General features: G+C 44.7%; 2 protein-coding genes and 1 long non-coding RNA gene across 7 annotated transcripts in view; 2 read left to right on the top strand and 1 right to left on the bottom strand.

The window, feature by feature from the left end:
• The window catches only part of LOC309807582, a 7,464-nt gene extending 4,205 nt beyond the window's left edge, over positions 1 to 3,259 (top strand). Inside the window, exon 2 of the long non-coding RNA XR_014294600.1 lies at positions 2,910 to 3,259. This is a non-coding gene — a long non-coding RNA (uncharacterized lncRNA). The remainder of the gene's footprint in view (positions 1 to 2,909) is intronic.
• A 19,122-nt stretch (positions 3,260 to 22,381) lies between these two features.
• Positions 22,382 to 56,516, top strand: LOC309807768 (pyruvate dehydrogenase E1 component subunit alpha, somatic form, mitochondrial). Of its 5 annotated transcripts, none has more exons than XM_082627685.1 (12): positions 22,382 to 22,563; positions 43,084 to 43,143; positions 43,716 to 43,889; positions 44,682 to 44,808; positions 45,510 to 45,601; positions 46,437 to 46,529; positions 47,367 to 47,522; positions 47,993 to 48,064; positions 50,297 to 50,364; positions 51,531 to 51,639; positions 52,121 to 52,327; positions 56,381 to 56,516. In XM_082627685.1, the coding sequence occupies exons 1-11, from the start codon at positions 22,507 to 22,509 to the stop codon at positions 52,283 to 52,285; spliced, it is 1,173 nt and encodes a 390-aa protein (XP_082483811.1). In that variant the 5' UTR covers positions 22,382 to 22,506; the 3' UTR covers positions 52,286 to 52,327; positions 56,381 to 56,516. The 5 variants fall into 5 exon arrangements, with proteins under 5 accessions (XP_082483811.1, XP_082483812.1, XP_082483813.1 ...); XM_082627686.1 differs by lacking the exon at positions 56,381 to 56,516 and adding an exon at positions 56,305 to 56,367; XM_082627687.1 differs by lacking the exon at positions 56,381 to 56,516 and adding an exon at positions 54,593 to 54,664.
• On the bottom strand, positions 52,709 to 59,798 carry LOC309808801 (uncharacterized protein; the record flags this gene model as incomplete). Its single annotated transcript, XM_082629377.1, has 6 exons — positions 52,709 to 52,806; positions 55,368 to 55,477; positions 56,420 to 56,525; positions 57,157 to 57,342; positions 58,103 to 58,933; positions 59,706 to 59,798. The coding sequence occupies 6 exons, from the start codon at positions 59,796 to 59,798 to the stop codon at positions 52,783 to 52,785; spliced, it is 1,350 nt and encodes a 449-aa protein (XP_082485503.1). The 3' UTR covers positions 52,709 to 52,782.
• Between the last annotated feature and the right edge of the window lie 1,150 nt (positions 59,799 to 60,948).

The raw sequence follows: 60,948 nt of genomic DNA on the forward strand, positions 1-60,948 counted from the left end.
CCTCCTCTCAGCTGCCAGTTGTTCCTGGTGGCTCCAACTAGTTCAATTTCTCCAGGGGATAAACAAATTAACAAATGAATGACTAGGGGGTGAGGATCTCAGGTCTAATTTACTTTACAGTCTTTCGAGTAATCATCTTGTTTTTAGTGACTAATGGAGTCTTTGGTGATATGTATTTTACCACCATGAAACAGAGCAAATTAAAATTATTATGAGATGTATAAATCAAATATGAGTTATATAGTATGGTTTGTTAATTTAGGTATACTTCAGTATTGGTGCCCCTTATTTGATTATCAACTTAGGCTGATGCTGAGCTTCCCACCCATTTTCCCTTCCCTTTAAATTGTCACTCTTTTCAAGTCCTGGCCTTCCTCCTAGGCCTTACCTGCTGATACTGAGCCTTTATATCTGAAATTCTACTCTCCATGGGGCATACCCAGTTGGATTCTCCTCTCTGGCTACCCTTCCTCAGACCTTAGAACAGGACCCCTTCATACAGCCCTGTGACTGAATTGATCTTTATGAAACCTATTCACTTCAATGTACTTTCTATTCTCCAACCGGTTCTTATCTACCACAGAGAAACTGTTATGAACTCAGACACGTGGGGGATAGTTTCTGTAGAACCTTCAAAACAGAGTAGTTGACTCTTCATATGGGCAGCCCAGAAACAATGAAATTCTCATGTCCTTACCCATTTTCAAAATAAGTAAGATGAGAACCACAATAGCAGCCCCCCAAGTACAAGGGCATCCAGTATATCCAAGGAGTTCAGCATTTCACAACAGAATCCCAAGATATCCCATATTAGTTTGCCAAATGATGGAAGCAAAGTTAAATTCCCGTTATCGAGGCTCACAGCACAGAAGATTATATGTCTCCACTCCCTTTGTCCTCGAAGTCTCTCCACTGCCAAACACAGGTATCTACTAGATCAGCCACACCCCCTCTTCCCAGCTTATTTCTCCTGTTCAAGGGTTTGAGTATGTCAGCATTGGAGTATGTGGGTTCCCTGAAGAGTTAGGTTTTCTGTATTCATTACACATTGGAAGGCTACTCTGCCTCCAGTAAAAACAATGCCAGGATTGAATTCCCCTCTCTGATTTTGGTGGCTGGGATTTGCTGGTTAGGGGCATAGGTCCAGGAAAGAGTGTGATAAAGGTGCTGGAAAGAAAGAACAGGGCTTGTAGTCATCAGGCTGCTAGAACCTTGGGACAAGTCACTACCTAAAAGCAGGTAAAGACCCAGCTTTTTCTCCATTCTGGTCAGGCATCTGGCAGCCCCAGTCTTCTGAAACATACCACAACCCTCGAATAAAAAGGTCTCTGAGGGCTTCCCTGGTGGCGCAGTGGTTGAGAGTCCGCCTGCCGATGCAGGGGACACGGGTTCGAGCCCTGGTCTGGGAGGATCCCACATGCCGTGGAGCAGCTAGCCCCGTGAGCCACAATTACTGAGCCTGTGCGTCTGGAGCCTGTGCTCCGCAACAAGAGAGGCCGCGATAGTGAGAGGCCCGTGCACCGCGATGAGGAGTGGCCCCCACTTGCCGCAACTAGAGAAAGCCCTCGCACGGAAATGAAGACCCAACACAGCCATAAATAAATAAATAAAATTTAAAAAGAAAAAAAAAAAAAGGTCTCTGAGAAAGATGTGACAATGCCCACATGCTTGACACCATGTGAGAAACAGCTGCCAGTAGGTCACTGACCAGACAAGTAAGCATAAAATAAGATAGTAGCATAGCTTAGGATGCACTGATAATGGAAGGAAGAAGTAGCGGCTAACAGAGGAGTCCAAGCTATAACACACAGACTAGTACGTCTCTGCTTTCTGATTTCTTGAGAACAGTAGCCTGCAACTCTTCAAAGCTGCATAAAAAGCTCATAATTTCAGTCCAAATTAACGAGTCTATGTTTGTAGTGATGGCAATGAGTCAAAAAGAAACTACATTTTTTTTTTTTTGCAGTACACAGGCCTCTCACTGTTGTGGCCTCTCCTGTTGCGGAGCACAGGCTCCGGACGCGCAGGCTCAGCGGCCATGGCTCACGGGCCCAGCCGCTCCGCGGCATGTGGGATCTTCCCGGACTGGGCACGAACCCGTGTCCCCTGCATCGGCAGGTGGACTCTCAACCACTATGCCACCAGGGAAGCCCCAGAAAGAAACTACATTTGATTCACAATGCCATTTAATAAATATGTCCTAGAATCAAAGAATTTTGGCATTAGAAATGACTTTGGAAGTCTCCTTATCTAACCTTCCACCCAATGCAGAAATCTCTCTCCAATATTGCTAGGAAATGATCATCCCACCTTTCACTCCCAGTGAAAGAGAATTTAGAGGCAGTCCATTTAATTGTGCTAAGCAATTGTGTCTTGATACTACTCTGAGCCTTAGCTTTTCCATCTGCAAAATTGTGAACACTACTACCTTCTTTGTATAAATTACTATAGTCCCTGGATTAAAGTAGATGCTTCCCTCCAACTGAGTCAGGATATGCCTCTCTGCAACCTCCACCTATTGGAAATGCTTGCTTTCTGGTGCCAGAAAGAACACTTTCCACATGACAACTCTGAAGACCATAATGAGGTTACCATTGCCCTTTTCTGGATGCTCCACAGATTATATATACACCCCTGTCTTACAAATGACATCTCCTACACACAGAGTCCTTGATACTTCTACATAGAGAATGTGCAATCAACTAAACACCAATATCATCTTCACAGGAATTTCTGTTAATCCAAGTTCTCCCCCACTGTGCAAGTGCAATAGATTTTTTTTTTTTTTAGTTTCTGCTTTGTAACAAAGTGAATCAGTTATACATATGCATCTGTTCCCATATCCCTTCCCTCTTGCAATAGATTTTTTTAAAATGGAAGTCAGGATTTTTTTTTTTTTTTTTTTTCAGTACACGGGCCTCTCACTGCTGTGGCCTCTCCTGTTGCGGAGCACAGGCTCCGGACGCACAGGCCCAGCGGCCATGGCTCACGGGCCCAGCTGCTCCACGGCATGTGGGATCTTCCCGGACCGGGGCATGAACCCGTGTCCCCTGCATCGGCAGGCAGACTCTCAACCACTGCGCCACCAGGGAAGCCCCAGGATGTATTTTGTAAACTCTGTTAAAACAATTTTGTTGGTTTCATTGTATTAAGGTGATTATGAATCTTGATTCTGTTGCTCATTGTTTAAGAGTCAGATTGGTTAAGTCTTTTTACATTTATTATATTTAGAATAAATGGACAAAAGTAAGACAGAAAACCTTTTGAGGTGGAATGGTAATATCATCTGAGTAGTGGTAGAAATATAATTCTAGATTGTGATAACCACTGTCATAGGTATAGAATGTTTCTTGTTGACTAATAACTACACTGTTTAAATACTAAAAATATTAACACTTAAAAGGTAAGTTTCTATCATCTGTAAAATGCAGTTATTTGCAACGTCATTTAGACCTTAACTTTAACTATATATTAAAGTTCATTCAACCCTCCCCCTTCCCAAACCTCTTATTTGTTTGAACCAAATAAATATTTCCTTTCTAAATAAATCAAAATTTATAAGAAGTAAATTCGTAAATAAAATTTCTAGAAGTAAATGTTCTCTCACACACTGGGTATCCACCATAAAAGATTGTTCTCACAAACAGTTAAATCTTTGAGGGACTACCATAAGCCAACTTCTTTACACAGGTTATCTCATTTGATACTGTGAAGTAAGTACTATTATCACTTCTGTTTTGTAGATTACAAAGCCAAGCTCACAGAGGTTCACTAATTTGCCCAAGGACATACAGCCGGTAAGAGGGAGCAAAAGGGCTAGTAGCAATGGAGGAAATGAGGACCACAAAGCCTTGTGTTCAGAAGATCCTTTAAGAGAAACACAGATGCAGCTGGGCTATGCCTGGGCTCCGCCATCTTCCCGGGGACCTGACACAAAGACTTTGTCAGACAAGCACACAGAGGGGAAGATTTCACTTTATTGTTACATTAATCTCACAAATAAACTCAACACAGCCAGAAACACTGAGCAGATAAAGTGCCAATGCAGAGGCCTGGCAACAGAAGGAGGGAGGAATCCAGTTCGTCTCCTCCATGTGCCCAGCCTGGAAAGATATTTCTATTATACAAGAGTAAGGGCAGCTGACATACCAAGCAACCCATCTACAGACACTCTGAGCTAAGGAATAGAAAATCTTACCAGGTGGGGTCTGTGCAGGGCAAGGAAATAGAAAAGTCAGAAAACATTTTTTCCTTTAGGTACCTCTATCAAGCCTGAGGTTTAAAGCACAATTATTCGGTTAGTGAATTCAAATGGTCTGACTGCATGGAGTGAGATTATGATACCATAAGCTCAAATCACCCCAATTGTCTCTATTCCAAAACTGCAAAGTCACTGACTGATTTTCAGAGGCCAGAAAGATCACTAAAGGCCATCTGATCAACCCCCTGATGCCATATAATCCTGAACTCGAAGGGTCAAAATCAGTGGCATCTTTCTAGCACCTGAGAATTCCTGGCCTCACTTGGTCCGCAGGGAATCTAAATAAGGATAAACCAGGCCAAGGAACTTCTAACATGCCTCACTTGTGGCCAAGAGTCAAGGCTCAGAGTGGAACTTTCAACTAGGGAAGAGGTGAAGTATTTCAACTCAGTCCTAGGATGAGAAGCAGGCCAAAGTGGTTCCATGATAGGTAAGGGAGGAGAGTGGAGAGGCCTCAATGGAAAGGTGCAGGTGCCCCCATGTAAGAAAATGGGGGTAGTTTGAGGGGGCACTGAAGGCTGGTAACATGGGATCACCCCTGCTGAGCTTCAGATGTGGCCTCCCCTACGGTGGCTGTGCTTAGTTTTCCATCTTGCTTTCTCTGTAGAGGCTGATAAGAAGGGCCTGGGGGTGACGCATTGACAACTGGCTACAGTATGGCTGCCTAGCTGTTCAAATGGGGGTCACGTCACCAGGTTCCTAGTCTTTAGGGAGCTTCTGAAAAGCTGAAAACATTCAGAGTTCCAAAGAGTCGTTTGATAGAGACAGTAGCTTAACGCTAGACAAGATTGTTGGTGGGATCTGGCAAAGTTTTAAGTAGGATCATTAAATACTTGAGGAACTGCTGCTATGAACCAAGGGTAGACTTGGGAATCTCTTAAAGGGACACCCACAGCTGGCTATTTTTCTGACTTCTCTGAGCACATCTCTGACCAAACTGAAGGGGAGATTCCATTACAGGTATCTATGTGCCCAACTGACACCCCAACAGAAAGGCTTCAAGAAACCCCATGACCTCTTTGAGAGGGTTCAGGAAATACTGAGGAGTCAGAAAAAGTTGCTGTGAACTCTTGGGCAGGCTCCCGCCCTGCCTCTTTCCTTATACCAGGACAGAACTGAAGAGCTTCCCAATCATCAATTCCCTGCCAGGAAGTTTCATTCCTGGCCCCCATCCCAGAAATGTTTCCCTAGGTAGGCTTTCCCACCAACTGATTCTATCCTTCTATTTTGGACCTGCTCTGGGTTTTTTCATCTCCTTTCCCCACTCTTGTTCCCAGCTACTTGAGTCTGATGCAGACAAATAACAGGCTAGGCAGAAATACTGACTGGATCTTGGGGTTATCAACATCTGACAATGATGCCCAGATTATTTACTGAAGCCTTCAATTCCATCTCAGAGAGTGGTTAATGTTCTTCTGTCTGTGAGTCGTTCCTCCTCCTCCACTCCAAGACGTTCAAGGTGAGAAGCCACCTCATTCATCTTTATATTCATGGCTTTTAGGCACCAAGATAAGCACCTAAATGTGACAGTTTGGGTCAGGGGACTTCTAGTGGGCTTAGCACACAGGAGGGAGGGCTACCCAGATCCTCTGGCATCCATCCCCAAAGCATATTCCTGTGGGGAAATAAATCCAGAAGGTCAGAAGGCTGCTCACCTGGCTTCAAGGAAGCCCCAGGGATTCCTTGTCCCCCAGCACACATTGAGCGCACAGCCTCCTTGAGGGGGGCAAAGGGGGGGATGGGACTGTAGCTCACCTTCCAGTTCCCTGGCACACTTCCAGCAGTGAACAACAGTGGCTGCCCTGGGCCCTTCTGTCCTGTCGCCTGGATCCCTGCCTAGTCACTCCTCCAGGCCTGAGTCGCCCAGGGAATGGTAAAAGACAGCCTTGCCTTGTCTCTCTAGGATAGGTGCCTCTGAGCTCAGCAAAGCATCAGGACAGGTCCAAAAGTGAGGGCCCCTGGGGCTCCGGCCAGGACAGCTACTTTCCTCTGAGAGGAAGCCAGGCAGGCAGATTCCAACTCCCCATCCGCAGGCAGCTCAGCTCAGTCTTGCAGCCTTTTTGTTGGGGATGGCCCGACAGAAGAAAGGGGCTCTTTTCATAGCGAGATTCCCCCCACACCCCTACCCAGAAAACCAGGAGCTGAATGTCTCTGATTGAACTGGAATTTGTCCATATCAAGTGTTATGGGAAAATAAATAGAGCCTTGGCTGGAGCTGAGAGTCTTTTTGTGAATGCAGAGCTCTTTGCTATAGCGGGGTTTGTGTTCTGCAATTGGATCTATGGCCACAACACCTACTGGTCCCCCCATCTCTCAGAGATCTTCCTCAGCCAGACTGATACCATCACTGCTCTTAAGCATGGGGCAAGGTATGAGGCCAACCCCACTCCCTGTAAACTGCAGACTGCAGACCTCTGGGCAGTTTATCCCGTTTGACCAAATGACTTTGAGCAAGTCACTTCCTACCGCTAAGCCTCAGTTTCCACATCTGTAAAATGGATGCAGCAAGATTGCTTGTAAAATTGGGCTTTGTAAACTCTGGAAGGCTGTACCAAGGAAAGATCATTATTAATTCTCCATATAGCCCACCTCCCCTGCCCTACTGACCCATCTAGAAAAAACTATAATATAGTTGTTAAAAGCACAGGTTTTGGAGTTTGATACACTAGGTTTGAATCCCTGCTCTTCTACTTACTAGCTATGCAACTAGTAAGTTACTAAGTTACTTCGCCACTCTGAGTTTTAGCTCCTCGTCTAGAAAATGATGCTAGTAATGTATCTACCTCTCAGGGCTGCTGTGAAGATTGAATGAAATAATAATACACATAGCACACTGTGGCATGTAGTAAGGGCTCAGCAGAAGGTAGCTACCGTCATTACCTGGGACGGTCTCAGGATTGCTGAGCCTCAGAATGGGCCCTGGCCTATGCTTCCTCCAAGCCTCCCTACAGACCTGAGTGTCTCGCCCCCTCCCTGGAACCAGGGCCTCCTGGGGTAGCAGCTGGCCTCCTCTCTTCCTCTCTGTGGTGTCTCTGGATTCTGAATTTACCATGTGAAGTAAATTCTGTTTTAAATTCTGTTCTAAAACCCTCAACATCCTGCCTTGGCTGTTAAAGAGGGTATGTCCTGGAAAATTATGCTAGATAAGCTGATGCTGCTTCAGTTAGGATTTTATTCATGTTGTTCTTATTATAAGTGACAGGAAACCAAGTTGAAAATTTCCTAAGCAAAAATGAAAACTTTTTGCTCCTGACACGAACACAATATTGTAAATCAACTATACCTCAATTTTTTTTAAAAAAAGGAAAACTGTCCCCTTAATTTAAAAGTGCAGGGGTTTCAGGCATGGCTGAATCCAGGGGCTCAAACAACATTAACACTGTGTTTCAACTCTGAGCTGATGCCACTGTAGGCCGGCTCTTCTAGTGTGATGGCTGTCAGCAGCTCCAGGCTTATAATCTGTTCACCTAGAAACTCTCTTTGGGGTCTTCAGGTAACAAGGAGACCTTTGAAAATGGTCTACAGATGAGTGGTGGGGGTGAGAGTCAAGAAAAGTAGATGAGAAGATCAGAGGAGAAAGAGGAGATAGTCAAGGAACTTTCATCCCCCTTCCCTTCCTACCCATGCATATTTTGCTCTGACTTTGCCCTTGGGCACACCCTGGAAGTAATGGCCACTGCCCGGCTCCCCCTTCACTCACCATCTCCATCCTTGTAGCTGCAGAGTCCCATTCTTCCTCTGGTGCCCTCAGTACCACTCCAAATCCCTCTGGCAGGAAGATTCTTCAAACAGCTGTCCCCTGCAGGTGTTGTATGTCTACCAGGATCTCTGGCTACATGTTGCCCCCAAGTTGACACCCAGCCCTGAAGACTGTCGACTTTGGCAGGTTAACGCAAAGACAAGCGTTACTTCTGTCTTCTTCCTTCGGGGTAATTGCCAGTGTCACCATAGCCTCATAAAACAAGACCTATGGCAGCCCCGCTGGTGTTTTCCAACGTTGACTAGGTCTTTTGGATCCATTCCTGTCAGCAGTGATTTTGTTTCATTTCCTGGCATGAGGACAGGATGTAATCTCAAAGAAGATAGCGAAAGAGGACAGAAAAGTGTGGGGGGGAGTCTCAGTATCTCAAGCGAGAATGTCTGGTGGAAAGAGGCTTGGCATTGAATCCCAGCTCTGCTCCTTGCTTGCTGTGGGACCACGGCCAAGTTTCTGCAGCTCTCTGAGCCTCAGTTTATCCATCTGGCCAGACTCTGTGTGGTTTAAATAAGATAACATGTAAAGCAAAGGGCCTGGCACAAAGTGAGCCCTCGATAAATATGAGTCCTGTTCCTCTTTCCTTCCTCTGTCCAACATAGGTAGAGAACCTGGAGAAAGGGCGAGAACCAGAGGCCAGGGGAGAGCTCTACCGTCTGGAAACAGACCTGTGAAGATAGTCTCCAGAAAGTGTAAGATTGACAGGTCTCTGTATATGGGTGCTGTTTCTGATCTGAGAGAGATAGTCTTAGGAGACTGGAGGAACACATTTCTCCTTTCCAGCTCAGGAGAACAGGGGTTTTCAGTCTTAGGAGATTGGAAGAACACATTTCTCCTTTCCAGCTCAGGAGAATAGGGGTTTTCAGAAGGTCCTGTGGAAGAACCCAAGTCAGGCATTATGGCCTTTCATTCCTACTTCAAGCTCCAATTCTTCTGGTCCTAGAACACATCCTACTAGAAAGCCTGAAACTAAAGGATTCTCTATTTCAGTGAAATGGGAGAAACTAGCAGAGTATGAACCCATTTTTAAAATGTATCTTGGATTTAACTTCTCTAGTCTGAAGTGGTGGAAGATGATAATGATGATGATAGTTAACATTTATTGAGCCCATACTACATTCCAGGTAGTTTTCTAAGAGTTTTCCATGTGTGAACTCATTTATTCTCTCAACAACCCTATCCAGTAAGTACTATCTTTTTCTTTATTTACTATATGAGGAAACTGAGGCACAGAGAGGTCAAGTAACTTGTGCAAGGTCACACAGCTATTAAGTGGCAGAGCTGGGATACAAATCCAGGTACTGCAGAGGACATAATGGGAGTCTTGGAGAAAATGAACATTATGAAACATAAATCTTTGAGAAATCGTTCACGAAGATAAACAGAAAGAATGCATTCTCAGAAAAGTACATTAGGAATACTGAGAGGGGGAATATTGGGTGAGTCATGCTGCTTGAGTCCCCTTAGTTCCTCGTTGGAAACCCCGAGTGAGGGTTTACCAAGCCTCTTATAGTTGCACCCACATCACTCAAAACTTCAGCTTTGGTGCCTGATGTGGCTGCTAAAAGCTGCCTTCCTCAAGCCAAGTCACCTGGACCTAACATTGGGATTCTGAGCACATATTTTTCCTTTGCCACCATTACCATCTGGCTATATTGTCCACAGTTTTATGCAATGGTCAGGCATCATTTACTGCAGCTGCACTGGCACTGTGTAATGATGACCAGTTTGTGGTCATGCACAGTGAGTTACACACAAGGCTGCAGAGGGCTGAGCCCAGCAGGCCCGGCCAGGGTTCACCACAAGTTCACACTCTTTACCACCACACTCTTCTGCTGGCCATGACTGTGTCAGTCACACATTGCTGGGTCTATCCTCCCTGGGGCATTGGTTCCATTTTCTGCTCAGAAACTATTAATTTTTTTTCAACCACAAAGTGTGTATAATAAGGCAAAGATAGTACCAAAGCTCAGATTTGAGGTAGGCTTGTATTTCTGCTTTTTGCGCTGCACAAGGAAAAGACAGAAAACTCCAAACTATGCCTCAAAGTTATCCTTCAGTCCTAGGATAAAATATAGGATCATAAGACAATCCAAGTCAGTGGGGTGTGTTAGCTCTTGAAACAACACGTGGTGAAAATTACACAAGATTACAATTTGGGTCTGATTGTTCCCCTGCATTCTTTTTTTTTTTTAATTTATTTTTGTCTGTCTTGGGTCTTCGTTGCTGTGTTGGGCTTTCTATAGTTGCCGCGAGCGGGGTCTACTCTTTTGTTGTGGTGAATGGGCTTCTCATTGCGGTGGCTTCTCTTGTTGTGGAGCACGGGCTCTAGGTGAGCAGGCTTAATAGCTGTGGCTCGCGGGCTCTAGAGCGCAGGCTCAGTAGTTGTGGTGCACAGGCTTAGTTGCTCTGCGGCACGTGGGATCTTCCTGGACCGGGGCTCAAACCTGTGTCCCCTGCATTGGCAGGTGGATTCTTAACCACTGCACCACCAGGGAAGCCCACCTCCCCCCAACCCCATTCTTTCAAGTCCTTTTTCCTCCTGTCTCAGGAATATGTATCCAGCCTAGCATGGTGCCGAGACCATAACAATGAATGAATGAATGTGGGGTGTGTGTGTGTGTGTCTTTGGACATGGATGCGATTCAGAGAATTGCTGATAGTTTGAAAGGACCTGAAGATCAATGACTTCTCACCTGGTCATTAGTCATTAGGCCAGGCAGAGGGAAGGAAAAGATCTAAACAGATACATTCCGAGGGCTGTTTGAAACAACATGCAATCAGTTGTCAAACCACAGCCCTAGTCCCCAACATCCCATTGGTAACATCTTGTCTTGAATTATGAGCATTTAAGCTCCAAGGTTACTTAAGCTCCAAGGCAGAGGGATGACTGAAACACAGGTGGATTCCATTTACAACCACTAGGTGGCATCTGTTCTAGGAATTGCAAAATGGCTTGTTCACAAGCTGGAGCTTGTCAGCCTGGCCTGAGCCAAACTGTCAAGTTCCTGCTGGGTGGGTAGAGGAACTTGCCAGGGCCAGTGCTGCCAGGCTTGGTTTACGGAGCCAGTGCCCTGGGAGGGGGCTGGATTCATGATTCCAATGATGAGCTCACCCTATCTAGGGTAGCAGCTCCCTCCCACCACCTCCTCATACTTTTATCTTTTCACCCTTTTAAATTTTCTTTATAGCAGTTATCACACTTGACTTTACCATGTTTGTTTATTTTCTGTCTCCCCCCATTAGAATCTAAACTCCACAAGAGCATTTTGCTCATTACAGGATCACCGGTTCCTCAATACCTAGCGCTTTGTAAGCCCTCAGTAAATATGTTGTATAAATGAATGAATGAGCAAACACGTAACAAAGAGTTATAAGTAACTAAGGTCTGTAGTCCATTCCCCTAATGAGATACTCTGAAAACCAAGCAATGCCGAGTTATGATCACTGTTTATAGTAGGTGGGTTTAATTTGTATCCCTTTTATTCAGCTAGAGCAACCTGCCTGTGAATGAGTGGTTTCACTTTCTAAATCTATTTCAATCCTGTGTTCTCTGGAAAGTGATCCCTGCTGAGTAGTTATGTCTTTATAGCTGTCAATCACAGGAGCAGCCTTGCTGGGCCATCAGGCCCCTGATGTAGGTCTCCTGTAGGCTGATCAGGACTGCCTGAAGGGAGAAGGAAGCATGTTACCACAAATATCCAGGACACCCCTGAGCTGGGTTCACAAGCCCCTGGAGTAGAAGATGACACAGGGAGGAAGCCTCTCCAAGGCTTCTAATTTCCTGTGGACGGGCTCCTAGTGGCAACGCCCAGGACCTGGATTTGGAGGCAGCTGATGGCTTGCCTAGCAAGAAGGCCACAGGTAACAAGGCTCCCTTGACTTGGTGAGGAAATGCTTTACTCCAGCCTCACCTAATCCATGTGCCTCCCAAATACTGACTAAGAGTGATGTAGACTTGGGTAAGGCTCCTGGGATCCATCCTCCTGTGTGAAAAGCAGCAGAGATACTGACAGCCCCAGTAAGAGGCATGTCTTCTGAGTTGAGGAGGAGATCGAGGTGTGCAGGAGGGAGCCCAGGGTTTCCCGGAGCACAGGCCCACTGGCTGCAGTGGTCTGCAGTGGTGGGCAGCATGCAGCAGCCCTGGTGCATCTTCCTGCAAACATCCACAATTCCTTGCTCTGTGCGGTGCAGCTGCTGCCTTTCCCAAGTTTCCACATGACAATTATAAAATCACCTGCAAACCTAAATCCAGTGAGTGCCTACAGATGACACACTCAACAGCTCAGAGAATGATTCAGAGGAAGCAATTTTCCAAAGTGAAGATAATCATCTGTTCGTGTGAAAAGGCAAGCACTCTTGTATTAGCATTGGAAGCTCAAGGGAAACGTGGCTAAAGCCATAAAAGCAGCACTTCAGTAAATGGCTCAAGAACAATATCCACAGCTGGAGGGAAGGACATGTACAGATTCCTCTCCCACTCAGAGTTCTCCCACAAAACTTGTTCTCGTGGAAGGAAGGCAAAGCTCAGCTCTGACCTCTTCCTGTTTACTTCATCAACAGCTCCTGTCCGTTCTGTCCCTGTGGCCACACAGGGAACCCCAGAATTCAGCATTGACTGGTCTTCTTTTATCTACATACTTTTCCCAGGTGACCTCAACCCATCTCATTCTTTATTCTGTGACATTAAAATTAATATTCCAGCCCTGAGCGCTCCTGGGACTTCATAGAACCAGTTGCCTATTTGAACTCTTTATTTGGATACCTAATGACATGTCATACTTAGAATGGCCAAAATTAAACTCTTGATCTTCTCTTCTTTCCCAGTGTCTTATTATTGCATAAGAAAGCACCCAAAGCCTAATGACTAAAACAACAATAATCATTGATTTTGCTCACAAGTCTGTCATTTTGGTACGGCTCAACGGGGACTGCTCAGTGAAGCATCAGCTGGAGAATCCATTTCTAAGGTTAGCTGGCAAGTTTTGCCAGCTGTCACCTGGGAGTCAGCTGGGTTGTGGGGAGGTGGGGAGGGATTGGTTTCTCTTCACGAGCTTCTATGGCTTCCTCAAGGCACGGTGACTGAAGTCCCAGTGAGTTTCCCAAGAAGACAAAGTGGAAATTGCCAGTATCTTAAGTCCTGGGCCCAGGAACTAGTAAAATGTTACTTCTGCCATATAAGATTGGTTAATCAGTCACAGATCCCAGGTTCAAGGGGAGGGGCAAAAGGCCCCCAACTCTGCATGGAAGGAGCATCAAAGAATCTGGAGACAGGTTTTTAGATTGTCACATGTCCCAAACCTGCTCCTCCTGCAGTCTTCTCCATCTACCAGTTATTCAGACAACTAGGGGTCACCTTCAGTTGCTGTCCTTCCCTTCCCCTTCCACCCAATCACCAGCAAGTTCTGGTGACTCTCTCCCAAAACATGTCCAGAATCCTTCTGTTCTCTCCTCTCCACCACTCCCGCCTTACCCAGACAACCTCATCTCTCACTGGATGGCTGCTTGGTTGGTTGCAGTAGTTTGTTAACTGCTCTCTGCCTCCGTGCCTGCTTTCTAAAACCTATTCTTCATACAGTAACCAGAGCTATCTTTTAAAAACAGAAATCAGATCACCCCACTTTTCTGTTTAAACCCCCTCCAAAAGCTGCACGACATATTTAGAATTAAACCCACAACCCGCATTCTGAATTCCAAAGCCCAGTGTGCTCTGGCCCCTGTCCAGTTCCCTGGCCTCATCTCATACCACTTGCCTTCTCACTAGTCTGTGATCCACACACATGCTTGTTGCTGCCTGATAGCCTTTGCACCTGGCTTTCCTCTGTCTGGAATGTTCTTCCCCCTGATTTGTCCAAGGCTGGTTCCTTCTTGCCATTTACTTTTCAGTTGAAATACCGTTTACCTAGAGAAACCTCCACAATTCCCAAACTTAAAGAATCCACACCATCATCTGTGATATTAAGCTATTTTAATTTTCAACATAGCACTTACTACTAGCTGATACTTTCCGTGTTGATTTGTTCATTGTCTCCTCCCTCTAAAATGTAAGCTCTAAAATGACAAGACCTTGTCTGTCCTGTCACTGTGCATCCCTAGGACCTAGAACAGTGCCTGGCAAAGAGCAGACGTTTGATAACTATTTATTGATTTAACAGGTAGCAACAGTAGCCCCTGCCATCCAGTCTTCCAACAGGACCACAGAGTCTCTCAGAGTGGTTGATGGGTACAGAGAGGAAGCTTCAGGAGGGCCTTAGTGGCTCATGCATGGCCCAGCTCCTGGAGGATGCTTCACAGAGACCAGGTTTATGCAGCCTCCTTCCAACCCCCAGTGTACTGCCATCCCTAGCCTTCTTGTGAAACCAGCAATACAGAATCAGACAGTCCTAAGGACAAAGTTACTAACATGCTTGGACAGGGTGGCGCAGTTCTGCTGCCATGGGTCAGGTCATTAACTCACGTTATATTACATTTGAATTTTCATCTTAGGGTCAGACTCAGAAATGTAGGCCAAGTTCCGGCATCACCAATTCCAAGTACTTGTATTAATGATTATTTTTTAAAATGAAGATGCTCAAATTTTTGAAGAGAGACTTAGAAATGGGTATTTAGGACCATCCAAATAAATTTTTTAAAGTTTGATTGGGCTTTTATTTTATTTTTTTCATATGTATCATAATTTTCATGTGGAATGATTACATTTTTAAAAATACAAATTCTATTTTATTTTATTTTATTTTATTTTATTTTTTCTCTAGTAGGTCTGTGTCTTTATTCCTGTCTTACCCCTATGTTCTTCAGGACATTTTTTTTTTCTTAAATTTCATATATATGTGTCAGCATACAGTATTTGTCTTTCTCTTTCTGACTTAGTTCACTCTGTATGACAGACTCTAGGTCCATCCACCTCATTACAAATAGCTCAATTTTGTTTCTTTTTATGGCTGAGTAATATTCCATTGTATATATGTGCCACATCTTCTTTACCATTCATCAGATGATGGACACTTAGGTTGTTTCCATCTCTGGGCTATTGTAAATAGGGCTGCTATGAACATTTTGGTACATGACTCTTTTTGAATTATGGTTTTCTCAGGGTATATGCCCAGTAGTGGGATTCCTGGGTCATATGGTAGTTCTATTTGTAGTTTTTTAAGGAACCTCCATACTGTTCTCCATAGTGGCTGCACCAATTTACATTCCCACCAACAGTGTAGCAGGGGTCCCTTTTCTCCACACCCTCTCCACCATTTGTTGTTTGTAGATTTTTTTTTTTTTTTTTTTTTTTTTGCGGTACGCGGGCCTCTCACTGCTGTGGCCTCTCCTGTTGTGGAGCACAGGCTGTGGACACACAGGCTCAGCAGCCACGGCTCACGGGCCCAGATGCTCCACAGCATGTGGGATCCTCCTGGACCGGGGCACAAACCTGCGTCCCCTGCGTTGGCAGGCGGACTCTCACCCACTGCGCCACCAGGGAAGCCCTCATTGTAGTTTTGATTTGCATTTCTCTAATAATAAGTGGTGTTGAGCATCTTTTCGTGTGCCTCTTGGCCATCTGTATGTCTTCTTTGGAGAAGTGTCTACTTAGATCTTCTACCCATTTTTTTTTAAAAGATTTTTTTGATGAGGACCATTTTTAAAGTCTTAATTTAGTTTGTTACAATATTGCTTCTGTTTTATGTTTTTGTTTTTTGGCTGCAAGGCATGTGGGATCTTAGCTCCCTGACCAGGGATCAGACCCCTCACCCCCTGCATTGGAAGGCAAAGTCTTAACCACTGGACCACCAGGGAAGTCCTCCGCCCATTTTTTGATTGCGTTGTTTGTTTGTTTTTAAATTTGAGCTGCATGAGCTGTTTGTATTTTGGAGATTAATCAATCCCTTGTCAGTTGCTTCATTAGCAAATATTTTCTCCCATTCTGTGGGTTGTTTTTTCATTTTGTTTATGGTTTCCTTTGCTGTACAAAAGCTTTTAAGTTTAATTAGATCTCATTTGAGGCCTGGTGGATTTTCACGAGCGGAGAACCTGACCCAGAAAGAAGCTTTGAGCTGCAGGATGAGTTCAAGGGCCGCTGAACACCCCGATCCCACCTGCCATTGGACATCTGCCTTTGTTTAGCCGCGTTGTTCAATTAATGACCTTTGGCTAAGTACTACACTGACAGAGGTTCTTTCTGTTTATGTAGTAGCTCTTGTTGGTGGCCGTAAACAGTAGTTAACTATTGACTATAAAGATAGCAGTCACCTCTTAAACCTGCTGAGTACCCAACTGATTCATTCTCAAAGTGGACCTGGAATATAGAAGTTTCTAGAAGTTGCTTTACTAATGAGGACAGTGAGGCACCAAGAAGCTCAAAGATTTGCACACCAACCAAATTCTAGTAATAGTGCTTGTTATAGGTCAGGCACTATTCTGAGTGCTTGACAAATATGAATCTATATAAGCTTCATAACAGCCCAATGAGATGAATATTGTCATTCCATTCTTTTTTGTGTGTGTGTGGTACGCGGGCCTCTCACTGTTGTGGCCTCTCCCATTGCGGAGCACAGGCTCCGGACGTGCAGGCCCAACCGCCATGGCTCACGGGCCCAGCCGCTCCGCGGCATGTGGGATCTTCCCGGACCGGGGCACAAACCCGTGTCCCCTGCATTGGCAGGCAGACTCTCAACCACTGCGCCACCAGGGAAGCCCATGTCATTCCATTCTTTTTAAAGATGAGCATGTCCAGGCACTGAGAGATTAGGCAACTTGCCCCAGGTCACACAGCTAGTAAGTGGTTGAGTCAGGATTTGAGACCAGACGGATTCCAGAGTCCAGATGCTATGCTGCCTCTCCACAAGCCTATTATTAGGTTTCCAAAGGCTGCTTCTGTTTGGAAATCAGCCGCAGGAAATGACTGACAATAACTTAAGGCCACACTAATCAGCCACGGTCTGCGTGATGGGAGAACAAGGCCAGACTTAGAAGAGTGTGCCATGTGATGCAGTCTCTGGTTTTGTGAAAGCCAACCCAGGGCAACGCAACCACAGATGGAAGAAAAGGTTTGCCCTACTCTTGTCAGGCCATGCAGAATAGGTCAAAGGCAGCACCATAGTTGAACTGCAGATCTGGTGGTCCCAGCATTTCATGCTTAAATTCTCTTCACCTTGAGCACACCCACATTTCAGTAGGGAAGAGTTTAGAATACTTTTTTTTTTTTTTTTTTACATTTCTACATTGGCTATTAGAACGAAATGATCATACCCACCATTATCCACACATCTTACCGTGTTTCAGGAAACCCATGCTTCCAAGAAAACACTATGGCACCTCTTTCAATGAATTTCCCTTGGGGTCCTGTCATGGGTAGGTACATCTTATCTTCCATATGTACAAAATGCAAAGCTAAAGTTAAAATCCTTCTTTGGCTTCTCATTGTTCCTAGGACAAACGTCTAAATGCTCAGTGAGCCTAAAAGGAGCAGGATGATCTACTGTCAATCTTGTTTCCATTTCTCAAAAGCACCTTTGACCTGGGACTGCGCCGGGCATGCCCTCTTCCTGCCTCAGCTCAGCTGGTTACTCAGTGCAGCTCGGTTAGCAGATCACATCTGAAAGGCTCTTCCTCGGTCTTTCCCGATCACCGCCAGTCCTCCATAGCACTCTTTATAATGGAGATGTGCACTCTGTGTGTAATTTATCCATTCAATATCCGTCCCCTTCTCCCCCAGACCCTAACTCCATGACAGCCATCATGTGCCTGTCACCTACAACTCCAGTGTCTGGTTTACAGGTGCTCAGTATGTATTGTGAAATGAATGAGTATTCATAAATGTTTGCAATGGCCTGACATAAGCAAGCCCTTCTGTAGCTTCTATGCCCTGTAGCAAATACCAAAAGGTGAAATGTGGATTTTCTTAAAACAACCAGAGAGAATTGTTCACCATGTAATCCCTGATGTCTGGCATCTATACTGCTCTTTTTGTAATGAGAAATTTTCAAACATCTGCAAGGGTAGAGAGAAGAGTCCAAGGAACCCCTGTTCAGGCACCACCAGGTTAAACAATTATCAGCTCATGGTCCATCTTGTTTCTGCCAGTGTGGCCACCACTGTCACTGGATTATTTTAAAGCTACTCCCAAGCATCATATCATCTCAACTGTAAAAACTTGAGTGTGTATCTGTGACTCTTTGTAAAATTACTTTAATAACATTTGCATACCTAAGCAATTCTTTAATATCATTACATCCAGTCAGTGTTGAAATTGTCCAAGTTGTCTGATAATGTTTTTTTCCAGTTGCTTTTTTTGGAATGCAGCCGGGATCCACAGGTTGCATTTGGCTGATAAGTCTCTAAGTCTCGTAACGTGACAATTCCTGCATCCACTTATTTTTTCTTTTATCTTGCCATTTGCTTTTTAAAGACACTAGGCCACCTCTTCCGTAATACTTCTTGCATTTTTTGATTTCACAGATTCCATCCTGTAAGCTGGTAGGAAGCCTGAAGGCTTGATGGGATTCCAGTGTGATAGGAGGCAAGGACATGCCTCAGGTGAGGAGGCACCTGAGCTTCTCTTGGGGCAGGAGCGTGGGCTGCTGGTTGACCAGATGTTCTCAATTTGATCCTACTTTATAAAGTTCCCCAATGGCTAGATCCATCATCTCCTTGAGGGTTGCAAGATGGGGATATTAAAACTCTAGGATTCCTTCTTAATTAGTGAAAACTTTTCTATAAGGAACTTTCTTGGTGGGGGAAGGATGGGGAGAAGGGATAGTCAGGGAGTTTGGGATTGACATGCACACACTGCTGTATTTAAAATGGATAACCAGTGGACCTACTATATAGCACAGGGGACTCTGCTCAATGTTATGTGGCAGGCTGGATGGGAGAGGAGTTTGGGGGAGAATGGATACATGCATATGTATAGCCGAGTCCCTTTGCTGTGCATCTGAAACTATCACAACATTGTTAATCGTCTATACTCCAATATAAAATAAAAAGTAAAAAAAAAAACTTTCCCCTATCAGCTATTGGTTTACCTTGAAATTCAGTCTGTATAGGAGAGGGAGGATAAATCCTCAATTCTTTCCCTTTACCAGTTTTCAGAGTAATTACTATTGGGTGGCTCTTTGCTTCTAGGTCTTTCCAGTGGAGAGAGTTAAGATGTATATTTTTCAAGGGGAAAATAGTCATGAGTTTATACTGTTATTTCCAATTCAAAATCAGTACCACTAAGCTTCTTTTACTTTCATTTTATATTTGTGTCTCTTTTGTTTTACGTTGAAAATCTTGGTTCCTAATGACATCAACATAATTATATATTCATTTTATCGGGGCGGGTGTGTGTGTGTGGTCTCCAATAACAATGACACTGATAACTGAAAACAATTTAAGCCTTTTTTGAGCAGTTCTTTTTTTCTGGCTTTATTACTGTGTTGTTCAGGTCATTCCCTGTGGGGTTAGGTCAACAACTTCATATATGGTTAAATTCATTTGTTGCATTTTGTCTCCATTTGTATTCCATTTTGTGTTATGGTTATGGAAAACATTTCTGTGGCTCTGAAGTCAGAAGAGCCCCTAGCCATAATCCTTCCAACCAGGGAATTCCCTGGTGGTCCAGTGGTTAGGACTCTGAACTTTCCTTGCTGAGGGCCTGGGTTCGATCCCTGTTCAGGGAACTAAGATTCCACAAGCCACGCAGCATGGCCCCCAAAAAAAAAAAAAAAAAAATCCTTCCCACAGCATGGAGCCTAGCACATCAAAAACACTCAAATATTCATTGACTTTTATGACCTATATATATGATTTTTCTAAGTCATCCACTGGGGGGATGGCTCCCACCAAGAAAGCCCAAGGCATGGTAAGGACCATGGTTTGCTCTAAAGTTCAGCTTGATTGAGAATTTTTAGGGTGCTTTGTAAAGGAAAGGTCAAAAGGCATATTTCAAGATCCCTAATCTAAATCCTCCGGCTTCACCCAGAGAAGCTGGTCATAAACTGGCCAGGCCGGAGTGCTGGAGAGAGAAGAGTCCCTCATCTCCAGTTCTACCCAAGCTCTGAAACCCTCCTCTCTTCTTTTCTTTCTTTCTTTTTTTTTTACATTATTATAGACACTGTCAAAGTTTATTTTCCTTTAAGAAATGAAATGGATCTTTTTTTATTGAGGTATAATTGACATACTATATTAGTTTCAGGTGTACAACATAATGATTCAATATTTGTAGATATTGTGAAATTATCACAATAAGTCTAGTTAACATCCATGACTATACATAATTACACATTTTTTCTCGTGATAACAACTTTTTAAGAGATCTATTCTCTTAGCAACTTTCAAATATGCTGTATATTACATCCCCATGACATTTATTTTATAATGAGGAAAAAATTAATAGTCAACCTAAGAAAGAAATGGAAAATTTCATTTGAGCCAACCTGAGGATTATAACCTGGGAGACAGCCTCTCAGAGATCTCAGAACTGTTCTGAAGAGGTAAGGGGGCAGGGAGGCCAGTGTGTCTGTGATTTTAGAGAAGGGGCACGTGCAATCAAACACACATCTTGGTAGAAGGTTACTGCTGTTCATGAGGGAAGAGATATCTTAGTTAATGGTTTTAGTGCTTTTCCAAGTATGGGAAGATGCAAGAAACTGGGTTCATAAAATTTTCTCCTGAAAATATCTAACTACCTGAGGGCCAGTTCTGCCAGTTTTCCCAGAGCACAAAATGCCTCACCCTGTTCTTCACCCTGAATTCCTTTTAGGGTATATTTTAGGTCGGTGACTGCAGCGGCTCACAGCTTGATTCTTGTAGAACTGGATGGTGGGCAATATTCTTTATTTTACAAACCCTTCCCTTTCGGTCTTAATTTAGACCAACGTTTGGGAGGCATTTCATGACCAATTTGGCCCACAACACTAGGAATGCTCATTCCCAGGTAAGGCCAGGATTTCATTGATAGGAGTCTCCATGTGCTATTAGTGGATTAGGCCCTGTTGACAGTAGCCCAAAGCCTCTGGACCGCCTGTCTTACTGGTCTGTTATGGTCCTGGAAATGGTTCCCTCTTGTTGCTTCTTTCCATAGCTAGAGTTACACTATTACCATCATTGATCTTAAGAGAACTATATATCAGTATTTGGTGAATCATTTCAAGTCACGTAGTCATTGTTATTTTTATCACAGGCTCAGTCACACATCTGGTAATGCAAGAAACAATCATTTTGTAAAATAGGCAGGATATAAACAATATAGCTAGTGACATTAATAAGGTCATATGAAAGTGTTTAAGCTAAGAACTTCCATTAGGTGTGGCCCCGTATCTCCCCAGGTCATGTGACCTGGTCTGTTCTGTACCCGTCGCTATCTTTCTTTTTTTTTTTTTCTTTTTTTTTTTTTTTGTGGTATGCGGGCCTCTCACTGCTGTGGCCTCTCCCGTTGCGGAGCACAGGCTCCGGACGCGCAGGCTCAGCGGCCATGGCTCACGGGCCCAGCCGCTCCGCGGCATGTGGGATCTTCCCAGACCGGGGCGCGAACCCACGTCCCCTGCATCGGCAGGCGGATTCTCAACCACTGCGCCACCAGGGAAGCCCCGTCGCTATCTTTAAGGGAAATGATATATTGGCATTGTACATAAAATTCACCAAAGATGTATGCACATCCAAGGTGAGTGGTGGGTCATCGTGATACCTTACAGGATTGAGAAAGGAATGTTATCTTCAAAGGGGTTACATGGTTGGCGCTAGAAAAAGAAAAATTGATGTTTATGGTTGAGCAGGTATTTCTGCCATTAGGGAGTTCAGGTTAATGCATAAATGCAGGTGCACAATGCACACGAGAGGGGAGGCAGGAGGCCCAAACGGGCAGAGAAGAAACAATTTGTTTAAATTTTTCTTGTCTTGCCTTAAAATATGAATTTTATTTCATCAAATCCTAGCTCACAGTAGATAGGGAAGACTTACAACTGTCACATGATCTCTAAAAGACAAGTTAGCAGCAGAACCATTTATAGAAACCAGGTGTTCTGTCTTTTGGCCTCCACCAGGCATATTAATCTTCACCATCTTGTGTATTGAGCAAAGGCTGCAAAGTTGCAGCACCGGCAGGGCTGGACGCTCAATAGGATTGGCCTTGCACGATCGTGCGTGGCTCAGCTGGGGTGCAAAATCCAAGAAGGTCTTTTTCCCGCGGGGCCTAGAGGTGTGGCCTCACTTTCCCACGCAGGCGCCCTCAGGTCTCCGGCGCCTCACCTGCCGGTTGCTTGGTGACAGAAGGATTCCCTCAGCCTCGCCCTCTGGCTCTGACACACAATGGGCGGCCGCGGGCCTCTCAGGTAGGCGGGGCACGCCCTGGGAGCCGTTCTGGTTGGCCCGCAGTCCGGCGAGGCGCATGACGTCTCCGTCGCGTAGTGCTGGCGTGAGTGGTAGCGTTCGCTCCGGGATCCTGAAGGAGACTTGGAGGCACCTGGGCCGCGCTGCTTGGGTCGTAGGGAGCTGCCGCTGCCGCCACAGCCCGCACTCCATGAGGAAGATGCTCGCCGCCGTCTCCCGCGTGTTGTCGGGCGTCTCCCAGAAGCCGGTGAGGTGGCGTGAGCGAGCCGGGGTGGGGCGCGAGTGGGCCCGAGGCCGGAGGACGCCAGAGGGCAGGACGAGCGGGCTGAGTGGGCCGGGCCTCGTGGAGCCGCGGGCCTTTGTCCTGCCTCCACGTCGTGCGCTCCGCTCCTGGCCGCGAGGGGAGCGGTGGCTCGGCCCTCGGGCGCCGACTGAGGGAGGGGGAGCTTTATAAGGTCCGCGTGAAGGTCAGGCGCGGCTCCCGGTGCCGGCCTGGTTGGTGCGCTCTGGAAGGGCCCGTTCGTTTACCTCAGACAGAAAAGGGGGCCTTGGGCTTCCTCGAGTCTCCAGTTGACCGCCTCTTCCCAGCCCACTCATTTTAAATCTTCCTCTTGACCGGGAATCCGGAGACAGAATGGCTCCATTCACACTTCAGTTTCACCAGTTACTAGCCCTGTGACCTTGAGTAAGAGGTTTTTGTTTTTTCTTAAAGATCCCCGTGCTCAGTTTCCTCATCTCTAAAATGGAGATGAGAGTACTTACCCCGTGGGGTTGTGTTTTTTTTTTTTTTTTTTTTTTTTTAATGAGGATGAGAGACGGTGAGGCTTAAACGAGTGACAAATATGTAAACTTTTCCCGGTAGCGCCTGGTACATAGTGGGTGCTACCTGTGTTAAGCATTGTTATTATCATTTAGGATCTCTGTTGCCTTATTGATTCTCTATATGGAAGATCTGTCCATTGATGTGAGTGGGGTGTTAAAGTCTCCTACTTGTACTGTATTCCAGTAAATTTCTCCCTTTATGTCTGTTAGTATTTGTTTTATGTATTTGGGTGCTCCTATATTAGGTTCATATATGTTGACGGGTGTAAAATCCTCTTCTTGTGTTGATCCTTTTATCATTATATAGTGTTCTTTATCTTTCTTTATGCTATTTGTTTTAAAGTCTATTTTGTCTGATATAAGTATTGCAACCCCCGCTTTCTTGTCATTTTCCGTTTGCATTCCCTCACTTTCAATCTTTGTGTGTCCTTTGCCCTGAAGTGGGTCTCTTGTAGGCAGCATATTTTAGGCTCTTGGTTGTTTTTTTTTTTTTTTTTTTTCGGTACGCGGGCCTCTCACTGTTGTGGCCTCTCCCGTTGCGGAGCACAGGCTCCGGATGCACAGGCTCAGCGGCCATGGCTCACGGGCCCAGCCGCTCCGCGGCATGTGGGATTTTCCCGGACCGGGGCACGAACCCGTGTCCCCTGCATCGGCAGGCGGACTCTCAACCACTGCGCCATCAGGGAAGCCCGCTCTTGGTTTTTTTTTAATCCAGTCTGCCACTCTGTTTCTTTTGATTGGAGCATTACTGACATTTAAGGTAATTATTGATACGTATGTATTTATTGCCATTTTAAACCTTGTTTTCCAGTTTATTCTGTGTTTCTTCTTTGTTCCTTTTTATGGTTTGGGGATTTCCTTTTATTTTATGCCTGTGTTTTCTTTCTGGTTTTTGTGAATCTCTTGTATGTTTTTGACTTGCAGTTGCCCTGTTTTTCAAGTATGTGAACCCCTTCTTGTATCTGTTTGCTTTAGACTGGTAGTCATATAGGCTCAAATGCATTCTAAAAAAACGAATCTACATGTTGTCACTCTCCTTCCCCACATCTTATGATTTTGATGTCCTTTTTTTTTTTTTTTTTTTTTTTGAAGCTGTTGGGGGTAGGAGTTTATTAATTTAATTTATTTATTTTTGCTGTGTTGCATCTTCGTTTCTGTGCGAGGGCTTTCTCTAGTTGTGGCAAGCGGGGGCCACTCTTCATCGCGGTGCGCAGGCCTCTCACTATGGCGGCCTCTTGTTGCAGAGCACAGGCTCCAGACGCGCAGGCTCAGTAGTTGTGGCTCACGGGCCCAGCTGCTCCGTGGCATGTGGGATCTTCCCAGACCAAGGCTCGAACCCGTGTCCCCTGCATTAGCAGGCAGATTCTCAACCACTGCGCCACCAGGGAAGCCCTTGATGTCCTTTTGATTACATCTTCATGTTTATCCTTTTGCTGTTCCTTGTGTTTATCATCACTTTCACAAATAGGTTTTTTTTGTTTTTGTTTTGATCTGTATAGTGGCTAATTTAAGTGATTTACTTTCCAATTGTGATTTCCTCCTTCCTATATCTTCTTTTCTATATAGAGAAGAATGTTGAGTGTTTCTTTTAGGGTAGGTTTAGTATTGCTTAATTCTTTTAGTTTTTGTGTGTCTGAGAAATTCTTTATTTCTTCTCTTATTCTAAATGATCATCTTGCTGGGTAGCGTATTCTAGGTTGCAGATTTTTCCCTTTCAAGACTTGAATATATTTTGCCACTCCCTTCTGGCCTGCAGCATTTCTGTAGAGAAATCAGCCGATAGCCTTATGGGGATTCCCTTGTAACTAACCCTTTGTTTTTCACTTGCTGCCTTTAAAATCCTCTCTTCAACTTTTGCCATTTTATTATAACATGTCTTGGTGTAGGTCTGTTTGGTTCATCTTGTTGGGACCCTCTGTGCTTCCTGTTTCTGGATATCTGCTTCCTTCTCTAGGCTTGGGAAGTTTTCAGTCATAATTTCTTCAAGTACATTTTCAGTCTCCTTTTCTCTTTCTTCTCCTTTTGGAATCCCTATTATGCGTAGATTGGCACACTTTATATTATCCCATAGGTCTCTTATATTGCTTTCATTTTTTTTCATTAGCCTTTCTGTCTGCTGTTTTGATTGGGTAATTTCCACTATTCTACTTTCGAGGTCACTTATTCTTTCTTCTGCATTATTCATTCTGCTATTCATTGCCTTTAGCTCAGCTTTCGTCTCAGCAAATGAAGTTTCTAATTTTTCTTGGCTCCTCTTTCTAGTTTCTAGTTTCTTTTTACAGTACTCTGCATTTCTGTCGATAGCCTTTCTTAAGTATTTCAGTATTTTCATTATCTCCTTTTTGAACTTGGTCTCTACTAGACTGAAAAGGCCTGTTTCATTGTTTGTTCCTTCAGGGGAATTTTCTTGGTCTTTTAACTGAGAGTGGTTCCTCTGCTTCTTCATTTTGCTTATATTTTTCTGACTCTCTGAATTTAGGAGAAACAGTTATCTACTGTAGTCTTGGAGGGCTACTTATATGCAGGTGCCTCCCTGCGTAGTTTGTGTGGGTTTAATATTTTTTTGGCATGAGGGCTGTTTTTGGTTTGGATTCTTGCCGTCTCTTTCCTCTGCGTGTGCTGGTCGTTATCCCCTTGATAGGGAATGTGCAGGTGCGTGGCCCGCGCGTGCTCCTGGGGAGGGTGGGGGCAGTGGTTGGTGCCCAGTCACGGGACCCTTGGCAGCTGCAGTGGTCTGCATCCGCCTCTGGAGTCCGAGATGGCAGTGGCGGCTCTAGTCCGCTCCCCGGAGCTCGTGTAGGTGGTGCCCTGCTGCCTGAGAGTGCACGGAGAAAGAAGCTCCTATGGCGGTCCCACCTCTCTCTTCATGCATCCCCCAACAATGGCCCCTTGCCTTTCTGGCGGGCCCGAGCTTCTTCCGGTATTCCCACAGTTATGGTGCACCACACTCCAGCCCCCTCAGGCTGTCTGCACGTAGCCAACTCCAGTCCTCTCCCTGGGTCTGACCTCCGAAGCCCAAACCTCAGCACCCAGACCTTGCCCAGCGCAGTGGAGGAGCGTCTCAAGCTGGGGAGTGCAAGGTCGTGGTACCAACCGTCTGTGTAGGTCTCTCTCCGCTTTGCTTTCCGCAAACCAGTTGCTGCACTCAACTCCAATGTTCCAAAGCTCCACCTCTGTCCTGGGTGATATCTCCACCAGTGAGGGGACTTCTCAGGGTGTGGAAACCTTTTCTTTTTCACAGCTCCCTCCCAGGGGCGCAGGTCCCGTCCTGATTGCCTTCTCTCTTTTTTTTTCTTTTTTCTTTTGTCCTACCCAGTTATGTGGAGATTTTCTTGCCCTCTTGGGTGTCTGAGGTCTTCTGCCAGAGCTCAGTAGTTATTCTGTGAGAACCGTTCCACACGTAGATGTATTTTTGGTATATTGATATTTGTGGGAGAAGGTGAGCTCCACGTCCTAATCCTCCACCATCTTGATCTGAATCTCCCTCACATTTCTGTTTTGTTTTGTTTTGTTTTATTTTTATTTATTTATTTTATTTGTTTATTATTTTTGGCTGCGTTGGGTCTTCGTTGCTGCACGTGGGCTTTCTCCAGTTGCAGCGAGCGGGGGCTACTCTTCGTTGTGGTGCACGGGCTTCTCACTGCGGTGGCTTCTCTGGTTGCGGAGCACAGGCTCTAGGTGCGTGGGCTTCAGTAGCTGGGGCACACGGGCTCAGTAGTTGTGGCTCGTGGTCTCTAGAGCACAGGCTCAGTAGTTGTGGTGCATGGGCTTAGTTTCTCGCGGCATGTGGGATCTTCCCGGACCAGGCTCGAACCCGTGTCCCCTGAACTGGCAGGCAAATTCCTAACCACTGCGCCACCAGGGAAGCCCCGAAGCTCAGGTTCTTGATGTCTCATCGCAGAAAGAATTCAGTGAGAGACAAAGTGATAGGCAAGAAGTGGATTTATTTAGAGAGAAACACACTCCACAGAGTGTGGGCCATCTCAGAAGGTGAGAAAGGCCCCCCCTCACACTTCTGATATGACTTTTAGCTTAACTTTCGCTTAATGTGGCTCCTTTCACCCATTATATCAGTGAATCTTACTGTTTTTGAGATTCACAGTAATGAAATGGGAGAAAGTATCTAAGTAGCTTTCTGACAGTCAAAATCCTTTTTTTTTTATTAGTTTCTGCTTTATAACAAAGTGAATCAGTCATACATATACATCTGTTCCCACATCCCTTCCCTCATGCATCTCCCTCCCTCCCACCCTCCCCATCCCACCCCTCCAGGCGGTCACAAAGCACCGAGCTGATATCCCTGTGCTATGCTGATCTCCCTGTGCTATGCGGCTGCTTCCCACTAGCTATCTACCTTACGTTTGGTAGTGTATATATGTCCATGCCTCTCTTTCGCTTTGTCACAGCTTACCCTTCCCCCTCCCCATATCCTCAAGTCCATTCTCAAGTAGGTCTGTGTCTTTATTCCCGTTTTACCCCTAGGTTCTTCATGACATTTTTTTTTAAATTCCATATATATGTGTTAGCATACAGTATTTGTCTTTCTCTTTCTGACTTACTTCACTCTGTATGACAGACTCTAGGTCTATCCACCTCATTACAAATAGCTCAGTTTCGTTTCTTTTTATGGCTGAGTAATATTCCATTGTATATATGTGCCACATCTTCTTTATCCATTCATCTGATGATGGACACTTAGGTTGTTTCCAGCTCCGGGCTATTGTGAATAGAGCTGCAATGAACATTTTGGTACATGTCTCTTTTTGAATTATGGTTTTCTCAGGGTATATGCCTAGTAGTGGGATTGCTGGGTCATATGGTAGTTCTATTTTTAGTTTTTTAAGGAACCTCCATACTGTTCTCCATAGTGGCTGTACCAATTCACATTCCCACCAGCAGTGCAAGAGTGTTCCCTTTTCTCCACACCCTCTCCAGCATTTATTGTTTCTAGATTTCTTGATGATGGCCATTCTGACTGGTGTGAGATGATATCTCATTGTAGTTTTGATTTGCATTTCTCTAATGATTAATGATGTTGAGCATCCTTTCATGTGTTTGTTGGCAGTCTGTATATCTTCTGTGGAGAAATGTCTATTTAGGTCTTCTGCCCATTTTTGGATTGGGTTGTTTGTTTTTTTGCTATTGAGCTGCATGAGCTGTTTATAAATTTTGGAGATTAATCCTTTGTCAGTTGCTTCATTTGCAAATATTTTCTCCCATTCTGAGGGTTGTCTTTTGGTCTTGTTTATGGTTTCCTTTGCTGTGCAAAAGCTTTGAAGTTTCATTAGGTCCCATTTGTTTATCTTTGTTTTTATTTCCATTTCTCTAGGAGGTGGGTCCAAAAGGATCTTGCTGTGATTTATGTCATAGAGTGTTCTGCCTATGTTTTCCTCTAAGAGTTTGATAGTTTCTGGCCTTACATTTAGGTCTTTAATCCATTTTGAGCTTATTTTTGTGTATGGTGTTAGGGAATGATCTAATCTCAAACTTTTACATGTCCCTGTCCAGTTTTCCCAGCACCACTTATTGAAGAGGCTGTCCTTTCTCCACTGTACATTCCTGCCTCCTTTATCAAAGATAAGGTGACCATATTTGCGTGGGTTTATCTCTGGGCTTTCTATCCTGTTCCATTGATCTATCTTTCTGTTTTTATGCCAGTACCACACTGTCTTGATTACTGTAGCTTTGTAGTATAGTCTGAAGTCAGGGAGCCTGATTCCTCCAGCTCCATTTTTCGTTCTCAAGATTGCTTTGGCTATTCGGGGTCTTTTGTTTTTCCAAACAAATTTTGAAATTTTTTGTTCTAGTTCTGTGAAAAATGCCAGTGGTAGTTTGATAGGGATTGCATTGAATCTGTAGATGGCTTTGGGTAGTAGAGTCATTTTCACAATATTGATTCTTCCAATCCAGGAGCATGGTATGTCTCTCCATCTATTTGTATCACCTTTAATTTCTTTCATCAGTGTCTTCTAATTTTCTGCATACAGGTCTTTTGTCTCCTTAGGTAGGTTTATTCCTAGATATTTTATTCTTTTTGTTGCAATGGTAAATGGGAGTGTTTTCTTGATTTCATTTTCAGATTTTTCATCATTAGTGCACAGGAATGCCAGAGATTTCTGTGCATTAATTTTGTACCCTGCTACTTTACCAAATTCATTGATTAGCTCTAGTAGTTTTCTGGTAGCATCTTTAGGATTCTCTATGTATAGTATCATGTCATCTGCAAACAGTGACAGCTTTACTTCTTCTTTTCCGATTTGGATTCCTTTTATTTCCTTTTCTTCTCTGATTGCTGTGGCTAAAACTTCCAAAACTAGGTTGAATAAGAGTGGTGAGAGTGGGCAGCCTTGTCTTGTTCCTGATCTTAGTGGAAATGGTTTCAGTTTTTCACCATTGAGGACAATGTTGGCTGTGGGTTTGTCATATATGGCCTTTATTATGTTGAGGAAAGTTCCGTCTATGCCTACTTTCTGCAGGGTTTTTATCATAAATGGGTGTTGAATTTTGTCGAAAGCTTTCTCTGCATCTATTGAGATGATCATATGGTTTTTCTCCTTCAACTTGTTAATATGGTGTATCACGTTGATTGATTTGCATATATTGAAGAATCCTTGCATTCCTGGAATAAACCCCACTTGATCATGGTGTATGATCCTTTTAATGTGCTGTTGGATTCTGTTTGCTAGTATTTTGTTGAGGATTTTTGCATCTATGTTCATCAGTGATATTGGCCTGTAGTTTTCTTTCTTTGTGACGTCCTTGCCTGGTTTTGGTATCAAGTTGATGGTGGCCTCGTAGAATGAGTTTGGGAGTGCTCCTTCCTCTGATATTGTTTGGAAGAGTTTGAGAAGGATGGGTGTTAGCTCTTCTCTAAATGTTTGATAGAATTCGCCTGTGAAGCCACCTGGTCCTGGGCTTTTGTTTGTTGGAAGATTTTTAATCACAGTTTCAATTTCAGTGCTTGTGATTGGTCTATTCATATTTTCTATTTCTTCCTGATTCAGTCTTGGCAGGTTGTGCATTTCTGAGAATTTGTCCATTTCTTCCAGGTTGTCCATTTTATTGGCATAGAGTTGCTTGTAGTAATCTCTCATGATCTTTTGTATTTCTGCAGTGTCAGTTGTTACTTCTCCTTTTTCATTTCTAATTCTATTGATTTGAGTCTTCTCCCTTCTTTTCTTGATGAGTCTGGCTAATGGTTTGTCAATTTTGTTTATCTTCTCAAAGAACCAGCTTTTAGTTTGGTTGATCTTTGCTATCGTTTCCTTCATTTCTTTTTCATTTATTTCTGATCTGATCTTTATGATTTCTTTCCTTCTGCTAACTTTGGGGGTCTTTTGTTCTTCTTTCTCTAATTCCTTTAGGTGCAGGGTCAGGTTGTTTACTCGAGATGTTTCCTGTTTCTTAAGGTGGGATTGTATTGCTATAAACTTCCCCCTTAGAACTGCTTTTGCTGCGTCCCATAGGTTTTGGGTCGTCGTGTCTCCATTGTCATTTGTTTCTAGGTATTTTTTAATTTCCTCTTTGATTTCTTCAGTGATCACTTCGTTATTGAGTAGTGTATTGTTTAGCCTCTATGTGTTTGTATTTTTTACAGATCTTTTCCTGTAATTGATGTCTAGTCTCATAGCATTGTGGTCGGAAAAGATACTTGATACAATTTCAATTTTCTTAAATTTACCAAGGCTTGATTTGTGACCCAAGATATGATCTATCCTGGAGAATGTTCCATGAGCACTTGAGAAAAATGTGTATTCTGTTGTTTTTGGATGGAATGTCCTATAAATATCAGTTAAGTCCATCTTGTTTAATGTATCATTTAAAGCTTGTGTTTCCTTATTTATTTTCATTTTGGATGATCTGTCCATTGGTGAAAGTGGGGTGTTAAAGTCCCCTACTATGATTGTGTTACTGTCGATTTCCCCTTTTATGGCTGTTAGTATTTGCCTTATGTATTGAGGTGCTCCTATGTTGGGTGCATAAATGTTTACAATTGTTATATCTTCTTCTTGGATTGATCCCTTGATCATTATGTAGTGTCCTTCTTTGTCTCTTCTAGTAGTCTTTATTTTAAAGTCTATTTTGTCTGATATAAGAATTGCTACTCCAGCTTTCTTTTGATTTCCATTTTCATGGAATATCTTTTTCCATCCCCTTACTTTCAATCTGTATGTGTCTCTAGGTCTGAAGTGGGTCTCTTGTAGACAGCATATATATGGGTCTTGTTTTTGTATCCATTCAGCCACTCTGTGTCTTTTGGTGGGAGCATTTAGTCCATTTACATTTAAGGTAATTATTGATATGTATGTTCCTATTCCCATTTCCTTAATTGCTTTGGGTTCATTATTGTAGGTATATTCCTTCTGTTGTGTTTCTTGCCTAGAGAAGTTCCTTTAGCATTTGTTGTAAAGCTGGTTTGGTGGTGCTGAACTCTCTCAGCTTTTGCTTGTCTGTAAAGGTTTTAATTTCTCCATCAAATCTGAATGAGATCCTTGCTGGGTAGAGTAATCTTGGTTGCAGGTTTTTCTCCTTCATCACTTTAAATATGTCCTGCCAGTTCCTTCTGGCTTGCAGAGTTTCTGCTGAAAGATCAGCTGTTAACCTTATGGGGATTCCCTTGTGTGTTATTTGTTGTTTTTCCCTTGCTGCTTTTAATATGATTTCTTTGTGTTTAATTTTTGACAGTTTGATTAATATGTGTCTTGGCGTATTTCTTGAATTTATTCTGTATGGGACTCTCTGTGCCTCCTGGACTTGATTAACTATTTCCTTTCCCATATTAGGGAAGTTTTCAACTATAATCTCTTCAAATATTTTCTCAGTCCCTTTCTTTTTCTCTTCTTCTTCTGGAACCCCTATAATTCGAATGTTGGTGCGTTTAATATTGTCCCAGAGGTCTCTGAGACTGTCCTCTGTTCTTTTCATTCTTTTTTCTTTATTTTGCTCTGCATCAGTTATTTCCACTATTTTATCTTCCACCTCACTTATCCGTTCTTCTGCCTCAGTTATTCTGCTATTGATCCCATCTAGAGTATTTTTCATTTCATTTATTGTGTTTTTAATCGATGCTTGATTCATCTTTAGTTCTTCTAGGTCCTTGTTAACTGTTTCTTGCATTTTGTCTATTCTATTTCCAAGATTTTGGATCTTGGAAATAGAATCTTGGATCAGCTTTACTATCATTATTCTGAATTCTTTTTCAGGTAGACTGCCTATTACCTCTTCATTTGTTAGGTCTGGTAGGTTTTTATCTTGCTCCTTCACCTGCTGTGTGTTTTTCTGTCTTCTCATTTTGCTTATGTTACTGTGTTTGGGGTCTCCTTTTTGCGGGCTGCAGATTCGTAGTTCCCGTTGTTTTTGGTGTCTGTCCCCAGTGGCTAAGGTTGTTTCAGTAGGTTGTGTAGGCTTCCTGGTGGGGGGGACTAATGCCTGCGTTCTGGTGGTTGAGGCTCGATCTTGTCTTTCTGGTGGACAGGTCCACTTCTGTTGGTGTGTTTTGGGGTGCCTGTGGCCTTATTATGATTTTAGGTAGCCTCTTTGCTAATGGGTGGGGTTGTGTTCCTGCCTTGCTAGTTGCTTGGCATAGGGTGACCAGCACTGTAGCTTGCTGGTCATTGACTGAAGCTGGGTGCTGGTGTTGAGATGGAGATCTCTGGGAGATTTTCGCTGCTTGATATTATGTGGAGCTGGGAGGTCTCTTGTGGACCCGTGTCCTGAAGTTGGCTCTCCCACTTCAGAGGCACAGCACTGACTCCTGGCTGCAGCACCAAGAGCCTTTCATCCACCCGGCTCAGAATAACAGGGAGAAAAAGTAGAAAGAAAGAATTAGTAGAAGAAAGAAAGAGAGAGGGAAAGAAAGGAAGAAAGGAAGGAAGGAAGAAAGAAAGAAAGGAGGGAGGGAGGGAGGAAGGATGGAAAGAAAGAAAGGAGGGAGGGAGGGAGGGAGGAATGAAAGCAAAGGGAAGAGTGAATGGAAGAAGGGAGGGAGGGAGGAAGGAACGAAAGAAAAAAAGACCGGAGGGAGGGAGGGAGGAAGGAAAGAAAAAGAAAGTTGGAAGAAGAAGGGTGGGAGGGAGGGAGGGAGGAAAGAAAAAGAAAGAAGGAAAGGAGGAGTGGAGGGAGGGAGGGAGGAAGGGAAGGTAGGAAAAAAAGAAAGCAGGTAAAATAGAATAAAGTATGAAATATAGTAGCGTTATTAAAATTAAAAAGTAATTATTGAAAAAAAAATGGACAGATAGAACCCTGGGACATATGGTGGAAGCAAAGCTATTCAGAGAGAATCTTACACAGAAGATTACACATACACATTCACTAAAAGAGAGCAGGGGGAAAAATCAAAAATCTTGCTCTCCAAGTCCACCTCCTCAATTTGGGATAAATCGTTGTAAAAAGAGGAAAAGGGGGGAAAGTCTTAAATGTTGTCCTCAAAGTCCACTTCCTCAATTTGGGATGATTCGCTGTCCATTTATGCACTCCACAGACGCAGGGCACATCAAATCGACCGTGGAGCTTTAATCCGCTGCCTCCGAGGCTGCACAGAGAGATTTCCCTGTCTCTGCTCTCATAGCTCCCGGGTCTCAACCTGGCCCCGCCTCTGCGCGTAGGTCGCCGGAGGGCGTCCGTTCTTCGCTCAGACAGGACGGGTTTAAAGGAGCCGCTGATTCGGGGGCTCTGGCTCACTCAGGCAGAGGGGAGGGAGGGGCGCGCAGTGTGGGGCGGGCCTGCGGCGGCAGAGGCCGGCGTGACGTTGCAGCAGCCCGAGGCGCTCCGTGCGCTTTCCCGGGGAAAGCCGTCCCCGGGTCCCGGGACCCCGGCAGTGGCGGGGTGCACAGGCCCCCCCGGAAGGCGGAGCGGACAGTGACCCGCGCTCGCACACAGGCCCCGTGGCGGCGGCGCCAGCAGCAGCCCCAGCGTCCCACGCCCGTCTCCGAGGTCCGCGCCTTTAGCCGCGGCTCGCGCCTGTCTCCGGCGCTTCCCCAAGCAGCCCTCTTAATGCCCTCTTCTCGCGCACCAGGAAACAAAAGGGAAAAAAGTCTCTTGCCTCTTCGGCAGCTCCAGACCCTTTCCCCGGACTCCCTCCGGGCTAGCCGTGGTGCACTAACCCCTTCAGGCTCTCTTCCTGCCGCCAGCCCCAGTCCTCTCCCTGCGCTCCGACTGAAAGCCGATACCCGAGCCTCAGCTCCCAGCCCCGCCCGCCCCAGCGGCCAAGCAGACAAGCCTCTCGGGCTGGTGTGTGCCTGAGGGCACCGATCCTCTGTGCCGGAATCTCTCCACTTTGCCCTCCGCACCCCTGTTGCTGTGCTCTCCTCCGCTGCTCCGAAGCTTTCCCCCTCCGCCACCCGCAGTCTCCGCCCTTGAAGGGGCTTGTAGTGTGTGGAAACCTTTCCTCCTTCACGGCTCCCTCCCACTGGTGCAGGTCCCGTCCCTATCCTATTGTCTCTGTTTATTCTTTTTTTCTTTTGCCCTACCCAGGTATGTGGGGAGTTTCTTGCCTTTTGGGGGGTCTGAGGTCTTCTGTCAGCGTTCAGTAGGTGTTCTGTAGGAGTTGTTCCACGTGTAGTTGAATTTCTGATGTATCTGTGGGGAGGAAGGTGATCTCCGCGTCTTACTCTTCCGCCATCTTCCCAAGCTCCTCCCAGTCAAAATCTTTGACCTTACCTTCTTGCTCTTTATTATGTAGAACTGTCATTCTTTCTTGCTGGGAATTTAGGATGGAGAAAGAGAATTTTTCCTTTTCTCGGTTACTGTTGCTTGACTGGTTTGGTCGTTAGTTTTCAGTCTCCAAGATGCACTTTCTGTAGTTGTATCTGGAAATTTATTTTGCAAGACAAGATATATATTTCTAGCCCCACAAAACAAAGTAACTGTCAAAAATAACATATCCGGGCTGCCCTGGTGGCACAGTGGTTGAGAGTCCGCCTGCCGATGCAGGGGACACGGGTTCGTGCCCCGGTCTGGTAAGATCCCACATGCCGCGGAGCGGCTGAGCCGTTGAGCCATGGCCGCTGAGCCTGCGCGTCCGGAGCCTGTGCTCCACAACGGGAGGGGCCACAACAGTGAGAGGCCCGTGTACCGCAAAAATAAATAAATAAATAAATAACATATCCATTTCATGATTGCCAAACATAACCTTTTGTTTGTCACCTCATACTTGTCAACTTCTTCCCAAATTTCTCAGTTTTCTTCACTTATTCTTAGATGTATTGGACTCTCTCAATCTTTAACTTAACTGAAGCATTTGTCTCTAGCATTTCAACTTTTTTTCTCCAGCAATGTCATGGTTTTTGTTGGCTTTATTGGATAATGGTATATTGATGGGTGAAGAGATCACTAGGTAACAGCTTTCTGCCTATTGGCTTGTACACTTAGCAGATCAACCTTACCCCTTCTCACCAAGATCAAGTCCATTGCTACAAGTTGGATGGTAAGGTAACACACTGTATGAACATATCAAAAGTACTTTTTGTGGGATCTGAAGAACGTTCTTCAAGTCTGCATGAGAAGAAGTCATATTGGTTTACATATGTGTGACGTGGCAGAATGTGGCTAAAGTAGTACAGTCCTCCTAACTGATTAAATGTTTGTGGTCTAACCTGGACCTTAGCCATCACACAGAGTACTGTTGCTGTGAGCAGAGTGAAAAGGAAACATTTCTGGCAGCTTTTTACCCACTTCCCCCCCACCAAGCAGTGACAGCCACCTGAACATCAACAAGGGAGCACTGGGGATTTCCCTGGCAGTTCAATGGTTAAGACTCTGCGCTTCCAATGCAGGGGGCGCAGGTTTGATCCCTGGTCGGGGAACTAAGATCCCACATGCTGTGCGGCGTGGCCAAAAAAAAAAGAAGGGAGCACTGGGACTCTTCGGCGGCCATGTGGGTTTCAGGAGGCAGCTCGTGGGGGTGAGGTGCTTAAGGTGAGGTGACACAGACCTTGGAGCCAGATTTGCTGGGTTTGTACCCCAGCCCCAACAGTTAAGTGCTCTATGGCTTTGGGCAACTCAGGTAGCATGAATCTCATCAGCACAGAGAGAAAGCTTCACTGAAAACTCATTGCAGGTCCCACCCCCTCAACTCAGATGGCAACAGTGCAGTCAGAGGCCTGCTCTTCTAAGCCTCAGAATAGGAATTCTGTAGCAATAGGAATTGAGGTTAAAACACAGATGCCACTAATCTGCACACCAAATGGCATGAGTCAATGACACCAGCTCCGAGATCTGTTTTGAGCCCAAGCAATGGTCCAAGTTGCACATAGGTCACTTTGCTTGATCTAACAACAGATCAACCTCAGAAAGAGGCATCTTTGTCAGAATTTCACCCACTGAAAAAACAGCTGGCTAATCTGGTTTTTTCCGAGTAATAAATGAGAAGCATTTATTTTTTTAAATTTTTGAATTTTATTTTATTTATTTTTTTATACAGCAGGTTCTTATTAGTCATCAGTTTTATACATATCAGTGTATACATGTGAATCCCAATCGCCCAATTCATCACACCACCATCCCCACCCCACTGCGGCTTTCCCCCCTTGGTATTCATAACGTTTGTTCTCTACATCTGTGTCTCAACTTCTGCCCTGCAAACCGGTTCATCTGTACCATTTTTCTAGGTTCCACATACATGTGTTAATATACGATATTTGTTTTTCTCTTTCTGACTTACTTCACTCTGTATGACAGTCTCTAGATCCATCCACGTCTCAACAAATGACCCAATTTCGTTCCTTTTTATGGCTGAGTAATATTCCATTGTATATATGTACCACAACTTCTTTATCCATTCATCTGTTGATGGGCATTTAGGTTGCTTCCATGACCTGGCTATTGTAAATAGTGCTGCAATGAACACTGGGGTGCATGTGTGTTTTTGAATTATGGTTTCCTCTGGGTATATGCCCAGTAGTGGGATTGCTGGATCATATGGTAATTCTATTTTTAGTTTTTTTTTTTTTTTTTTTTTTTTTTGTGCAGTACGTGGGTCTCTCACTGTTGTGGCCTCTCCCGTTGCAGAGCACAGGCTCCGGACGTGCAGGCTCAGCGGCCATGGCTCACAGGCCCAGCCGCTCTGCGGCATGTGGGATCTTCCCAGACCGGGACATGAACCCGTGTCCCCTGCATCGGCAGGCGGACTCTCAACCACTGCGCCACCAGGGGAGCCCTATTTTTAGTTTTTTAAGGATCCTCCATACTGTTTTCCATAGCGCCTGTATCAATTTACATTCCCACCAACAGTGCAAGAGGGTTCCCTTTTCTCCACACCCTCTCCAGCATTTGTTGTTTGTAGATTTTCTGATGATGCCCATTCTAACTGGTGTGAGGTGATACCTCATTGTAGTTTTGATTTGCATTTCTCTAATAATTAGTGATGTTGAGCAGCTTTTCATGTGCTTCTTGGCCATCTGTATGTCTTCTATGGAGAAATGTCTGTTTAGGTCTTCTGCCCATTTTTGGATTGGGTTGTTTGTTTCTTTAATATTGAGCTGCATGAACTTTTTATATATTTTGGAGATTAATCCTTTGTCTGTTGATTCATTTGCAAATATTTTCACTCATTCTCAGGGTTGTCTTTTCATCTTGTTTATGGTTTTCTTGGCTGTGCAAAAGCTTGGAAGTTTCATTAGGTCCCATTTGTTTATTTTTGGTTTTATTTCCATTACTCTAGGAGGTGGATCAAAAAAGATCTTGCTGTGATTTATGTCAGAGAGTGTTCTTCCTATGTTTTCCTCTAAGAGTTTTATAGTGTCTGGTCTTAGGTTTAGGTCTCGAATCCATTTTGACTTTATTTTTGTGTATGGTGTTAGGGAGTGTTCTGATTTCATTCTTCTACATGTAGCAGTCCAGTTTTCCCAGCACCACTTATCGAAGAGACTGTCTTTTCTCCATTGTGTATCCTTGCCTCCTTTGTCGTAGATTAGTTGACCATAGGTGCGTGGGTTTATCTCTGGGCTTTCTATCTTGTTCCATTGATCTATGTTTCTGTTTTTGTGCCAGTACCATATTGTCTTGATTACTGTAGCTTTGTAGTATAGTGTGAAGTCAGGGAGTCTGATTCCTCAAGCTCCGTTTTTTTCCCTCAGGACTGCTTTGGCTGTTTGGGGTCTTTAGTGTCTCCATACAAATTTTAAGATTTTTTGTTCTAGCTCTGTAAGAAATGCCATTGGTAATTTGATAGGAATTGCATTGAATCTGTAGATTGCTTTGGGTAGTATAGTCATTTTCACAGTATTGATTCTTCCAATCCAAGAACATGGTATATCTCTCCATCTGTTGGTGTCATCCTTAATTTCTTTCATCAGTGTCTTATAGTTTTCTGCATACAGGTCTTTTGTCTCCCTAGGTAGGTTTATTCCTAAGTATTTTCTTCCTTTTGTTGCAATGGTAAATGGGAGTGTTTCCTTAATTTCTCTTTCATATTTTTCATCATTAGTGTATAGGAATGCAAGAGATTTCTGTGCATTAATTTTGTATCCTGCAACTTTACCGAATTCATTGATTAGCTCTAGTAGTTTTCTGGTAGCATCTTTAGGATTCTCTATGTATAGTATCATGTCATCTGCAGACAGTGACAGTTTTACTTCTTCTTTTCCAGTTTGTATTCATTTTCTTTTTTTTTCTTCTCTGATTGCTGTGGCTAGGACTTCCAAAACTATGTTGAATAATGGTGGTGAGAGTGGACATCCTTGTCTTGTTCCTGATCTTAGAGGAAATGCTTTCAGTTTCTCACCATTGCGAATGATGTTTGCTGTGCGTTTGTTGTATATGGCCTTTATTATGTTGAGGTAGGTTACTTCTATGCCCACTTTCTGGAGAGATATTTTTATCATAAATGGGTGTTGAATTTTGTCAAAAGCTTTTTCTGCATCAATTGAGATGATCATATGGTTTTTATTCTTCAATTTGTCAATGTGGTGTATCACATTGATTGATTTGCATATATTGAAGAATCCTTGCATCCCTGGGATAAATCCCACTTGATCATGGTGTATGATCCTTTTAATGTGTTGTTGGATTCTGTTTGCTAGTATTTTGTTGAGGATTTTTGCATCTATATTCATCAGTGATATTGGTCTGTAATTTTCTTTTTTTGTAGTATCTTTGTCTGGTTTTGGTATCAGGGTGATGGTGGCCTCATAGAATGAGTTTGGGAGTGTTCCTTCCTCCGCAATGTTTTCGAAGAGTTTGAGAAGGATGGGTGTTAGCTCTTCTCTGAATGTTTGATAGAATTCGCCTGTAAAGCCATCTGGTCCTGGACTTTTGCTTGTTGGAAGATTTTTAATCACAGTTTCAATTTCATTACTTGTGATTGGTCTGTTCATATTTTCTGTTCCTTCCTGGTTCAGTCTTGGAAGGTTATACCTTTGTAAGAATTTGTCCATTTCTTCCAGGTTGTCCATTTTATTGGCATAGAGTTGCTTGTTGTAGTCTCTTAGGATGCTTTGTATTTCTGCCGTGTCTGTTGTAACTTCTCCTTTTTCATTTCTAATTTTATTGATTTGAGTCCTCTCCCTCTTTTTCTTGATGAGTCTGGCTAATGGTTTATCAGTGTAGTTTATCTTCTCAGAGAACCAGCCTTTAGTTTTATTGATCTTTGCTATTGTTTTCTTTGTCTCTATTTCATTTATTTCTGCTCTGATCTTTATGATTTCTTTCCTTCTGCTAACTTTGGGTTTTGTTTGTTCTTCTTTCTCTAGTTCCTGTAGGTGTAAGGTTAGATGGTTTATTTGAGATTTTTCTTGTTTCTTGAGGTAAGCTTGTATAGCTGTAAACTTCCCTTTTAGAACTGCTTTTGCTGCATCCCATAGGTTTTGGATCGCCGTGTTTTCATTGTCATTTGTCTCTAGGTATTTTTTGATTTCCTCTTTGATTTCTTCAGTGATCTCTTGGTTATTTAGTAACGTCTTGTTTAGCCTCCATGTGTTTGTGTTTTTTACGTTTTTTTCCCTGTAATTCATTTCTAATCTCATAGCGTTGTGGTCAGAAAAGATGCTTGATATGATTTCAATTTTCTTAAATTTACTGAGGCTTGATTTGTGACCCAAGATGTGATCTATCCTGGAGAATGTTCTGTGCGCACTTGAGAAGAAAGTGTAATCTGCTGTCTTGGGATGGAATGTCCTATAAATATCAATTAAATCTATTTGGTCTGTTGTTTCATTTAAAGCTTCTGTTTCCTTATTTATTTTCATTTTGGATGATCTGTCCATTGGTGTGAGGTGTTAAAGTCCCCCACTATTATTGTGTTCCTGTCGATTTCCTCTTTTATAGCTGTGAGCAGTTGCCTTATGTATTGAGGTGCTCCTATGTTGGGTGCATGTATATTTATAATTGTTATATCTTTTTCTTGGATTGATCCCTTGATCATTATGTAGTGTCCTTCCTTGTTCCTTGTAATATTATTTTAAAGTCTATTTTATCTGATATGAGTATTGCTACTCCAGCTTTCTTTTGATTTCCATTTGCATGGAATATCTTTTTCCATCCCCTCACTTTCAGTCTGTATGTGTCCCTATGTGTGAAGTGAGTCTCCTGTAGACGGCATATATATGGGTCTTGTTTTTGTATCCATTCAGCAAGCCTGTGTCTTTTGGTTGGAGCATTTAATCCATTCACGTTTAAGGTAATTATTGATCTGTATGTTCCTATGACCATTTTCTTAATTGTTTTGGGTTTTTTTTTTAATATAGAAGAATTCCTGTTTACTTTATTTTTATTTATTTATTTTTTAAAAATGTTGGGGGTAGGAGTTTATTAATTAATTAATTTATTTTTGCTGTGTTGGGTCTTCGTTTCTGTGCGAGGGCTTCCTCCAGTTGTGGCAAGCGGGGGCCACTCTTCATCGCAGTGCGTGGGCCTCTCACTATCGCGGCCTCTCTTGTTGCGGAGCACAGGCTCCAGACGCCCAGGCTCAGTAGTTTTGGCTCACGGGCCTAGTTGCTCCGCGGCATGTGGGATCCTCCCAGCCCAGGGCTCGAACCTGTGTCCCCTGCATTAGCAGGCAGATTCTCAACCACTGCGCCACCAGGGAAGCCCCCTGGGTTTGTTTTTGTAGGTCCTTTTCTTCTCTTGTGTTTCCCAGTTAGAGAAGTTCCTTTAGCATTTGTTGTAGAGCTTGTTTGGTGGTGCTGAACTCTCTTAGCTTTTGCTTATCTGTAAAGCTTTTGATTTCTCCATTGAATCTGAATGAGATCCTTGCTACGTAGAGTAATCTTGGTTGTAGGTTCTTCCCTTTCATTACTTTAAGTGTATCATGCCACTCCTTTCTGGCTTGTAGAGTTTCTGCTGAGAAATCAGCTGTTAACCTTATGGGAGTTCCCTTGTATGTTATTTGTCGTTTTTCCCTTGCTGCTTTCAATAATTTTTGTGTTTAATTTTTGCCAATTTGATTACTGTGTGTCTCAGCGTGTTTCTCCTTGGGTTTATCCTGTATGAGACTCTCTGCGCTTCCTGGACTTGGGTGGCTATTTCCTTTCCCATGTTGAGGTTTTCGACTATAATCTCTTCAAATATTTACTCTGGTTCTTTCTCTCTCTTCTCCTCCTGGGACCCTTATAATGCGAATGTTGTCGTGTTTCATGTTGTCCCAGAGCTCTCTTAAGCTGTCTTCATTTCTTTTCATTCTTTTTTCTTTATTCTGTTCTGCAGCAGTGAATTCCACCATTCTGTCTTCCAGGTCACTTATCCGTTCTTCTGCCTCACTTATTCTGCTATTGATTCTTTCTAGTGTAGTCTTCGTTTCAGTTATTGTATTGTTCATCTCTGTTTGTTTGTTCTGTTATTTTTCTAGGTCTTTGTTAAACGTTTCTTGCATCTTCTCGATCTTTGCCTCCATTCTTTTTCCGAGGTCCTGGATCATCTTCACTATCATTATTCTGAATTCTTTTTCTGGAAGGTTGCCTATCTCCACTTCATTTAGTTGTTTTTCTGGGGTTTTATGTTGTTCCGTCATCTGGTATATAGCCCTCTGCCTTTTCATCTTGTCTGTCTTTCTGTGAATGTGGTTTTTGTTCCACAGGCTGCAGGATTGTAGTTGTTCTTGCTTCTGCTGTCTGCCCTCTTGAGAAGCATTTATTATTTAAAAAAAAAAAAAAAAGGAAGGGAGTTGTAGAGAACATCTTCCTTCTGGTGCTGTTCAAATCATAAAACATCCCTCAAATCTTTTGTTTTTTTAAGTCAAGGAGTGCTAAGTATCTTTTCTTTTTTTTGGCGGGGGGGGTTTTCTTTGCGGTACGCAGGCCTCTCACTGCTGTGGCCTCCCCCGCCGCGGAGCACAGGCTCCGGACGCGCCGGCCCAGTGGCCACGGCTCACGGGCCCAGCCACCCCGCAGAACGTGGGATCCTCCCAGACCGGGGAACGAACCCGCGTTCCCTGCATCGGCAGGCGGACTCCCAACCACTGCGCCACCAGGGAAGCCCTAAGTATCTTCTTGTGTACATTTCTCACTAAGGTGTCTATCTCATGCTTTGTGTAGTTTAAAATATTTTTCTTTTAGTACCATTTCATAGAGAAGTGAATTGCCTGAAATAGGAGTTGAATCCTAGTTTTCTTTGAAGAATAATTCTGAAAGTAAAGCATTAGCTTGCTCAACTTATGTGGTTATGACTAAGAATAGCATAAACATACCCCACAGATTATCTAGTCTCTTCAGTTTGGCCATTAACTTCATTATATTTTCACTGTAATTTCTTTGAAAACAAAGGGACTAAATAGACGGGTTTCTGCAGTTTGCCTTTAGATGGGGGTACAATCATGTTTCATTGGCCAAAGCATGGATTCATTTTGGAGGACAAGATCCCAACACAGTGAACAGAATGGAAGATAAGCCCATGAATGTGTTAGGGCTCTTAGAGTTCTAGGACTGCATCCTGATACCTGATTAATAAGAATAATAACTCAAAAATAACTGACAATAAAAAGCACTAATATACTTGTATATTTTGATTTTTCAAGGCAAGCAGAGTGCTGGTGGCATCCCGTAATTTTGCAAATGATGCTACATTTGAAATTAAGGTAAGAGGTGTTTTGCTTTGTGTTAAATTTTTTTCCACAGGTACACTTTGATATATAGTTTTATCTTTGCAGTAGAGCATTTTGAGATTCATGCTTTTCACCATTTTATTCCAAATGTTCTAGAATCGAAGATTCAGAGAAGTTAGCCAAAATTAGAATTTACTCCTTTTATGTAGCAGGTTTTTGGTAGTTTGGAGCAGGAGAGGAAGCTAAAAAAATTAAAGACCTACTCTAAGACTTAAAATGTGATTTGGTAACATGTTTGAATAAGAAGATTCTTAGAATGCTTCTTTGAAAGTTTGTCTTTCAACCTATAACTCAGTTGACTTCTAGGGGTTTTCAGTGAAAGTCATCTTAGAAAGATTTCCTTCCTCCAAAACCCCATCTCATTGCACAGTGAGTTTTATGAAGGAATCAGAAGTAGTATGCAGCATTTCTGATGTGCTCGTGTGCTGGTTTTCAAGTTCAGTATTTGCTGGTTTTCGATTTAAATATTTCGAGTTAGATCTTAGAATGGGTTGGCAGTGTTTACATTGTAGTGACTGAGAGATAACTGTCTGATTCCATTTCAGAAATGTGATCTTCACCGGCTGGAAGAGGGCCCTCCTGTCACTACGGTGCTCACCAGGGAGGATGGGCTCAAATACTACAGAATGATGCAGACTGTTCGTCGAATGGAGTTAAAAGCAGATCAGCTATATAAACAGAAAATTATTCGTGGTTTCTGTCACTTGTGTGATGGTCAGGTGGGTGGTAGTTTTGTAATCAAACTGTGTTACTTAGGAATTGAAGTATGGTGTGTGTTTATTGGCTTTTACCCTGCCTTATCTGCCTGAAGGATTTGAGGCTGGTATTTTAGAATAAAAATGAGAATGCTGAGACCTGCTAGGAAGCTTATGCTAAAGAATTTACTCATGTATCATATTGCTGACTTCCTGTGCCATTACAGCATTATGATCACCTGTACTGAGTATACTTTTGGGGGAAGGGTTTTTGTTTTGTTTTTTGTTTTGTAGGTTTAGGCCAAGGTTTACAAAATCAGATGCCTACCAGGGACCAGTTAGGTAGAATACATGAGTGAAGGCTGCCAGCTGTATGAAGAATCGAGAATGGTGACAGGGACTAGTGGTGAAGTGGAGCAGACAGGCCCCACCCGCAGGGGTAGTCATAACTGGCTGGTCGTCCAGCCAGTTGGTGCCATGTGGAAATATGGGGCTAATGCTTCCTGTTGCTGATGTCTTCAAGAGAAGACAGACGTCTCCATTTTCATGTGAAATTCCCCAATATTTTAATGTTCACATTTGATTCAGGATTTTTACAAATCACCGTACAGGCTTAAAAGAAACAACATATCTGTGGATTGCCAGTTTATGGCTCTGGCTTGGGCCTTACCCTCTACTCTGTTTCTGGTGAAAAATAGAGGTACTTGTTATTAATGAAGAGCTCTACTGGGCCAAATGTTTCATAATAGTCTAGGGAACCTTTTAACTAGACATGTGTACTGTACTGACTCATTGCTGCTTCTTCCTTGAATGCAGGAAGCTTGTTGTGTGGGCCTGGAGGCCGGCATAAACCCCACAGACCATCTGATCACAGCGTATCGGGCTCATGGCTTTACGTTTACTCGTGGGCTTTCTGTCCGAGCAATTCTCGCAGAGCTTACAGGTTTGCTATTAATTTACCAAAAGGGGAAATTAAGTTTTCAGATCACCTATTAAGATGCTAACTGTTTATAAGTTAACACTGAAACCTTTTTGAGGGTTAAAAAAAAAAAAAAAAAAAGCTGAAACCAAAAAAACCTCTCCCTTTTGGTGCTCTGGTACCTCTATTGTGCTTTTGGGTAAACTGACCATTTTTGAGGTTATCTGGCCTCTCAGGTAAAAGGTCATCTCTATAAAATCAGAATAGTGTTTATCACTCAAGCATGCCAATAGAAATCTAGCAGAGAAAGTAAATTGACTATAAGTATTTCATTGGGTAGAAATTAAATTCTAGGAATCTTCTCAACAGTCCCTTTGTCCCCCTTGACTCTTATACCAGTGTAGGAGAAATCAGGTGTTTGTAACTGGACAAAAAAAAAAAAAAGTCTAGGGTACCACACTAACATCTGAAGAAAACTCAGTGATTAGAGAGCTGAAAAAGTTGGAAAGGTCAAGGACATGGGACTGGTCTGACCTTCATTATAAAAGGGCCAGGAGACGGGGAGGACTTGTCTATGTATTTGCATAGAGGGACAGGTGCTTATGTAGTTGAATCGGTTTCTGAGTTCTAATGGTTGAGCCTCTACGTAAATACTCAGGGTGTGTTTTTGTTTGTTTTATATATTTGGTTTTTGATGTGTCATGTTTGTGTGGTGCCACTTCTAGGACGAAGAGGAGGTTGTGCTAAAGGAAAAGGAGGATCAATGCATATGTACGCCAAGAACTTCTACGGGGGCAATGGCATCGTGGGAGCTCAGGTAGTTGAGGACTAGGATTGTATGATTTTCTGGATTTGGCCCTGGCCCACATCTGTGCAATGTTTTGTACCCCAGAGAACTTCCCTCTGAAGTACTTCAGTACTTGGGGGGCACGGTGTGCTTTAAATGACCTCTTGCTTCATACTCTATCATTTGATCATTTAATAAATAGATTTGGACAGTGATTTAAAATGTTTCCTGTTAGGTATTTGTTATGTTTTATAAGTAAGCAAGAGCCTCTAGCAGTAGAACTATACCTTTGCCGTTTAATTGGTATTTAATTGCTTTGTCACATCCTCTCGGGCACACCTCTCTCCCTGCTGTAGACAGTGCTGGCACTGGTACCAGGCCAGGAGAAGCAGGTGGTCAGGATCTTAAGGGCCTAGTTTGAATCTAAAGCCAGCTTCTGTGGTTATGCCGTCCTCCTTGTTCTCATCAGTTAGTAGATAATGAACAAGTAACAGTAGAAGATCATATCTAGATTGTTCGGTTTACTTTCTAATATATTAAGGTTCTAGCATCTGGGTTATTTTGTTTGTTTTTGGTATTTTTTTTAATCCTTGGTTTCTTTTTTTGGCCTTTTAGGATTAGCAGTTGAATCTCTGAATGCATAAATGTTATTGCTAAATGGTTGACATAGAATACGATAGTAGTTATTTGTGTTACTCTGCTAGTTTGTTTATAATATTGGGGGTAGGGTAAGCAGAGACAGGGTTGGGGTAGGGACAGTGTCATTTCTATCTCACATTCTGGTCAGAGTTAACATTCAGAGCATTAACTTCTTCCCTCACAGATTTCTGTGGTTCCTTTCTTGGTTGTCCTTATTTAATACTAGGTGCCCCTGGGAGCTGGGATTGCTCTGGCCTGTAAGTATAACGGAAAAGATGAAATCTGTTTGACTTTGTATGGTGATGGCGCTGCTAATCAGGTGAGTATGTGTCTCTTAACTTTCCAATAATGATTACAGTTTTATGTCCAGTGTTGCATATTCATAGTTCAGTTTGTGGCGAAGTAGTATATTGCTTACTAGTTAAAATGGCCATTTACATGGCAAGCTAAAATTTGGTTTTGTGGCCACGTTAGAGATTTACCTCCTGGCATTGTTTCATGAGCACTTCATATAGGTGCACTCCTCAGAGTACGCTCACCTTTGCTCTACCTCAGTGCTCCACAGACTCTGGGGAAGGACTGATGTACATTTTAATCCTTGGCAAACCAGTTCTTAAACCAGTACTGTAATGTACAGATTCATTCTCCTGAATGCCAAGGCACTGTCAGACCCCTCATAGTTTCTGAGCCCTGACTCTTTTTGCTCTTCTCTCGTGGCCTGAGTAATCACCAGTCTGTGGCTGACACCCTGCGAGGCCCTGCTCTGGATGCTGATTCTCAGACACTGGTTCACTCTGGTTATCCAGAGGGTCTCATAGAATTTATAATGAAGCACAAAACTAGGCAGCTGTAGTACATTCTTACATGTCGATCTTTTCCCATTGTATTCTCCGCTGCTGCCTTGGCCCTGCAGAAGCAAGTAGTAGTACTTGGTTTGTCACTTCCTTAGCGGCAAAAGAGGTGATGGGTTTGCTGTGCCGTGCCCGCCCCCCCAGCCAAGTGCACACACTCCTTTGCTTCAGAAGCTTAGTTGTGGGTGAGGCGTTTCATCCTATGAAAGCTTTCTCTGCTGGGTAGAGCAGCAGCTGTTGTGGATGATGAAGTCTAGAGAAAAACAGCAAAATGAAACCACTTGAACTTTTATACATACTTCCAGGGTCAGATATTCGAAGCTTACAATATGGCAGCTTTGTGGAAATTGCCTTGTATTTTCATCTGTGAGAATAACCGCTATGGGATGGGAACATCTGTGGAGAGAGCAGCAGCCAGCACTGATTACTACAAGAGAGGCGACTTCATTCCTGGGCTGAGGGTAAGGACACCTGTTGTAGAGCTGGAGCTACACCCTCAGGGCCTGATGCCTGGGCACTCTGTCAAGTGCCCTTGAAAATCTCAGAGAGATCAAAGAGTTCTGTTTTCTTAGTGGATTAACAGGTCATGTAAGATGAAAATGGTTTTGGGCATTTGGATTTATGCTCTGCCCCTTTCCTTTTTATTTTTAAAATTTTATTGAGGGCTTCACTGGTGGCGCACTGGTTGAGAGTCCGCCTGCCGATGCAGGGGACACGGGTTCGTGCCCCGGTCCAGGAGGATCCCACATGCTGTGGAGCGTCTGGGCCCGTGAGCCATGGCCGCTGAGCCTGTGCATCCGGAGCCTGCGCTCCGCAGCGGGAGAGGCCACAACAGTGAGAGGCCCGCGTACTGCAAAAGAAAGAAAAAAAAATTTATTGAAGTATAGTTAATTTACAATGTTGTGTTTAATCTTTCCCATTTTATTAATAGGTAGATGGAATGGATATCCTGTGTGTCCGGGAGGCCACAAGATTTGCAGCTGCCTATTGTAGATCTGGAAAGGTAAGATTTTTCTTGTAGGCCTCTAGGCTGGAGATTTCTAATGACATTTATCTGTCTTAAAGTTAAAAGAATGCCCCCTGTGTCTGTTGTAGCAATTTAGTAGTAGCTGCTAATTGAGGTGTAAAAGATAGAAGCAGGGTCCAGTTAAGCGAATCAGGTCCCTTCATAAATAACATGGTCTTGATAGCTCACGTCTTGGGAAACATTCCATGTTAGCCCCATTTGGGGTAAATCTTTCCTTCCAGTGCTCCCTCAGCATTCTGCCTCTGTCTTCATTGTGACAATCTGTTTTACCTTTTGGTTTGGTTAATTATGTGCTTCTAACTCCCACCACCCCATCAATCATAAGCCCCTTGAGTGAACAGACTGGGGACTCCTGCAGTGCCCTGCACAGAACTTTGCAAAATAGGCATCCAGTATAAGTCTGTCTTCTATAAATTAAATAATATGTTTAAATTATGTAGTCTTAGTCTTGCTGTTTCAGTCCTAAGAATCTTGACCCTTCCAGTTTATAGCAGTGGAGGGAGAAGGGAACAGTGAGATTGGCCTAAAAAGAGGCTTACATGCCATCTGAGCTGGTGGAAAGATGTTCTTCTCCCTAAATCAGTGTTCCACAGCCCAGAAAGCAGGCCCCTGAGGTACCTTTCAGTGACTTCCCCCACGTACGTGTTTGGGCAGTAGTGCAAATAAGATTTGGCTGGCAGGGATGAAAATGGAAGAGAGGGTGAATGAAGAGGGGAGGGAGCTGTAGAACGGTTGAACAAGAAAAAAATGAGATGACTGAGATGGCAGGTTGGTGGCAGTGGGTTCAGTGGTCTGTATCAGGACTCTGAGACTAGGGCTCCATGCCCTGGGTGGCGGGTATCATCCCCCTCTCTCCCAGTTCCTGAAAGAATATGTGGCGTCCAACAGTATGTGGAAACAGGATCAGTAGTTTGTAGTGTGTTGACTTTCTCAGCCTGACCAAAGCCTGATCTTGGAATTAGGGGAGGGTCTGGAAAAACCCCTTTAAAATCACCATCCCCTTAGCCTAACCAGCCGTGCTTCCAAATGGCTACGGGATGATGAACAATAGGTGACAGTTATTGAGAGATGATCTGTCAGGCAATGTGCTAAGCACTTAGGTATTACCTTTTTTTAATTGGCGCAACTCTGAGCTGGGTTAATTACTGTTTTGTAGATGAGGAAACTGAGGTACGTAGCTACTATACAGTACAGCCAGAACTGAAACCCAAGCACTTGGATTCCATCCCCCGCCCTCTTTTAACTACTACACCAAACTGCCCAAGGATCCTAGATCCACCCCATCCCCTCTGTTCAAAGTTGTCTTCTAAAAGGGGGCTGGGGCTTCCCTGGTGGCGCAGTGGTTGAGAGTCCGCCTGCTGATGCAGGGGACACGGGTTCATGCCCCGGTGTGGGAAGATCCCACATGCCGCTGAGTGACTAAGCCCGTGTGCCATGGCCACTGAGCCTGCGCATCCAGAGGCTGTGCTTCGCAACGGGAGAGGCCACAACAGTGAGAGGCCCGCGTATCACAAAAAAATAAAAGGGGGCTGGTGTAGCATGAGCAAGCTACCTCGTGGTAGCCGGGCTCTCCCAGTCGCAGGATCAGCACCTGCCCCCTTTGTTACACACTAGCCACATCTCTGTCAAGCAGGATTGGTTGCTGTCCCCTACGAAACACTGCATGAATGAGTGTCGTAGAAATTCACCTATCCAGCCTCTCTTCATGTGTGCTGGGAAGTGGAGAAGGACGAGAGGACTAGAGCTTTGCTTTTCATCTTATGTTGTTAAGGTTTATGTTAGTGTTTTTCTCTAGCCTTGAGCAGAATGCTTATAGATGATTTCTCCTGTGACTGGGGGGTGGGGTGGGTGGAAAGACTAGCATATTGACCCTGAAGATTAGGCTTTTCTTCATTAAATCTATGCTGTGCTTAAAGAATTATATATCAAATGCAATTCTGGTGAAATAGAAACTAGTCACATTACATAAAGAATTGTCCGCCTTTTTGATTCAAAATATGCTGCGGGGGGTAGCTTTTATTAATAAGTTCCTGTTAAAAATAAGGAGGATGAAACATGCAATAAATAGGTAATAGAAATGAGAAGAGATAGTCAACTAAGAAGAAATTCTTAACAACTCAGATCTGATGAAGGTATTTGATCCTGAAAGGACGTACCTTTGAGGCTGTGGCCGTTGTTTCACCTAACCTCCACTGGGTTCTGTTTTAGGGGCCCATACTGATGGAGCTGCAGACTTACCGTTACCATGGACACAGCATGAGTGATCCTGGAGTCAGGTATGGTCATGGGAAAACTGAGTGTGGTGTCCTTAGTGGATGGGTTTTGAATGGTGCTACCTGGATGAAAAAGCAAAGCATTTCAGTGTTTGTTTGCTTTTGAAGTCAGACACCAGTTGGCTTCATGCATTGATTTAGTAGTTAGTCTGAGCCTGTAAGCCATGTCTTCCAATAAATTGGTTCCAATATAGAAAGCATTCTGAAAATTCCTAGTTATCTCGTGTGTGTACATGCTAGTTAGCATGAGCACCAATAAGAAAACAACTGCAGAGAGGAATTGTTGCATAATACAGGACTGATGGTAGAGTAGTATACTTGGGAGCATTTACCTTTTGTAGGCATTACCCCAGATTCTCTCATGGCATATTCCTCTTCTGGCTGGTATGGAGCAAGACCAAGTAGTAGCACATGGGATATTCCATATGTTGAAATAAATGAGTCAAAAAAAAAAAAGGAGTTTTGTCACCTGGTAACACTGGCAGGCAATGCTGCAGTCCCGGAGTGTGGCATAATTAAGAGTAGATTTAGTCAAAGTAGGCCATAATAAGTCTTTGAGTGCAGAATGAAGGTCTAAGGGAAAATGTTATGAAGAGCAACTTACATGGAAGAAAGCACTTGGTGTAATTCTGTTCTTAAAAACATGGTAGAGCCTTTCTTTGCTTTTAGTGTTATTTCAAATGCTGTAGGACAAGGGTCAATTGTACAATCAAGAATTGGAAAACCACCTCTCCAAGTTTTTGCCAGCCACACTGCTCTGTGGTCTTAAGGGAGAAAGGCAAGGCACATTTTTTTCCTGCTTAGCCTTCTGCTGCCTCAAAGGTTATAGCTGTCACCACAGAAAACCATCTCCCCTGCCTCCACCACTACCTTCATGCCCTACCTCTAGATCAAAGCAGCAAATAGAAACTTGGCCCCTGTTGTCAGAATGCCAGAGAAGCCAGGTGAATTGCCATTGTAGAGTTTTCTATAAAGACAGAGCAGCTCTTCCTTACAGAATGGTAGGATGAGTTCTTGTATTTTGAAAGTATGTAATTCTGCCCTTCCTACGGTGACATAAGTACTGATGTGCTCCTTCATCTCAGAAACAGACTGCTGTGTTTCCCAGGCTGTCTTTGCTGCACCGGCACTGTTCTTATCTACTTGTAACTCTGTTTCCCTCCCTCTAGTTACCGTACACGAGAAGAAATTCAGGAAGTTAGAAGTAAGAGTGACCCTATCATGCTTCTCAAGGATAGGATGGTGAACAGCAATCTTGCCAGTGTTGAAGAACTAAAGGTACAGTGACTCTTGATGGTTTAAAAGTCTGCCTTTGAAGGTTGGCTCTCCTTTTTGAGCAGTTTTTCTCTACACAAGAAGCTGCCACTCCTAGGTAATAAACTAGGTAAGTAAATGGGAAAGTACACATTGTATTGGGTTGGCCATGCCCGAACGAACTTCTTGGCCAAAGCAATATTTTTCATGGGACATTAAACTCCACCATCATAGTCCTTCTTTCCTAAAAATATACTGTAGATTTTAAATTCATAAATGTTCCCTCGCCAGGGTATATGTCTTAAATGTTGGTATCTGTCCTCCAGAATCCTCCTTCGTGGATCGTTGTGTCATTTTTAAAATAACATTTTCAATAATAATAGGTATACTTCCAGTACTAGTAGAAGAGTTAACAACTAGCAACAGGTTCCCAGTAGAACAAGTTGGTACCTAAGCTGCTGTCTATTCAAAACATCTCTTGAACTGTAATCTGATTGATTTTTAGGAAATTGATGTTGAAGTGAGGAAAGAAATTGAGGATGCTGCCCAGTTTGCTACAGCTGATCCTGAACCACCTTTGGAAGAACTCGGCTATCACATCTACTGCAGCGATCCGCCTTTTGAAGTCCGGGGTGCAAACCAGTGGATCAAGTTTAAGTCCATCAGCTAATGCGAGATGGTTACACCTTCAGTGGGCTATTCGGCAGCAACTGTAAGGAATGCTTTGGGTTCTCAACTGTGTTAAGGAGGAAGAAAACCCATAGAAAGAAAGTGTAGATTTAGATAGATAGATAGTGTAATTGCATGTGGTTTGTACAGTGTTGCATTAAAAGATATAATGTCTTTTAATGTTATAGCTTAAGGATAGTATGGATCTTATAAAGGTTATTTAGTTATGTAGGTTGAAAATAGGTAATAAGAGTTTGCTTAACCCTCCTTCAAATTACTTCTTTAAAATAGTTCTATTTGGTTTAGTTGTATACTAGTTTAACAAATACTTTCTTAGTTACTAAAAGGAAAACAATTCCTTATATGCCTGTCCAACTCTGCCACCTTTTTATGGGGCGAGATCATGGTCCTGTCCCTCCCAGTGCCCAGCAGCTTACCTGGTGTACCCTAGCGTGCACACACGCCCCCATTTGTGTGCATGTCGGTGCTGAAGCCTGTTCACACTGAACCATCATTCCTCTCCTTAATAAAACACAATATTTATTATAACCAGGCAGGGGTGGAAGGACAATTCGATTTTTAAATAAGACTACTTCATTTTAAAGGCCAAATAACTTAGTTTTCTCCATTTATACATTCAGTATAAATATGAAACTATTTTCTTAATAGTTTTCTATTTACATTCATATCAAACATTAAATACAAGGCATATTCTTATCAATTTTATCTTTTTTTTTTGTTTCTGCTTTATAACAAAGTGAATCAGTCATACATATACATCTGTTCCCCCATCCCTTCCCTCTTGCGTCTCCCTCCCTCCCACCCTCCCTATCCCACCCCTCCAGGCGGTCACAAAGCACCGAGCTGACCTCCCTGTGCTATGTGGCTGCTTCCCACTATCTATCTACCTTACGTTTGGTACTGTATATATGTCCATGCCTCTCTTTCGCTTTGTCACAGCTTACCCTTCCCCCTCCCCATATCCTCAAGTAGGTCTGTGTCTTTATTCCTGTTTTACCCCTAGGTTCTTCATGACTTTTTTTCCCTTAAATTCCATATGTATGTGTTAGCATACGGTATTTGTCTTTCTCTTTCTGAGTTACTTCACTCTGTATGACAGACTCTAGGTCTATCCACCTCATTACAAATAGCTCAGTTTCGTTTCTTTTTATGGCTGAGTAATATTCCATTGTATATATGTGCCACATCTTCTTTATCCATTCATCTGATGATGGACACTTAGGTTGTTTCCATCTCCGGGCTATTGTGAATAGAGCTGCAATGAACATTTTGGTGCATGTCTCTTTTTGAATTATGGTTTTCTCAGCAATTTTATCTTTTTTGAATTTTAAGTGCAATTCCAGTTAATAGTAATGTATGGAATGTATAATCTAAAACAGTGATTCCCAGCCTTTTTGTTACTTTCAACACCTGTTGTTTCACCTTTCCAGCAAATATTTTTCCATTGAAGTAAATTTAAATTCATTTTTAAGGGCTTCCCTGGTGGCGCAATGGTTGAGAGTCCGCCTGCCAATGCAGGGGACACGGGTTCATGCCCCGGTCCGGGAAGACCCCACATGCCGCGGAGCGGCTGGGCCTGTGAGCCATGGCCACGGAGCCTGTGCTCCGCAACAGGAGAGGCCACAACAGTGAGAGGCCCGCGTACCGCCAAAAAAAAAAATTCATTTTTAAGGATTCCCTAATACTCTGGGATGTCAAGAGCAGGTTTTACAATCACTGTTTTCACAATACACTACTGCGAACACTTACCCAAGACTGCGCTAAACGCTTCACGGGGCTTGGTCTCACAGACACTACTCAGGACAGATGTGTTACCCTCGTATCACTCAGGGCAAAAGGTGCCTTCCTGCTGTGTCCAGCAGCAGCTAAGGCATCTCTGTCCTACAAGGGCAGGCGTGTCTGCAGGAGCTGTGTGTGTGTCAGCCATTCGCAGCCAGGTGCTGGCTGCTGTCTCATTACTAATTCTACTGAGATGGAAGATAACAATAATGACCCTGGAAAGGAGTAACCTTTGAACCCATATATAACATTTTTTGAATTTGGTGATTATAAACCTTACCAGAAACACATTTTAAAAAGTGCTAAGTACTACTATCAACTTTCACATTTGTCATTTTTTCAAAACTTAAAGTTTTGCCACCACTACCACTTAATTAAAACTCTGGGCCTTTCTAAAAAGAAATGATTAGATCTGCCTAAAATTAAACTTCAGAGATCCCTAGGGGTGTATACAACTTTTCTTCCAAAATAGGTATGCCTGACACCGTTTGTCCCCGTTAAATTTTAGCATTCCCAATGACCACTGGGCAACAAGGCATCATTTGGAACCAGTACCGACTAGTTTGCTAAGCCCACTGACGACGTAGTTCCCCAGCGCAAATGGGAATCTTTTTGTTCATTTAACAAATATTTTTTGAACACCTACTATGTGCCTGGAAATAAACAAAAGAGCCCAACTCTTGTGGGAACCTCACGGCAGTGCCAGGGTCCGCTGTCTGGGAAGGCGGTTCACTAATTCCTGCCTAGGGATCATGACAAAACACAAGGGAGAGATTCAAAGAGGACAGGGCAGACTTCCTTGGGGTCAGGGTTATGGGATACCTGTCCATCGACACAGTGCTAACTGGCCCCCAACTCAGCTACTTCGGCAGGGGCGGGCCGCAGATGTCCCCCCAAGTTGCTGGACCCACACACCACGTCAGGGAACCCATCTCCGTAAAGAGAAAACTCCAAGATCTGCTGCCTTTAGTACGGCTTGTGGCAAGGCACTCTACGTCTCTGACTCCTAGCATTAAAACGGAGGCATCCTTCTAGTCCCCCAGCTGAAGCTGAGGATATCTCCTTGTGCGGTTCCTTGGGGGTAAAGATGCTTCTCTGAGACCTGGGTGAGGCACTCGAGCACTGAGCTGACCGGCTGGTCCGGGTCACTGTCCCACCCCTGCCCACCCGTTGGTCTCCTGCCTGAACTTGCTCAGCTGGAGGCTCAAATGCTGCTGGTGGAGCTGCTGGGGCTGGGCCTCCTGGGCAACGGCTGAAACGGGCCCGCTCCACCCACACGCCACCTGCGCCTCGCTCCCGCGTGGGTCTGCCAGGACATAGTCCTCTTCCGCCTCATCTGTGTCCTTATCCACTCCTTCGGTCTCTGAGGCAGCCTCAAAGTGGGCTTGGAGCTCTGTGGAATCACGGAGGAAAGGACCACGGTTCAACAAGGCCAGGGCTTGGTGTAGCTTATGTCCCGGGCCAGCAAACATGGCTGTTCAGAGGCCGGCCAGGCCAACACGACGCTCCATCAGGGGACTGCTGACTTTATAAAACGGAGGGGAGACTATTTCAGTTAGCTCTGCAGTGAAAAGATGGTCCCCACCACGTCACAGATAAGGAAACAGACTTCAAAGTGTTCGTTAGCCAAGGGCAGTTTTAAAAAGGGACAAGCGGGCTTCCACCCAGGCCCGTGTTTTTACTACAAACACTTTCCTGCTTGGACTGGGGAATAATGAAGTCCTGGGGTTTAACAAGCCACTCCCAGAAGCTGAGCCTGGGCAGAGTGCATTCACGGGAGCAGGCAGAGGATGACAGGGAGGGAGCAAAGTAATGAGAGGAAGTGGCAGTGTTAACCGAAGCGCTGCATAGCCTCCCTTCCTAGGGAGAAGGCACCGCGGAAGGAGAATCAACTTGGGTATTAAGATGCTCTTAACATTTAAAAAATAGAGCCTATAAAAGCCAAAGATTTCTGTAGCTGCCACATGATGATTCTGAGAGAGGAGACTGAGCCGTTAAATCGTCAACCAACTAGGAGGCGTTGCTGAGCACACAAGATGACGCACTAGGATCCAGGCCATTAGGGTCAGTGCTCCTTTGAGATCCTGAGTTTAGTCTACCTGCGGTGCGTGCTCCTCAGTTATGCCTGGGGGCATGTAAAAATACATCACCAGGAGATGTTCTGAGAATCCCAGAATCTTGGCCCTAAAGGGGTCTGTGACATCATTTACTTAATTGCAGGGACATACATACCCAAGATGGGAAAGGGAAAGCAACAACTGGTGAATACAGAGGACCTGTCTGACCTTTTCCATAGCCACCTGAAGTTGACCTTGACCGAAAAGAGGGCCCTTACCTGGGATGAGGATGGTGACTGCAGCCTGCACCGCTCGACGGATGATGTTGTCCATCGCAAACATCCAGTGGGGCCTAATTAAGTGGTTCCTCAAAATTTTATTTACCTACAAATCACAAAAATCCAGATTTCTGGTCCATTGTACTTTTAAGAAATAGTTCTTACTAATTCGAATTTGCTTCTACTCTGAGATAAAGGGTTAACCATGCTGCCCTGAGTTTCTACCTGACTTACGTTTCTTCTGGACTGAGTCTTCCTTTAAGCTGACCCCAAGTCACACGGGGGTCTAGGGGACAGGTACAGAGATCGGAGCTACCGCATGGGCCTCTTCATTGTTTATTCAACGAACATTTATGAAGCATCTATGAAACCTCAAGCTCTGTGTTGGGGACTTGAGACACAAAGCTAAACCAGACATGATCTTGGGCCTGGAGCAACTCACACCTCTTCGGGCAGACACATAAGCTTAAACCCCACACCTACCCAGCTGGTAGATGCCACTCGTTCCCAAATCCTACACTCCTGCTCTCCGTGGCCATAATGCAATCAGACCAGTCACTTGTACACACATATTCAGTGTTTAGAAAACTGACACTCGGGATTCAGGTGTAAACAGGTGAGAAGAAATGGAGACTACGGGAGATGATGGTAATCGAACTCCATGGTCTTGGCTGTGAGCCACTTCAGTGGGCTTCCTACCTTCTGGCATGTTCTCTAAGGCCAAATGGAGCACTTACAGCATCCTGAAATCCAAAGAGTACCAGATGAATCTGATTGTTGGACGAGCTGTCCAAGTCCAGGTCCACCTTTAGCTTTGATATTGTGGATGCCATCACCCTGTGCTCCGGGCAGCGGATGAAGTCTCTCAGGATCGCAATTATTTGCTTGATGTGGCCGACTGAGAGATGCAACTCTTCCGAACTCTGATCACCAAACCCCCACCCAAAAAAATCAGTCACTGAGTAATTCAGAGAGAGGGAGGGAAAATCCAAGTACTGTGGGCAACTAATCAACCAGACTGTCCATTTGCTAATGGAACTGGGGATTTCCCAGGCGAGACACGGTCTCTGGTCCTGGAATTTCCTCCATATCCTTCCTGTTAGAGGGTTATGTGGCCCCCTCTCCTCTCTGGCCCACAAACAACAGAACTAAGCCCCTCAAGGAATGGTCTGCCATCCTGTTTAACCCCTTGTAAACCACCCTCCACCCCCAACAAGCCTTGTCACAAGGCACAGTTCATAGTGGGCAGTGGCCTCTTGCTAGAAGGAACTTTTCCCATCCAAAATGAGTTAAAACTCAAATATTTCCATCCGTAACCTTTCTTCCTAACGCGACTGTTCTCCCAGCTTCTGAGGGCAACTGGTGCAGCAGGGGGTTAACTGGGCTTTGTGCTGCCATTTGGCTTGTTTTCCACCAGGAGGCAGCACTGCCCCATCAGTGCCTGGTTTCACTGCAGCGTTCCGCAAATGCAAATTCAGGCTTCAGTGGAGTCTTTTTGTTGTTGTTGTTGTATTTTCTTTTGTTTTGTCGGAAAAGGGGAGGACGTTGGGAAATACTTAGGGTGGGTATTGTAACTGTGCAAATGTTCTAGGGTAGCAGGAACACCAGTCCCATTTGGACCTCTTCTGGGACCTGGCCTTGGGCGGAGGGGGTGGGATTGCAACTCCCACACTCGGCCTGTACCTGAGCCACGCACTCCTGCAGGTTGGAAGCCACCTGGTTCTGCTCCTCCCAGAGGATTCTGTAGAGGATGGCACGGCGCTCGCTGTCCTTGCGCAGCAGGAAGAGGCCTGGGCCCCTGTCCTCCAGGGACGAGGCTGCGCTCTGGTCCTCTGAGACCGAGCTCTCATCAGGAACACTGCGGACAAACGCAGGCGACAATCCCCCGCCTCCCAGGGACACCGTGGGGGAGGGGCTAAGAGGTGGCTCTGCCGCAGCCCCACCCTCAGGACGATGCACCAGTGTTGGAGGTGAGGGCAAAGACGGGGAAGGGAGGGAGGGGGAAGGAGGGGGGTAAGAGGGAGAGAATAAGGCTTGACGGGAGGAGGAGGAAACGGGAGGGAAGGGGAAGCGACGAGGGGGAGGGGAGGAAGAGGAGAAGAGGGGAAGGGACAGAGTGACCTCACTGCCCTCCTCTCTCTCACTGTCAGTGGCCGCCCCGGCTGCCCTGCTGATCGTGCAGAAAGGAAGCGAAAGCCCTTCGCGGCCATCTGGTTTACACCTGGGAGGGACTCTGTCCCCCGAGTGGGGGGTGGCCGTACCTGAGCAGGTGTCTGAGCCCGGTGCGTGGGCGTCTGGGACTTCTGGAAGAACACCTCGGGCTGGGCATCGGAGTCCGGGGAGACCGAGCCATGCTCGCTGCTGCTGCTGCCACCCATCAGCTCCCCCGCCAGGGGCAGGGGCAGCGTGGCGCCCCTGGGACCCTCTGTGCGGGGCAGCTGGGGGTGGGGAGGGTGAGCCCCAGGCAGCCCCTTGGGCCACGTGACCCACCCAGGGGCCTAAGCCCGCGCTGCTCTAACTGGGGGTGAAAGCGATCACCCAGGGATCCTGGGGAGATGGAGGTTCTGCTTCAGCGGGTCTGGGATGGGCCCGAGACTCTGCATTTCTAACCAGCCCTTTGGACACGCTGAGACAGCGAGTCGCTCTCTGGGTGCAAGATGCTGAGGCACCCTGTCCCAGCTCCCGACCCCATCCACACCGGGACCACTCTTATGTCACTGCCCGGTAGGACCTACTGCCCCAGAAGGGGTTGCTTGCTTCGGTGGCCTGCAGGACAGACACCCTTTAATCAAGGTCGGGAGCAGCACAGGGTGACAGGCCAGCCTCCAAAAATGAAGCGCCAGGCTCTGCACCTGGGGAAGACACAAAACCCCAGCCAGGGTACCTCCCACCTTCCTCCCCGGCACAATCCCAAAGGAAAGGCTTTAACGGAGCATTGGGTATGTGAGGGTACATTGCTGTCACCTATGGGCTCCCTGTGTCTCTGCGTCCCACACCTAATGCACCAGCCCCACCGCTCTTCACAAAGACGGGCACCATGTGGGAAGCTCAGCACTTGGGAGAGCTATCACCCCTGCCATCCCAGCAGGCCTCACCTGCCGACTTGAAAGCAATTTGGTTCTTCTTGCCCTTGTTCACCTGCCTTAAGAAACCCTCTTGGAGCAGCCCAGCAGCGGTGACACATTTGTGGGGGTGAGGCTCAGAACATATTTTGCCATAAAATGAAGGCTTTAGCTTCCGCTGAAAGGGTTTCCGGAATCTCAGGGTGAATCTTAAACATCCCTACCTGCATTGAAGGCAGAGGTGACCGATGGGACAGTGTGGTTTCGGGCAAATCCAGGTGTACATACCTTCCACACAAAGCTCCTGTATCTGCCATCCTAGGAGGGGCTGATGATGGATTCCAACAATGGCCTCAATGACTGGTATCCGTGTCCTAGCCCCGGCTGGCCTCTGGGGACTTTGCTTTGCCCAGTAGATTGTGGGGGAAGTGATACTGGTGGGGGTTTCAGAGCCTAGGCCTTAAGAGGCCTTGGGGTTTCTGCTCTAGTCCTCTTGGAGCTCCGTGATCACTATGCAGGGAGGATGCCCAGGATAAAGGGCCACGTGTGAAAGGCCCTCCGAGAGCATGGCGCCCCAGCCTCTCAGCCTCTACGCGTTCACAGTCCAAATCTCCAACCTCCAGCTGTAAACCACAGGCAGAGCAAACCTGGAGGCTGGTAACTCGGGGCCCACGCCCTCATCCCCAAGGGGTGCAACTGGCTGAGGGAGGCGGCGCTGCCCTTTCCTGTTCAGGCTCTTGCTGCAATTTCTGCTTCAGCTCCACTGCTGGCCAGCTCATCATCGTCCTGCTGCAGGCTCTCTTGTCCCTGCGCCCTGTGGGGGAGCAGGAGTTCCGGCTGAGTCGTCACATCTCACTGTGACACGGGAGTGCTTCCACGAGTCCCGCTCATCCATCCTGCGTGACCGTTCCCATCGGGGACGGCTCTCCATTCATCTGAGGAGTTGTCATCTTTAACGTTCACAGTCTTCTCATCGTTTCCAAGCCCACCCAATGAGCCAGGAGTGGAAGCCATTCTGTCCTCCAGATGCACCCCATTCCCAGCTCCTCGCCAACCATGGGGCTGGCGCGGCCTCCCCTGCCCCCTCAGTGAGACCGGGGCGCTGCCGAGAGCAAACCGCCAGCTTCCGACTTCACAGCCTGAAGTCCCTGCACCAGGGGCGCACCAACCGCTTCTGACACGCTGCTCCTCATGGGCAGGATGGAGAGTTTGGCATTGAGGGGAGGGGGAAATGGGGCATTACTACCCACTGGGCACACATGACACTTAAACAGATGAATAATTTCTAGCGGATCTGCTGTACAGTGCTGGACCCTGAGTCAACAATACTGTTAAGAGGGTAAATCTCATGTTGTGTTCTTACCACAACATAACATTTTCAAAAAACGAGCTTTGGATTTTGAGAACACTAAACACTGGATAGAATTCAACCCACAAGATCTGAAATGCAGGGCACATTCCAGCTGG

Source organism: Mesoplodon mirus (genome assembly GCF_964341445.2).
Source record: "Mesoplodon mirus genome assembly, chromosome: 7".
In the NCBI taxonomy this organism is placed as follows: Eukaryota; Metazoa; Chordata; class Mammalia; order Artiodactyla; family Ziphiidae; genus Mesoplodon; species Mesoplodon mirus.

What these genes read in the sequence shown, in the direction of transcription:
- LOC309807768 (XM_082627685.1), top strand. Translation starts at nt 22,507, where the DNA reads ATGAGGAAGATGCTCGCCGCCGTCTCCCGCGTGTTGTCGGGCGTCTCC. An exon ending in GTCACTTGTGTGATGGTCAG is followed by an intron (nt 43,890 to 44,681) that starts GTGGGTGGTAGT and finishes CCTTGAATGCAG; the next exon opens with GAAGCTTGTTGTGTGGGCCT. An exon ending in ATGAGTGATCCTGGAGTCAG is followed by an intron (nt 50,365 to 51,530) that starts GTATGGTCATGG and finishes CCCTCCCTCTAG; the next exon opens with TTACCGTACACGAGAAGAAA.